Source organism: Nicotiana tabacum, chromosome 16, assembly GCF_000715075.1.
Source record: "Nicotiana tabacum cultivar K326 chromosome 16, ASM71507v2, whole genome shotgun sequence".
In the NCBI taxonomy this organism is placed as follows: Eukaryota; Viridiplantae; Streptophyta; class Magnoliopsida; order Solanales; family Solanaceae; genus Nicotiana; species Nicotiana tabacum.
The window spans coordinates 42,699,001-42,771,089 of NC_134095.1; the positions used below are offsets into that span (position 1 = coordinate 42,699,001).

The window sequence follows — 72,089 nt, forward strand, 5'->3', positions numbered from 1 at the left end:
TTCACTCCCTCTTGCTCTCTCTCTCTCTCTCTCTCTCTCTCTCTCTTCCCTGCTCTCTCTCTCTCTCTCCCTCCCTCTCTCTCTCTCTCTCTCTACGCCTCTCTCTATCTCTCAATGCCTAATTCCAGTAATGTAGAGCAAAGGAAAAGAAAGCAGCAAGTCTACCATTGACAGCCATTAAAAAGCTTTGAAGCTTTGAATTTGAATTTGGGTTTTCAAAAAATATTATTTGTTTGAATTGGGTGTTGTTACAAACAATTTAGAATTCTCTCTACGTCTCTCTCAATCTCTCAAATCCTAATTTCAGTAATGTAAAGCAAAGGAAAAGATAGCAACAATTCCACCATTGACACCCATTAAAAAGCTTAGAAGCTTTGAATTCGAATTTGGGTTTTTAAAATCTATTATTCGTTTTGATTGGGTGTTGTTGCAAACAATTAGAAATATTGCTTGGAGTTTATATCTTAATTTTGAGGGCGTTTTGGTAAAGATTAGACTTGATTTTGGTTGAAATTCAGAGTGAAACTCGTCGAAGAAGAAGAAGAAGAAGATATGACATATATTATACTTACAAAATTATAATAAAGTTGTAGTAAAATTGTAGAAAAATTATATTCTGTTATTTATATTTTTTTTTATTCAAATATTATATGAAAGTTAAACAATATTGTATATAAATTGTATTTAAGTTGTATGATATTGTAGTTGTATATAACTGGGTAGAAATAAAATTGTAGATAAGTTGTAGATAAGTTATATAATATATAATAAGTTATATGAAATTTATTTTTACTATGTATAAATCAGATACAAAATATACAAAAGACATATTGTTTAAAATTTGTATAAAAATTATATTTAAGTTGTATGATATTGTTGTTGTATATAACTGAGTAAAAATAATGTGTGAAAGTTGTAGATAAGTTTTTAATTTGTATGTTGATGTACCATATATTATTCTTAGAGATAGAGATTTTATGTGTTTAATTTGAATATAAATATGCAATGAAGTTTAGATTCAGTAGAAGTTCTCTTTTAAATCTTGTTAAAAAACGTCACAAATTCTATTGTATTACATACACTTTTTCTGGGGAAAAAAAATTAACATTTGAAATTATTGGCCAGCAAACTTCACCTCTAATAGAAGAAGCAATTTGACTATAGTTACACTTACCCATTGGAAGTCCTTTTAATGAACTGAAAGTCGCTTCTATATTTCATATATGAACTAATTAGTCAACGTATTCATTCAAACATGACTATGCTTTTTAAGAATAAAATAACACGATGGAGATTGAAAATAAGGAGAAGGACAAGCATATTTTCCAGAAGACAAATATTTTTAACCCAGAATATATGGGAGGATGCTTTGATCATCATATGGGGAGATAGAGAGGGTGACAATACTCTAAATCCCTAAATATAAGTTCAATCCGGAGAGAAGAGGGGTGAGAGAGAAAAAAGAAAAAGGGTGTAACTAAATTCCTTGATTAAAGGCACAAATAATGGATTGAGAGTCTTTTAAGGTAGATTGTATATATTTTATAGACAAAACTAGTTTAGGTCGGGTAATTAATTAAACATGAACATTTTTTATAATAAAGTTTTCAATAGTGTATAGATATGTAAAAATCCCTTAATGAATTTCAACGGCCCAAAAGTCTTGCATTTCAGCCACACATCAAATCATCCCATCAGATACAACCCAATTACTTTTAGCCCAAGACTATTACATCAGCTAGGTATTCTTGTCTTCTTTCCCCAATAATGTTGCTCTTCACCCCTTTGCCTCTCTCTTCGATGCCAAAGCCATTTTTGGCTGCATCTCCATAATTAGACAGGTCTTTAAACTTCATCCTTCACAATTAAAAGGTGCATGGACATTTCGAGCTGAACTCTGAATCAAATTGATAAGGAATCCCAAAAGTTTTGGCCAAATCTTTAAAGATCATAGATGGGGCTGAGTGTTGGCCCGTCAATAAATCCCATGTCCAGAAGATGAAAGTAGTTGAGATGAGGATGCTGAGATGGATGTGTAATATCAGGAAGGACATGATCAGGAATGAAGTTATTAGGGACAAGATAGGAGTGGCATCTGTGGAGGACAAGTTGCGGAAGTCTAGGCTGCGATGGTTCAGGAACGTGATGAGGAAAGACATAGATGCTCCGGTTAGGAGGTGTGAGATATTGTCCATTGTGGGTCTTAGGAAGGGTAGGGGCATGCCTAATAAGTATTGGGGAGAGGTAGTTAGGAAGGACATGTCATTGCTCAAGCTTACTGAGGATATGACCCACGATAGAAATACATGGAGGTCGAGGATTAGGGTTGAAGGTTGTAAATTAGTAGTGTGTTACTCCTAGGCTTACCGGCAGTACTAGGACTATTTTTGTGTTATCTTATTCATGATTCTTTATCATTACATGTTCTGTCATTCGTGCACATTACCTTAATGTATTGTTGTTATTATTATTTGCTACTTGTTGCCTTATCTCCACTGTGCCTTGAGTCGAGGGTCTATCGGAAATAACCTCCCTATCTTTATAAAGTAGGGGTAAGGTCTGTGTAAACACTATTATAAGGGCCCGTAAAATTTAACCTAAAAACCCAGGATTTTGTGGTGCCGAGGTAGACTTATGTGTTAAGGCTCGTAGAGATTGCTCGTTGCGGTACGAACTTTTTGGGTTGAACAGTGCACTGGGGAGTAAAGGAAAATTTTTGGTAGAGTCAGGCGTTTCTGTTGTCCACTATGAGAGCGCAGAACCACTTTGCGGGCCGTAGAGTGCCGCAGAGTGAAGCAGAAACGGGCAAGTTTGGATGCCCTTTTTGGGTCAATTATGCGACCATAAAACAAGTCTGCGGTGCATTGTGCGACCATAGAACAGGTATGCGGGCCGTATAATGAGCGCATACCTGGCCAGTTTTGCCTAATTTTTGAGGGCTGTTTTACGACCCATTTTGCGGTCCACAAAATCATTATATGCGACCGCATAACTTGTTCTGGAGCTTCATTTTTGGGTTTTTATAACCTGACCCTACTTCGTTAAATAGACGCAATGAGCCATTTTGAGCAAAAATCTAATACTTTTAGAGAGAGAGAGAGTGCCTTAGAGTGAGAGAGTAATCTTCAACAAACCATCCCTCAATTCTTGCTCAAATCTTTGAAGATTAATAAGGAAAACTCACTAGGTCTTCATCCTTGAGGTAAGACTCTACACCCTAACCCTTAATTTCGAATTTTAACTAAGGATGAGTAGTTAGCAAGACAATTCTTGGGTGTAGGAGTTGTTTATTTTGCATGCATGTCTAATCAAAGGGTGTAGGAAGATTGTTGAGCTAAAAATGGTAAAGAATGGGTCGTGGGTTGATAGAATCCTTCATAAAAGGACCTTGAAACCTTAATGCACACCTAGCATTTGATAAAATGCTCAAATGAGCTAAAACCATGATCATCTTCCTAATTTTAGTTCAATTTATTATATTTCTACAACAGATAGAGGTTGCTAAAAATTCCAGAATATTTTAGAGTGTAAGGAAGCTCAATTGAGGTATGTTGGCTAAACTCTTCTTTAGGAATGTAACCCCACAATACTCTTGTAAGTTCCAAGATGTTCACTATGAACCGATTATTCCGAATAAGCTTGTGATAAAGATATATGTTCAATTCGTATTTCAAATGCTCTCATTATCATGTCCTATTAGTTGAGGATGTGTTCCAAATTATGAATTGTGTATCTACATATTATAACTCCAAGTTGTGTTTCATATGAAAGTTAATGTGTCAAATTGTGTAAAGATTGTGATTGGGAATTGGGATTACACCTCCACCCGCATATACATTGGGGTGAGGCATCATAGCCTCTTTGTGTGGAAATTTTGGGTATTGTTGTTACACCACCACCCGCATATATATTAAGGTGAGGCGGCGTGGCCGCTTTGTGTCATATTGGTATCGTTGTTACTCCTCCACCTGCACATATTGGGGTGAGTTTTGTGTAGATTTTGGTACTGTGGTTACACCTCCACCCGCATACATTGGGGTAAGGCGGCAGGGCCGCTTGAGTAGAGTTGTGGTATTATGCTTGCACCTCCACTCGCATACATTGGGGTGATGCGGCGGGGCCGTTTTGTGTAAAGATGGTTACAAAGGATCTCCTCTTAAAATTTATAAATGTTATTAGCAGCTCTTGATAAATTTGCTTTGGCTTCATTGGCTATCTATGTTATTCTATTGTCACCCTGATTCATCATATTCATGTTATATTTCCATGTTTTTGAATATGTGTTTAGTTTTCATACTAGTACTATTCGACATGTACTAACGTCTCTTTTGTCGGGGGCGCTACATCTTTAATGGATATAGGTGGTTCCATAGTGGAGAATATTGACCAGTGACAACGGTGATCATTCTTCCCAGCTGACTTGGTGAGCCCCATCTCATGACGGGGTTGTGCATTTTTTGTTTCATATGTATTATTATGTTTTGAGGTATAGCCGGAGTCGTGTTGCCAGCACTATCATTGTACTCCTTGGTATCTTTAGAGACTCTGTAGACATAGTGTGGGTTGTATATTGGTGTGGGAAAAGTTGAACTATAAATGTCATAATTGTATCACATGCTCCCATTGTTAAATTATGGTTGTAAAACATACTATTTTGGAGACTTATTAAACGAAGTAACTAATGGTTATGTATTTCGTATTGTCTACACGATCTCCCTGTTGTCAATTTACAAGTTATGCATTCTCCTTAAATCATGGGTGAGTTGGGTAGAAGGTATTCAACAGGCTTGCTTGACCGAGTTCACTCGATTGAGCGTCGGTCGCGCTACTCGAGTTTGGGACGTGACAACTATCCTTCCCATATCTCATTTATAAGATTACACTGAGTTCGCGTTGTTATTGTCGAATTCTTGAATCTGCAAAACTAGTATAATGAACATAATTACAAATCAGTATCAAATTTGAACGTCCCAATACTAAGGTGTAATTAATTTGAATTACTATATCCATAGCAAAATGAATTTATATAACTATAAAAATAATTACTGGGACTAATAGTATAACATACAAGATAATTTTATACAAAACGTGTACAATAGTTATAAAATTGATCTAAAAAAGAGATATATAATATCAAATTTGATCTTCAATAGCTGAGCACATTATTGTGAAACGTGATTACCTGACACCAAACATAATTAATAATGTTAAAATTGCACGGGGCGCCCTATTTGGTCGCTCCCATTTAATCTATACCCATTTTTTTAAATTTTATTAACTTGTACCCATTTTTTAAACAATTTCAGCCCCCTTTCTCCTCCTCCTTCTCCTCCTTCGTTTTCTTCTTCTTCTTCTTCTTCTTCTTCTTCTTCTTCTTCTTCTTCTTCTTCTTCTTCTTCTTCTTCTTCTTCTTCTTCTTCTTTCTGTTGTTGTTGGTGTTGCTATGAAACTTCAGTTCATGGGATGATTGCCATAAGTATGTTTATCAGATTATTTAAAAATAAATTATAAATAATTACGTAAGTTAGTAGACAATAATTTGTGAATATTTCCACATAATTCTGTTCTTTTCACGTTTATTGTTTCTAAAATTTATGATTTAGATACTATTGACAATCTGATTATTTTATAGTAGTAATACACTATGAAAGAATAAGGTGATTATTTATCTAGTATGTTAGAAAGCTTTTTTAAAAGTTTCAGCTTATATAGTGTTGAAGTTTTTACAAATGAACAAAATAACTTCAGCATCTTCTGCTGAAGTTTTTGAAAATGCTTTATGACAAAACTAATGAATTCAGGACCAAAAAACTTCAGCTTATATAGTGCTGAAGTTTTTACAAATGAACTAAATAACTTCAGCATCTTCTGCTGAAGTTTTTTAAAAAGCTTATCCAGGACAAAAAAATTTTAGCTTATCTAGTGCTGAAGTTTTTACAAATGAACTAAATAACTTCAGCAACTTCTGCTGAAGTTTTTGAAAAAGCTTTATGACAAAACTAATGAATCCAGAACAAAAAAAACTTCAGCTATTTTAGTGCTGAAGTTTTTACAAATGAACTAAATAACTTTAGCATTTTATCCAGGACAAAAAAACTTCAGCGTATTACCTTTGCTACTTCAAGCCCGTCTACTAGAATGCTGAAGTTTTGCGTGATTGTCTTTGCTACTTCAGCCCCGCATGCTGAAGTTACGCGAAAAAGTGGGTACACTTACAAATTTTTTTTGCAAAGCGGGCACAAGTTAAAATGTGATCCAAAAAGCGGGTATAGATGCAAATCCCCTATTAATAATTCCATTAATGGATCAAGCTGAGCGGGTTGGGCTATAGTCCATTATTTAGCACATCTTAATTCAATCCATCACAGCCTAAATAACAAAGTTGAGATTTTAACACTGTAGGGCAAATATATAAAACTATTTAAATAAATAGCATAACCTTTATTTTTTTAAAAATTGGCAGATTAAATTGCTCTTATGGCATATTCTAACAGTACATACGGTTAATGAAAGACCACTAATTAATGAATTAGTTTATATACTTATAAATACATATCCATTTCTCTTTCATCCTCATTAATACATTTCCGTTTCTCTAAGTAATAAATATAGAAAAGTGCTTGACAATAGGGACGGCTAGATGACCACAATGCAGGTTTGGTTTGTATTTTAATTTTTTCTTACTATTTATAATTGATTATTAGATAATTTTAACCAAAATAATAGTTACTCGATCAAAGTACCGACTTTGAGTATACAATTGAGTTAATAAATATATCTGATATTCCCTTCGAATTCACCCCTAAATCTCTTGCGACTGCCATTCTCAATTTTTTTTTTGAAATTTTTAACCTAATTTCTTAATCTTTATTATATCATGTATATTTTTATTATACCATGAATATCTTTATTATACCATGTATATAATTATGTATGTGCACATAAATAAACAAATACAGATGTACGTTATACCATTATTATAATGTGTATATAATTATTACACACTTACTAAAAATTAAAAATATACAATATACCCTTGATACATGATATAATATAAATATATATTCATAAATAACAAAAAAAATATCAATTTATGATATACCATTATTATGTCATGTATATAATTTTTTCCGCATACTAAATTAACAAACACAAACCTACAATATACCCATAATATACTAATTCATTTAATTGGAAGTTAAGGAAATGCTTTTAATGGTGCAGATTATTTTTTGTCTTCCTTTGATCGTAGGTCTAGTTTTTCTAAGACTGGAGTTTCTTTTTCTTTCGATTTTTGTTTGAAAAAGATAAAGAAGGTTATCACAGGAAAGTTTAATTAGGAGAGAAATTAGGAGATTTATTGGGATTTGATTGATTACAAGATAAAAACTGCTACTAATATAATGTTTTTGCTGCCTCATTTGTTATTCAATAAGTGATGCTAAGATTCTGTAGATAATTTTTAAATCTTGTCCAGTTATAAAAGTGTCTCAAAGGCAATGACCCATTTATTGATGAGAAATTTTCATAACGCACTATCTCTTAGTGGTAATTAGGTATCTATAGATACCATTTGTTATATTACGAATTGTAGATACATTTTCTGTTGTTATAAGATGTATTAGATGTATTTAAGCTATTATATTCATGAATACAGTAGGAAAATGTTTGGGTCATCACTTACTTGTTTTAGAAATAAATTCTGAGTTCTGAGGCCTTAAAAACCTCTTTCTGTCTCATCTCGATTTGCGTGCGCAGTCCGGGCGCGTATCCGGAAAGCCATTATGTGAAACTCTGTGAAAAATGATAAATTTTGCTTTTAAAGTGAATTTAAGTTGACTTCAGTCAATATTTTGGTAAACGGACTCGGACCCGTGATTTGACGGTCCCGAGGGTCCGTAGAAAAATATGGGACTTGGGCATATGCCCGGAATCGAATTCCGAGGTCCCAAGCCCGAGAAATAAATTTTTAAAGAAAAATTATTTTCTGGAATATATGTGAGTTTTTGGAAATGAAATATGTCTGAATTTAATGGTATCAAGCCCGTATTTTGATTTCGGAGCCCGATACAGGTCTTATATGTGATTTAAGTTGAGCCCGTAGAATTTGGTAAGAAACGGAGGTCATATGACGTGATTCGGAACCTTAGTTGTAAAATTTGTAACTTCGAAAGTTCTTGAGATTTTCTCCGATTTTGATGCTAAATTCATAGTTGTTGATGTTATTTTGGTGATTTGATTGCACGAGCAAGTCCGTATGATATTTTTGAGTTAGTGTTCATGTTTGATTTGGAGCCCCGAGGACCCGGGTGAGTTTTGGATACGCCACAGAGTGAAATTTGGACTTAGGAATTGCTGGTATGTTGCAGATCTGCAGGCTTCGCATAGCAAATGCGAAAAATCGACCTGGGCTGCCTTGGTCGCAAATGCAACCTTTGTATTGCATTTGCGAAGGGACCCTCGCAAATACGAAGTTGACCAGAATTGCATTGAGTCGCAAATGCGACAAAATCTTCGCATTTGCGAAGTTAGCAGGTTTTAAAGGGGTTCGCAATTGCGAACCCTGGTCGCAATTGCGACATCTGCGACCTGCAAATTCATAACTTAACCGAAAATCTTTCATTTTTAAACCCTTTCAAACCAAAACACCTTTGGGCGATATTTCAAAGACAAGCACTCTTCCAAATGGATTGTAAATCATTTCTAACTCGTTTTCATTAATCTTTAACATCTTTTCACATGATTTCAACTCAAAATCAAGGGTTTTCATGGAGGAAATTGGGTGTTTTGGGTAGAACTTAGGTTTTTCAAATTTTGGGGGATTTGGACCTCAATTTGGGGTCCGATTTCAAAACAAATTATATATTTGGGTTCGTGAAGGAATGGGTAATCGGGTTTTGGTTCGAACTTCGAGTTTTGACCATGTGGGCCTGGGGTCGATTTTTGACTTTTTGAGAAAAACTTTAGAAAACTTATTTTCATGCATTAGAATTGATTCATTTAACATTTATTGATATAATTAAGTAACTTGTGGCTAGATACGAGCGAATTGGTGGTGGAATCAAGAGGTAAACCTGTAGTTGAGTCTTGAATTGTGTTTGTGGCATGAGGTAAGTGTTTGGTCTAACCTTAGCTTGAGGGATTAGGAGTCGTGTCCTATTTACTATGTGTTAATTGTGGAGTACGACGTATATGCATGGTGATGAGTTTCTATACGTTGGTTTCAAGCATGCCCGGAGTCTTATACTATGATTAATGTGATTCCGTTTGTATTGTTCATGCCTTATGTGATGATTTCTATTGTTGAGCAAGGCTTGTGAAGTAATAATGGTATTTGAACATTGAGGAGCGTTGGCTCAAGTTGTAAAATGATTTGTGGAAGTATAATTGTCAATTGAACCTTATAGAGCATTGACTCAAATTGTGAATTGAGTTGGAAAGTAAATGTGAAAAAGAAAAGAGGATTATGATATTGTCTCCCTTGCCGGGATTTGATTGTTGTACCATTGTTCCCTTGCCGGGATTTAATTGTGAATTTGTTGATTCCCTTGCCCTTATTGCTTTGTGATTGTTGTTTGGGTGAGGAAGAGTGTTAAAGCACGAAGGGTGATGCTATGTATTGTTTTGGTGAGATAGTGTTAAAACACGAAGGGTGATGTCGTGTATGATATTTGTGAGAGAGTTTTAATGCACGAAGGGTGATGCCATGCCACATGATGTACCATTCTGTGCCTTTATATGAGTGATAATGCACAAAGGATCATTCCGTGTCATAATTATGTGAGGTAAAAGCACGAAGGGTGATGCCGTGGAATTTATATTGATTTTATGGTGAGGACGAGAGGAAAAGCACGAAGGGTGATGCCGTGCACTTGTCTTTGATTTCCTGACTTTCGCCGATAGTTGAGTTATGGTGTTCTTTACATTTAACTATTGTTTTCAGTTGTTCCCGGTTATTTCCCCGCAGCATGATTTCCCATTCCTATCTTTAATTGTACAGTTTTGCCTTTATTTTCCGCTGTATATGATTTAACTGCACAAGTTTATTTGGTAGTCTGGTCCTAGCCTCGTCACTACATCGTCGAGGTTAGGCTAGGCACTTACCAGCACATGGGGTCGGTTGTGCTGATACTACACTCTGCACTGTGTGCAGATCCTGGTACTGGAGCATACGGACCGTAGCTTTGGGTTGCTGCCTTCAGTCCATTCGGAGATCCGAGGTAGTCCTACAGGGTCGCAGGCCTTGGCGTCTCCTTCTATCCTTTTATTCTGTTTCTTTTACGTATTTCAAAGACAGTGTTGTAATAAATCTTTCAGAGCTTTATCTCTAGTATTCCTAGACAGTCTATGGAATTGTGACACCAGTTCTGGGTAGTTTATGTATGGATTGGTATTGGCATCTTTATTAAAATAGTACATTTCAGTCTTCCGCTTATTAAATTATGTTGTTTTATTTAATGTTGACTATTAATTATTAAAGGATTAAAATGGAAAAAGGTAAATAATTCAAATGGTTGGCTTGCCTATCTTTCACTAGTAGGCGCCATCACGACTCCCGAGGGTGGGAAATCCAGGCCGTGACAAGTTGGTATCAGAGCTCTAGATTACTTAGGTTTCACAATTCACAGACAAGCTTAGTAGAGTCTGAGGGATCGGTATGAACACATTTGTACTTATCCCTCAGAGGCTAAAGAGTTAGGAAAAACTTCACATCTATTCTTTCTTGTCGTGCGGTTTGGTTTCTCAATGCTAATCGAATTTCTACTCTATTCTTTCGCAGTTTGGTTTCTCAGACTCTAGCATCTCAGGCAGTTGGAGTAGTTCAATCGGGAATGGTAGCTCAGACCGGAGATGGAGCAGCTATGCCTGCTGATGCCTTGTGTAGATTAGACTGGTTTACCAAGCTCTTCACTACCACTTTCAGCGGTGCATCTTCTGAAGATCCCCAGGATTATTTGGACAGTTATCATGAGGTTCTCACGAACATGGGGGTAGTGGAGACCAATGGGGTCGACTTTGCTACTAAGGTTGTATTGTGGTCCGGGCCCGGGCCTAAATGGGCCAAACGGGCCGGGCCTAACGGTCCCGAGCTTTGGCGGGCCAAGTTTTGGCGGTTCTGGGCCAAACGGTCCCAATGGGCGGAACCGACCCACTGTGGTCCTAAGCCCACATGGTCCCGGGCTAAATGGGCCGGGCCCACGGGCCTAAACGGGCTTTTTCGTTTCGGGCTATTTTTTTATTTTTTTATCTAAGGCAATTTCTTGTAAACTATATATGTATATACTAATATAAATTGCTTATATATAGCTATATATATAGTATATATAGTATGTATATATAATTATATATTGCCTTATATAATATATAGCTTATATATATTATATATATAAACTATATATATATATATATAGTTTATATGTATTAGATATATAATATATATACTATATCAAATTTAAACACAAAATAAATTGTAAAGAAATATTCAAGGGAATGTCTTATAATTTTTATTATTACGACATTAACAAAAAATGGCAATATCTTTTTTAGTCTTCCTCCCTCCAATGGAATGAGCACAACAAGGTACTAATACCACCATTAAAAGGAAAAAAAACTAAGGAAGATGTGCCAAAATACAAGTTACATATTAGTCTATGTATTATCTCTAACAAATCTCATAAATCCTTCAAGGTCCAGAGGAATTTCCATTGGTGGTGGTGGAAAAGAAGCTTGTTCATCACCACTTCCGGGCGAAGCAGCATCCTGCGCAAGTTCAACTTCAAACCGCAGATGCGAAAATACCAGAAGATCAGCTGCTGCAGCAACTTCAACTCCAAAATTTCCTCCATTACACATCTGAATTCATCCCGAGGCCCCCGGGACCTCAACTAAAGGCATCAACATATCCTAAAACCTTATTCGAACTTGTACAAATCTTCAAAACACTTCAAACAACATTAAAACAACCAAAACACATCGGATTCAAGCCTAAGTTTGTAAAATCTTTCGAATTCCGCTTTCGATCAAAAACCCAACCAAAACACGTCCGAATGACCAGAAATTTTGCACACACATCCCAAATGAAATAACGGAACTACTGCAACTCTCGAAATTCCATTCCGGCCCTCGGATCAAAATCTCACTATCGAACCGGAAACTTCCAAAATTCAACTTTCGGCATTTCAAGCCTAAATTAGCTACGGACCTCCAAAACACAATCCGAACACGCTCCTGACCCCAAAATCACCCAACGGATCTAACTGAACCATCGAATTTCTATTCCGAGGCCGTCTTCATACTGTTCTGACTACGGTCAACTTTCCAACATTTTAGCTCTCAGTTAGGGACTAAGTGTCCCAAAACTCTCCGAAACTCAAAACCGAACATCCCGGCAAATCAAAATAGCAGAAATAAACTTGGGGAAAGCAGTTAATAGGGGATCGGGGCGTTAATTCTTAAGACGACCCGCCGGATCGTTACAAAAGGATTCAGTCAGGATTAATAAGAAGCTTTTAATATGAAGATGTACATATGTTTTAACATCACACTTTTATTTATCTAATAACTAAGTCTTCAACATGGATTCTGCAGCCTGAGGGAACCTATACTATCACGTAGCTAGGATGAGTAGTAAGTACTTCACCTACTGTATATTTAAATTGTTGGATTCGTGTATGTAAATAATATAAAGTAGATAAAGTAATTGTCAGAAACTGCATTTAATTACCAATGATACTCAACTAGTTTAGGCTTATGAGATTAGTAACACAATAAGTCGCAACAACACAGTGAATATACTAAGTATGCGTGCACTTAGATTTGTAGAGATAATGACCTTTGTAACGAGTGGATGAAAAGAAAATGAGACAAATAAATAAATAAATGAGAAATGTAAGCTTCTATTCAGGGACCTTAGCCAGTGATGTGGCACATCTCTTTAACAAGAAATGCTATTTATCTTTTTTGTCATTTTTTTTTTCATTTTACCCAATTTTTCCATTTATTTCCCGCATCAACCGCCATAAAAAAAATTCCCGAAAAGTCACTTTACAAATCCCATTAATTACGAAACGTCCTTTCGCTCCTCTATTTCCTTCCTGCGTAAAACTCCTCATTCTTTATATTTGTAGTTTATAACTTCTTCTCATCTCCTCTGCTTTCTCCAACTCGTCAGACCTAAAATTCTTCTTTTGGTCTGCAATATCTCAATTATGTGTTACCACATAAAAAATCAAAAGTACTTCAGTTTGCCCATCTTGAATGATATGATTTTAGTCTGATAAGATGAATTATCTTCAGGATAATATAAATGTGGAAGATTTGGTTATCAAACGCTTATTCGAGTGTTTCAAAAGGCCCACATATAAATATTTTTCATTACCTAATAATTGGAAATTATTTGCTTCATATTTGCGCATATGCTCTAAAATTTGATTTGGTAGTTAAACTGAAACGTGAAGGACGATGAAGATCCATATACTGCTCTTTCTCTTGTAATCCACGATTTTTTCACAGGTACTCCAATTGTAACTTTTTCCTACACTTTCTTTTTTTCTGCCACTATTTAACAGTGTTATATTTGGAAAACTGAGCGCTTTCAGTTAACATTTGAATGAATAAGTTACTTTATTCATCCAATTTATTTATGTTAAAATCTCAAGATTCATGTCAACAATTAGTTGTTCCATAATTGAGGATCAAATGTTCCCACCAATTAAAGAGAAAAAGAAAATAAAAACATAGAAAGTAGCGCTTGCCCTTTGGCTACATTCTCTGGTGTTGAAATTTTGTCGAACTAGGGTCTTCAAACCTGTGGGATAAAATGGTGACACTTTGCACATTCTCTTCTTTGAGGATTTCCTTCGTAGGCTTTCTCACATCTCGCATACAAATGTAATTGTCCCTATATTTTGAAGAAGTTATGTGTTGAATTCTCATGATGCTCTTTGCACATTTTTGATGATAAGTTGCAAATTTATGAGGTCCGTCTCTAAAGCTGAAGTTTCAGAACTCTTTTAATTATTTGTTGTTTAGTGTATTTAATTTTCCTTTATTGGGATCAAAGCAATTTTTCCATTAATAAAGATATGTAATTTTGGTAGCAAGTTTAAATGCAGCGGTGAGATTGTTTTTATTATTTCAAAGTTGTTTAGCATAAACTTGGTATCGGCTGGTCCAAACTTTTGTTCTTATATATTTCTTCTTTCTTGTATTTTAAACCTCTTTAAATAGAGTTAATATTATATGCTTGACCATCCGCTCCTAAAGACGAATTGGCAAGTCATTTTTGATTAAAATTTAATGTTAAGGAGCCTTAATCGAGTGTTAGCTTAATATCTATCGTCTGATTCAGTTTTCACAATTTGTTGATGACCCAATGATTTTGTACATTTCTGGTCCATTTGATAATTTAGTGTATGTTTGGTGTAACATTGAAAAGGAATAATCTTGACTGAAGGATATGGATATTTTCCTTTTGAAGAATGCAAAATTTGAGATAAAGATGGAAACACTTTATGGATAGTCGCTTGATTATATACAAAATTATTAAGCAAACATTTTATGGTGTATTTAGTTTTGTGCTTTCAGCAAACAAAATTATTGCTATGACTTGTAGGTTGGACCATATGATGTAGGAATGGAGTTATGATTTGTTGAATTTTATTAAGTGTTAGTAATTTGTAATATTCTCTTGGTTCTGTTCATATACCTAGAAGTTTATTTTTATTCCATAATTAAACAAGATAATTAGTGTTTACTAATGTCTATGGTTCTCAATATTCTTTACTGCATGTGTTTTTATGTAGTATAGATCTTGAAGTGTATATTGAGCTTCCTTTAATTTGCTTTTTGTTGGAGCAATAACACAAACAACTTATTTTGTGGAATCTAATAAAAACTGTCAAACTGGAGTACTAAAGTCTGAAGAAGCAGGAGAGCACACCTCAACAATTTGACATTATTTAAATTTGTTGTTAAAGAGTAGTGTAATTTGAAACATATTAGTGGCACAATGAGAAAATATGTCAATATCAGATTTAATTTTTTTCTTTTTTTGTTCGTGTAATTAATTCATGTATGTTCCCTAAAACAGGATGATTATATAGAAATAGAGATACAACATTGGAAAGATAGAGTTTATTGGGCGTGAAACTCTACTAATAGGAAGAAAAAAGAAAAATGATTTTTTCATATATACAAATCAATAAAAAAAAGAAGTATGTGCTAATTTTATCCTGATGTTATACTTTTGTATGTATTTTCTTCTTATATATTTGTTTTTGTAATCTTTTCATATGTATGTTTTACTTCTATATTATTTTTTAAAGTTTTGGTAATATATATCTTGATCTTTTTCATATCGACCAAACTTATAAAAAGAGTTCTTTGAACGCGCAAAGCGCGACCAAACTTATTAACAGGTTTCTACCTGTGTGCTTTTTGTCTAAAATTAGAAATCAAGGGTATTTTTGACTTCTTAGGCATTCAGATCTCGTGTCTCTTAATTTTATAGCCACAGCATCACTACAATCCGCGTGTGTTTTAATACAAAGGCCACAACATCTTCGAACTTACAGCAAAAAGCAGAGCTCCATCAACCTCACCAGATCAACCCGCTCTGTTCCCCGTCCTAGCCTCTGCTCCTGGGTTAGTTTCTTCCACTCGCTCTGAATTCTTTTATATCTTTCTTTCGATCTTACTTTCTATGTTCTCAGTTGGACTGTAAACTACTTTGCCTTTTGTCAATTTTTATTGCACTTTATTGAGCATTTGGTTTTTGCGCTTCTTTTTTTTTTCCACTACGTTTTGTCTGATGCGAATCATTTTTTCACCAGCTATTGACTTCATCTATTGTTACACTGCTTGTTTGAGTTCTATTCTGATTTTTTCTTTATTTCCCAATTTGTTCTTTACATATATGAATTGTCTATGCTCAAACACTTTTTGGTGGAATTTTCAAATTTAAACAAGGAGAAATATATTAGCTTAATATTGATGATTTTGCTCATCTATTATGATTGTTCCCCTTCTTTGTCTTTGCTTAATAATATTGTCAAATTAGGTTGAATTGATTCATGATGTCTTCTCTGCTTCATTTGAACAAATGTGAACTTCACTAGAACTAGGAAACCCCAGAGGGTTTTGGTTGAGTTGGGACTAAGAGTGTACTTATGAAAAAATCCACTCTGGTTTGATGTTTTAGTCTAGAGTAAGATGGTAATTAAGCAAAGTAGCAGACAGATACCAACTAATTTAGTGCAGAATTAAACTGTTCTACCAAAAATCTGACATATGAAAATTGATGCTGGAAGGTTAGGTCTCTTGATTTGCGCCACACTTCTTCTTCATAATACATGTATACATATATGAAGTTATATGATATATTTTTTCTTTCACCTGTATAATATTTTCATTGCTTGATTACTGAAATTCTGAAGTGGATTATGCACTTATGATGTTTGATGATATGCCTTCTTTATTTAGTGCTACTTATTTGGAGTTACATACTTATATTTTGTAGCCAAAATACTTTCTTGGGATAAAACTAAATAGAACTATTGGTTTCGGGAGTGGAGCCACGTACTTCAGTCTGTACGATGAGCCTCTCATTCACATATCCCCTTGTTACTAAAAAGAAAGTAGCTAAGACCAGTTCATACCAAAGAATTTTTTTTGTTATCTTTCATTATTATCTTAGTTCAACCTTTGATGGAAACCTCCTTCTGGTATTTATTTATTTTTTTATTTTTTTTAATAAGGTATTTATATTAAATGTATTGGACAACTACTGAGGATACATTGTTTGATGTAGTTCTCATATGCCAGTGACAAGTAAGTATTTACCACAATTAGATGCCATCACGACTAGTTGGATTTAGGGTCGTGACACATTCACTTTCATGCCCTCATTTTCTCATTGTTTCTTCTTACTACATTATGTCATCAGAATTTAGTTTATGAATGGATGTTTTCTTAAAATACTGATCTTATTTCAATCAAATAATATGAAATAATAGTAGGAAGGTGGTCAAGATGTTAAAATCTCCGTATAGGATATTTTTCATTAAAAAAATCACTATATAGGACATTCATTTCTACTGGTTGTACATCATTTCATTTACGTTATAAAATTATAGTTCAATCAAAGCACTTTGTGTGATGGAATTTAGGAAGTCTGTTCTTTTACAGAGAGTATATGATTAGTGACCAGACAGAGAGGAAGTTTTTGATTTTTATGTTTACCATTAGGTGTTGATATATGTTGATCAGCTCTAAAAGTTAGGGCACTTAGAAATGAAAGAAAGTACTTGTGTTAATCTGGTTTGAAGTCAATTTGTATGCCTGATAATTATGGAGTACTCTGTATTGTAAGAACGGAGACATAAAATATCAATGGTTAAACATGACAATTTGAAAGTTATAAGAAGTGAGACTCCCATTTTACCTTACTGTTTATGTAGCTCCTCGTAAGTTTATACCATGAATCCCAGTTTGTATCAAGTGCACTTGATGGCCTTTTAACTTGGAAATATGAGGTTGTTCTTGAGCAAGGAATACTCCAATAAGAAATTTTATATCAAATTTAGGAGGACTGTCTTAACAACTACTCCATCTTATTAGTTGAAATCAGGTTGTAATATCTATCGCTGGTTATTGTAACGGAAGTATTAGTGGCACTATGCCAATATAAGGATTAAGGATTAATCCTTTTCCCCATAAATTGTATTGCGAAAATTTTTCATAGTCAAAGAAATATTGTTCTTAAAAAAGGAGTGCTCAGTATTATAATAATATGGGAAGAATAGGAACTTCTGGCGCGCACTAAATACAAGATTCCATAGATATGATACCATAATAAGCTTGCATTTAAAATTTGCCAGAAACTCAAAAGCATTTGAATTTTTTATTCACTGATCCATGTGTGTGGATCGTGTACTGTCATTTAAATATTGGTTCTTTCAAATATTGCATTAGTTTATAATCTTTTTTTTTTGAATTTGGGTGACGTTTGTACAATATCATTATCCATGTAAATTTTTGTTGATGATGGTTCTTACTCCAGTGATTCCTCTCTATTTATCTAGGAGGAGGATGTCAAGAATAAAATAAGGATGATAAGAACATCTTATGATCATGGAGAAAGCATGAAAGAGAAAGAATGATAAGGAGGGGGGAGCTTCCAAGAACAATGAAGGTAACATATAGTTCACCTGCAAAAATGTCAAGATCATCAAGCCTAAACTTTGAGCAAGGGCATACCTAATCCATCTCTTTTACTATTGTGGCTGATTATGATGGAAGAAAACTGTCATTTTTGTATTGTCGTTGCGCTCCCATAGATGTAAAAAGTGTATCATTTGGGGATCATACTATATTTGTAAGTGAATATTTGTTTCAAATTATATCTACTTATATCCAGCGATATTGTCTATATTTGATAAATTTTTACATATCCTCTCTTCTGCCATTTCATATCAAAATAGAGTTAAATTTTTTTTAATAATTTCAGCTTTTACCATATTGGGCCCATGCTATGGGCCAGCACCACCTAGTTATCTAGGGCTAGGGCAATTTGCAGTCGTATCCTACTTTTATGCTACCTTTTAATCTATACCCTATTTTTAAAAACTATTGATTTTGTAACCAACTAACAAAAAATCCGTAATAATATGATCATTATACCCCTTCCAAAACATATAAAAGATGTATCAAGCATAACCAGAATTAAATTCCAGATCTTCTTTGTATCTCCTTCAGCAGTCCGTCTCTCCTGAGATCGTTTCTCGCAAACCAGATTTGAATCAGATTCAAATTCTAAATTCAAAATTACAAAATACATTGTAAGTATTCAAATTCATCTTCAAAATTCAAAATAGCTTTTGAATTACATGTTTTCTAATTGATTGATTGAAGTTGTTTGACGAACTTCACTAATATGCTGAATTTGCATTCTAAATCTATTTGACGGTGAATTCGAACATTCTAATCCGACAAATATGCTGAAACAAGCTGAAGTTATTTAGTTCATATCTAAAAAATTCAGCAAAACGAGCAGGCAAATAACACAACGAAGAAAAAATTATATTAAAACATTATATGAGTGTTTGAATATTTAAAACACCTATACGCAAAAAACTTCGACCTGTCGAAGTTTTTTAGTTAATATTTAAAAACTTCAACCGGAGAAAAAAATATCAATTAAAATTTCATATTGCACAAAAAACTTCGGCATAGGTGTTGAAGTTTTTTAGTTAATATTTACAAACTTCAACAGAAGAAGCTGAATGTTTCCTATTACACTCTGTAAAAAAAATAAAACATCAATTAAAATTTCATATTGCACAAAAAACTTCGCCATAGGTGTTGAAGTTTTTTAGTTAATATTTACAAACTTCAGCAGGAGAAGTTGAATGTTTCCTATTACACTCTGTAAAAAAATAAAACATCAATTAAAATTTCATATTGCAAAAAAGATTTCGGCATAGGTGTTGAAGTTTTTTAGTTAATATTTACAAACTTCAGCAGGAGGAGCTGAAGTTTTCCTCCTACACTGGGTAAAAAATAAAATATAAATTAAAAAATAAAACATAAATTAAAATTTCATATTGCACAAAAAACTTCAGCACAGGTGCTGAAGTTCTTTAGTTAATCTGTAAAAACTTCGGCTGATGGAGCTGAAGTTTTCCTCCCGCACTATGTATTTTATTATCATTTTTTGGAAAAACTTCATACCAAAAAATGCTTATGTTTTCAGGAATATGTAAATCATTTTTCATATAATTTTTTGTATGCTGAAATTTTATTTAGTTCGTTTGCTAAAAATGCTTAATATTTTGTCGTGCAATATGTAATTTTCGGATAAGTTTTTGTTAATTGTTCTGTTATTTTCTAAGTTTAAAAAGAATTTTTAGTTCATGCTTGAAGTTTTCATCAAGCACTGTGTATTTTATTATGATTTTTTGAAAAAACTTCATACCAAAAAATGCTTAATATTCGGATTAGTTTTTGTTAATTCCTGCTGAACTTATATAGTTCATTTCCTCTGCTATTTTTCGACTTTGAATAGAATTAATATTAAAAAAATGCAGAAAAAATTTAAAACAAAAACTGAATATTTCATTAAACATCAAAAAGATAAATTGAACTACATAAATAACAAAATAAATATAAATAACAAAAAGAAAAACTAATCGTCCATATCATCATCGTCACTACCAGATGGACGAGCATCTTCATCAGCAAGATTATCAAATCTTGCATACATCACAAGCGTATCAAGCTTGTTGTTAATTTCTTCCAGCTCCATGTCGTACTTGTGTATGAGCTCATCCAGTTTTAGCTCAAAAGCCTCTATAATGTCTTGTTTGATTTCTTCCACTATTTGCCTGATGACAACATCCATTTTTTCCTTTTTGTATTTTATTATGTCTGCTAAAATATGTGTTTGAGTGAATAAACTCACAAGGAATAGCGTGCTTATATAGGGGGAAAAAACTTCTCCATGGTATATGAAAAGGCAAAGAGGAATTTTAAACGTTGTCTACTGAAAAGCGTGCATGAATGTGATAGAAATGTAATTATTACACTAACACATAGCCCCAACGCAATATAATTACTACTTTAATTGTGTAGGTTACTCCTGTATACTATGCAATTAATGCTGAAACATGCTCAAGTTTGTTGAATTCATTTGCTAAAACTTCAGCCCAATGTGCTGAAGTTCTTTAGTTCATTTCTAAAATCTTCAGCACCTAATGAGCTGAAGTTGTTTTCCCTGCATTCATGAATCCCTGTCATACAACTTTTTCAAAAAAACTTCAGCTGATATGTTGAAGTTATTAAGCTTATTTCTAAAAACTTTTGTACTTAATAAGCTGAAGTTTTCTGTGCAGCATTCATTAATTATGTCATACATCGTTTTTCAAAAAAATTTAGCAGAAGATGCCTAAGTGATTAGTTCATTTGTAAAAACTTCAGCACAAACAACCTAAAATTCTTCTATTCATTTTCCTAATACTTGCCACTAACATGAATCTGCAGGATGAGTTCAATTTGCGTTGTTATAACTTTCAATGAGAGTTGGACTCCTGATTTCAAATACTTGGATCATGATACAAAACTTATTCTACTTAATAAGCACATATCATCCAATACTTTCCTGAAGAAAATTAGTGAAGTTGCAAATATTGATTCAACCAGATATGCACTAAAAGTATTGTTTGATATCAAACTAAATACAAGCAAAGGAATGCTTGTAACTTCAGATGAAGAACTCAGTACCTGTATACATTTGCTTACAACTGATTCACCCTACAAGAATTGCCATTTCATCATCGAAAAAATATATCCTTTAGAATCTGCAACATTCAAACAATCGCTTGTATATGCGATAGATTCAGAACCTTTTGCTGATTATCAACATGAAGTAGGACAGCCAATAATGGAAGTAGACAACGAGCAACAACCTTCTAACATTACAGCTGCTTTAGAATATATAATGCTGCAACAACTACCCCCTCATCCAATAAATTCATACCAGTTTGTTGATGACCAAGAAGAAGAAGGACAACTAATAATGCAAATTGACAACCAACACACAATCCAACAAAGCTTTTTGTTACCTTCTGCAATGATAAGCAACAGCGAAGATGAAGTAAACATGGAGCTTATACCGATAACATCAGATAGAATTGAAGAAATTGCTGAAAGTTCTTGTGCTTCTCAGAAATCAAGAAAAAGAGTGAGGAGAAAGCTGAAAGAATCTCCACCATGTAAAATACTTAGGCACGATGCGTTGCATGAGGAAGTAAGAGTTGGCTCAATTTTTGAGAACAAACAAAACATGACTAAATTTTTCTACAGCTTGGAGATAAACCAGAAAGTTGAATTCACTGCTGTTAGATCATGTTCAAAGAGATACGAGCTGAAATGTATCGTGGACAAATGTGGTTGGAATGTACGTGCTACCAGAATAAAAAATTCCACACTTCAGGGTGATAAAATATCATAACATCCATGAATGCTCGGTTGATGCAAGAAAATCATATCAGAAGCATGCTACATCAAATTTTATAAGTGAACAAATTATAGAACATGTTCGAGACAAAAAGATAGAGGTTACACCAGCCTTTGTAGAAAATAAAATGAAAAAGAAATTTGGAATTGACATTGGTTATCACAAGGCATGGCGTGCTATTCAAAAAGTTGTTGCTTGCATAAGGGGAATACCTGAAGAGAACTACCAGATTCTTCTTTCATACCTACACATGATGGGGGGCAAAAACTCATCAAGCATAAAAAGAAATGCGCAGAATAGGTAAGCAAAACAATACTAACCATCAGCCTGAAGTTTCATATTCCTATTTGAAAAACTTCACATCTTATGATTTGTTTTTTTGTGTTTCACTGTACAGATTTGCTTACATCTTCTTTGCTCCTGCGGCATCAATAGCTGATTGGTCCTACTGTAGACCCGTTATTGCAGTAGATGCAACGTTTTTAAAGTCAAAATATCGTGGTGTTCTATTTGTTATTGTATCAAAGAATGCAAACAATCAAATATTTTCTCTATGTTTTGGTGTAGCAGATTCAGAAAACAATGCGGCATTCATTTGGTTCTCCGGGGAAATGAGAAAAGCAATTCAAATCCGTCGTGAACTGGTTTTCTTGTCAGATAGAAACCAATCAATCGCAAATGAGATTAGAAAAGTTTTTCCTGAAGCTCACCATGGTATCTGCCTCTATCACTTTGACAAAAATTTAAAGCAAAGACATGCAAAAGCCACGGTAATAAATCTTTTTCAAAGTGCTGCAAGGTCATACAAACGTGAAGATTTTAATCAGTTAATGTCCCAACTCAAAAGTATTGACAAAAAAACATACAATTACATAATGGAAGAGCCTCCCGAGAGATGGGCTCGAACGTGGTTCCCACGGCGACGTTATGATATGCTAATAACAAACATGGTAGAATCAATGAATTCTGTTTTACTAAAAGAGAGAGAAATTCCTATTTTAAGAATGTTAGATTTCATCCAAGAAAAGTTGGGAGAGTGGTTTTATGAACGGAGAAAAACGACAAATGAAAATTTTCACATAGTATCAATATGGGCAGAAGAAGAGATGACTAGGAAGATGGGCTTGGCTTGCAAAATGTTTGTGAGTATATTTATTAACTTCAGCTTTTTATATCTGTTGAAGTGATTTACCGCTTACATTTAAAAAATTTCATACTTTTTCTTTTTGAAGCAAAAATACACTAATATAGTTTGTCTTTATTTTTTATTCCTTGTTAGGTGTTTAACCTTGACTCAATGTTGTTTAGAATAAATAGTGAAGGAATCAAATTCATTGTGGACTTAAAGAAGAGAACATGTGACTGCCTGAAATTCCAACTTGATGAATTGCTCTATCCACATGCAATTGCTGCTATAAATAAGAGATATTTGCAGAAATCTGATTACTTCTCAAATTGGTATTCAAGGGAAACATGGTTGAAAACATATGAAGGACATGTGAATACCGTAGGAGATCAAAAATCATGGGATATACCACAAAATGTACAATCTGAGATTACAAAACCTCCCGATGTAGAGATTTTACAAGGAAGAAGACAAAAGAAGAGGCATATACCTGCGACTGAATCAGTACCATTCACGTCTACCAAATGCAGTCGATATAAACAAGCTGGGCATAACAGAACAACTTGCTTGTCTTCTCCAGCACCTCATCCATATACCAAGAAACACACTGAAAAATATTCCAACATTCAATAATCCTTGGTCTGAATTTAGACTTTCTTTATTGTATGACATAATTGAAATGTGATTTTTTTCATAGGAATAAAAAAAAGAAGCTCTTGGACTATTTTATATACTGCTAAAGTACAAATCACTCATTTTTGTTGTGCAGACTTACAAGTTTGGTTGCATTTTAAAAAAGTACGCAATGACTTTTGTGACAAAAAACATCAGCTTACAGTATGTGAAATACATATCCTTAAACAAACACACATACACACACACACACTCACACACACACATACACGTACAACACACAAAAAGAAATGCATGTACAAACAAAAGCTGCAGCATCTCTAAGCTGAAGTTATAGAAAAAGAACTTAATAAAAACTAAGAACCATACTGCAACTAAGAAATATAAAGCAAATACCAACAAATAACAAGGATAATGCAATAGAAAGCTAAGAACAAAGAGGATGACAATTACATTGATATAAAAAGAGATGAGAACAACAAACAAAGTACAAACAAAACTTCAGCTCTCTGGCTGAAGCTATACAAAATGAACCTAAAAACTTCAGCTCTATGGGCTGAAGTAAACAAAAAAGCATAGCATTAAAACATAAAAAAAGGATTACAAACACTAACAATCATCACCATCATCATCATCATCATCATCATCATCACAGTACTCCTCAATTTCTCTATATATCTCATCATTATCAGTATCAGAGATACCTATAGGGTAGCCGGGCAAAAAATCACTGAATCCAAGAAGATCAATCTTCAACTTTTTGAATTCATCACGTAGCTGACTTTGTTCCACGATTAATCTGTCCATAAGAGTAAGAAGAGTCTGCAGGTTGTTTTGCAGCTTGGAATAGTCGTTCCAACTGGAAAACTGAAAACTATCAAACTGCTGCACAACCTTGTCGAACGAGGTTGAATAACCTCTACAACTACGTTCCAGGTTAAGCCTATTCTAGAATAATTCATTCGCAAAGAGCTTTGGTCTTATTCTCTCTCAATCAGCCTTTATTTGATCCCACAAAATCATAAGATTAACCATCGCTTTGTTATTGTACCACTCACACTTCAAACTCTCTCACTTCTACATAATTTCATCCATATTAGGCTTCCTACTTCCGCTTGCACCAGACATTTTTTATTTAACAAAAGCTGAAAGACTAAGGATGAATTTAAATTTAAAGAAATATGATGCAAGTCTATGAATGAATATTAAATTTTCAAGTGAAGAGATTGTTAATATAGACAAAGAGTTCACCTAATCAATTTAATATCTATAAATGTAAAAGTAACTTTTCAGTTGTTTTTACTGCTTTACGTTCAAAGAAATTGAATGAAACAAGATAAGTAGGTGGTAAAAACAAGTATGTGGTAAATGCAAAAAGAAATGTAACTTCATCCGTAATAAAGCCAACAGTTTTTCTATAGTAAAAAAATAACTTCAGCTTGAAAAATATCTTTTCGGATCATTTACTATATAGTCAAACAAATGTAAATGAAAGATGAAATAGGTGACAAAAGACAAAAAGTAGATAGTAAATGCAAAAAAGATAAGTATCAACTTAAAAAAATACCAAAACATGCCGAAGTTTTTGTCGTAAGCTTTTCCAAAATCTTCAGCCCAATGTGCTGAAGTTATTTAGTTCATTTCTAAAAACTTCAGCGCATCATAAGCTGAAGCTTTTCATTGTGGATTCAATAGTTTTGTCATAAAGCTTTTTCAATAACTTCAGCTCAATATGCTGAAGTTATTTAGTGCATTTATAAAAACTTCAGCGCCTGGTAAGCTGAAGTTATTGTCCTGGACTCGATAATTTTTGTCGTAAAGTTTTTTCAAATAACTTACGCAGAAACTGCTTTAGTGTATTTAGTGATGGGCTGAAGTTTTTGTCGTACATTTGACACTTTTGTTATGACTTTTAACCAAAACTTCAGCTTAAAAAGCAAAAGTTATTTACTTCATGCTCAAGTTTAGCATGCTGAATTTCAACGAAAATATACTTGAGATTCATGGAAAAACATACAAATATATTTGAATCAAACCAAGTCACATAATTCACAAAAAATAATGTATATTCACAAAATCCAATTTTGTTTTCACTTACATCCTTGGAAAAAAAGAAAAAAATTAGTTTTTTGTTTACAAGTTATTCTCTATTCAAAAAATTCACAGAGTGTCATCATATTCTCTATAGTCATGTCCTAGTTTCTCTTCTTGGTTTTGTTAACTACATTCCATGAACCTTCACTATGTCTTCAACTGATTCACAGAAGCGGCAATACGAGCACCTGACACAGGTTGACGAAGTTTAGTACTATATTTTTTTAGCAACTACCATCTTCTTTCATAAGAAAAAACAAGAAAATATTGGTCAAAGACATGCTTACTGGTGTGCATCTGGGAATTCGTGGGAAGCAAAGAAAGTGAAGGAGAAGTCCAAAATACTTCATATGTGACGGAGAGTGGCCACATCAAAAACTCGAGCCCCAGGAAATTTGCTCTTTTTCCTAAAAGTTAAATTTATCAACTAGTAAAAAGAGCAAATTGTCCTGGAGCTCGAGTTTTTGATCTGGCCACTCTCCTTCACATATCAAGTATTTCGACTTCTCCTTCACTATCTTTGCTCCCCACGAACTCCCTGCTACACCCAATAAGCATGTCTTAGCCAATATTTTCTTGTTTTTCTTTGAATACAAATTTAAAGAAATATGATGGAAGTCTATGGGTGACTATGAAATTTTCAAGTGAAGAGATTGTTAATATAGCCAAAGAGTGTAGCTAATCAATTTAATATCTATAAATGCTGAAGAGATTGTTAACTGTTTTTTGTTCACAAAAATTGAATGTAACAAGATAAGTAGTTGGCAAAACAAATAAGTGCTAAATGCTAGTAGTTGGTAAATGCAATAAAAAAAATAGTAAAAAATAAGGCCACAAAAAATAGTAAAACTTCGACCCAATGTCCTGAAGTTTTTTAGTATATTTCTAAAGACTTCAGCATCTGATAAGCTGAAGTTTTTGTGTTGGATTCAATAGTTTTTGTCATAAAGCTTTTTAAAAAAACTTCGGCCCAATGCGCTGATATTTTTTAGTATATTTCTAAAGACTTCAGCACCCGATAAACTGAAGCTTTTGTGTTGGATTCAATAGTTTTGTCGTAAAGTTTTTTCAAAAAACTTCGGCCCAATGTGCTGAAGTTTTTTAGTATATTTCTAAAAACTTCAGCACCCGATAAGCTGGAGTTTTTGTGTTGGATTCAATAGTTTTTGTCGTAAAGCTTTTTCAAAAAACTTCGGCCCAATGTCCTGAAGTTTTTTAGTATATTTCTAAAGACTTCAGCACCTGATAAGCTGAAGTTTTTGTGTTGGATTCAATAGTTTTGTTATGACTTTTAACCAAAACTTCAGCTTAAAAAGCAGAAGTCATTTACTTCATGCTTAAGTTTTTTGAAACAAAAATGTACTTAAAATTCATGATAAAAGACACAAACATATTTGTATGACACAAAAGTGAACTAAAAAAATAATTAATGTATATTCACAAAATCCAAATTATGTTCAACCAATCCTCTAATCAAAAAATTCACACAGAGTCTCTTCAAAATCTCCATAATCATGTCCTTCTTGTTCTTCTGGAGTTTCATATCCGCTATCTTTTTTCCACTTTCCATGAGCCCAAAGATTGACAGCCAATTCTTTCCTGAATGTCAATGACTGACTTTGATCGAAATTGAAGACATCTTCTTTCTTCAACCGCATATCAATAAACTTAAGAGCAAATATACCACAATCAACACTACAAAAAACACATGAAAAAGAAATTGAAGAATCGTTAACACAAGGGCAAAAAATAATAAACATAAGATGCATGGTAAAACATATGCGAAACACGTACTTGTTAGTCTGTTGCGGTGTCTTCATCCACATAATTTGAAATTTTTCCACAGGACTTTCCCCATAAAATTTATTGTGTGCCCCAAAATCCAAGCATTTGAGACAGTGTGGGATCAATCGGGCATAAATTCTGACACGTTCAAGCGTACGATCGTATGTTACACTGCCCATGGAATCATACACATATATAATTTTATCTTTAAAGTCCAAAATTCCAAAAAAGTAGTGTGTAGATGTCTGGCCCGTCCTTGGCTTAAGTCGAAATGGAAAGAATACTTTTCTAGCAGATGCCCATGAGATACCACAGGAAAGGTCGAGGCCTTTTACGTAGTTGGCCACCTTTTCATTCGTTGATTCTTCCTCAAACCAACTAAAGTCCGTAAGTGGCTGAATAACCGCTTCTTCTTCTTCTTCTTCTTCTTCTTCAGCCTGTTGTTTGGATATCCTCTTTCTCTTTGATTTGCTCTTTTTTTGATCCTGCATTCTCTTTTGCTTCCTTTTGTTAATTATCTTCATCTTTTCTTCTGAAGGATGAATACCATCCAGCTTAGTCATATACTGATCGAAAAGTAAATCTGTTACTGCACATCTTGATTTTGGATAACGTGGAAGGTGATAGCAATATTTTTTGCGCAAGTAATATATGCCCACATCAATATGCTGCAAATGAACAACAACAAATGATAACATGTGAAAATACCACTATGAAGTTTAGAAAAAACGCATTACAAAACTACAAACAGCATGACAAAAACTTAAGCATATTCAGTTTGAAGTGTTAGGCTGAAGTTTTAGCAAATAAGCTAAAAAACTTCAGCACTTTACTATGAATAAAGCTGAAGTTTTTCAAATTACAGTGCAAAAACTTTACTATAAAAAATAAGCTAAAGTTTTGGGAAATACAGTTGAAAACCAATTCAAAAAACAAACTTAATAACTTACTTCATCCGCAAGATCAGAGTCAGGATCCATAAGCTCGGTAAAGAATGATTTTGCAATATCAAATCCAGCTAATCTGAATCGATTGGAATCATATTCACTGGCATCCATCTCCAACCACTCTGTAAATCTTTCGATCAATCCACTGTCTTGATTAACATAATGGAAGGGACACCTTCTTGTATTCTTTCCTACTTTCCAATCTTGCCCCCTTTGCTTTTTTTTTTATAAACTACATAAGGAGATCTCAACCAAATACTCTCCATACGAATCTTTTTTCCTTTTTATCTGGTTTTTCTTTTGCTTGCTCTTCCTGCTGTTCCGTTACAGCTAACTGCTGTTGTTCAGCAGCAGGGGAAAAACTACAGCCATCGTGGCAGATGCTTGATCAACTCCCTGCTGTTCACGACGTTCTTGTGTCTCTTCACGAACAACAACAGCAGCAGAATTACCTTCTGAATCAGTCCCTTGTGTACTACCAAGTGAAAATGAACATAAATTGAAGTTGGGGATATCACTGGTGTCACACATAGGAGAACTGGAAATCTTCCTTCTCTTAGGTTTTGGAAGAAGTTCTGATGCATCAGATGAGATCTGCAAAAGCAAGGAAAATATAAACATAAATAAAACTGATAGAAAATACACATTAGGCAAAAAAATAGCTTGTAATTGAATTGCAGAAAATAACTACCTGGTCTAAGTGTTGCGACACAGATGGTGTTTGCATTCCAACAGATCCTGTATCTTCATGCAAAAAAAAAAACTAAATAATATTGACTAAATTTTATAACAACATACTTCACACCTGTCTTTGAGGCAACAAGTGTGAATATATGTATTTCTCCTTTTTCATATAGCTGCATAAGCTCACCAAATTCTTTTTGAGCTGCCTCGAGTCTTTCTGAAAAATCATTCAAAAACATAAAAAAGAAAATAAAGTATGTAAAATTTCAAACTGTAAAAAATATACTTCAATCAAATATAATAAATTCATGATCTATAGAATACCTTGACGTTTGTCTTCCGCTGTGGTTTCCCCAGGCTGCATGCCTTTGTCAATGCCTTTGTCAATATCAGCATTTACAGCTTCATTCATTTGTGAACCAACGTCGAGGAGCATTGGAGTATTCTCTGGAAGGTTTTTCTCAACTCTACCTTCATTCAATTCAGCATCATCAGAGAGTTTTTGAGTTGTGTCAATTGAAGCACAACTAGTTTCAACTTCCACTGCATATTCATAAAGAGGGTGAATAGATCAACTAGTTTTTCTATATATATAACATAGAAAAAATTTATAACTGTAGTGAAAATTTCACTATAGGATATTATAAAAAAAACAGTTAAAACTTCAACTCTAAGAAGGCTGAAGTTAGACAGTCACAAACAAAAACTTCGACAGTTACAAAAAAACTTGGACAGAAAAACTTCGACAGTTACAAAAACAAAAACTTCAGCTCTAGAGCTGAAGTTCATCAGTTACAAAACAAAACATTCAGCAAAAAAACATGCTGTAGTTTTTACAAAAAACACAAACACATGAAACAAAACTTCAGCTCCAATCTAAGGTATCATTGAAATATTATAAACTTCACACTTTGTACCTGTAGTAACAATTTCCTGTGTATCACCACCTAGAAGTTCTTTGCAAATAGCTAGTAATCCTGCATACCGATCGTCTTTCCCAATAGTGCTAGACACATCACTCGCTTTCAGTTCTAAAGTACAAACAGTTGCTTGATCTCCATTGCCAAACAAATTTTCTTTTCCAATATCACTTTCCAAAGGACAACTCGGTGCATGTTTTTCAGTGCCAACAACTTGATCATCTGAACCTTTCTCAGTTGTTAACTCTTCATCATTTCCATCTTTACTCTGTATACAAACACTAGATTGTTCCTCTCCACATTGTTGTTGAACATGTTCATCGACTTCAACAGCCACTTCCTTATGTGTAGCATTATCATCTGCGACTTTACACAATGCATCATGAGCATTATGTTCTTCAGTCTCAACAACTTGATTATATGCACCTTGCTTGCTTCCAATATTCTCAGTTGATACTGTGCTTCATCATTTCCATCTCTGCTCAATCTATCAGCACTGGGACGTTCCTCTTCAAATTGTTCTTGAACATGTTGATTGCCTACAAAAGTCATTTCCTCACGTGTAGCATTTACATCTACGACTTTATCTAATGCATCATCAACAACATTAATATCCGATGGATGTTCGTAACAGTCGTTCCCCCTATCATATTCTCAATGGTTACTCAAATCAAAAATGTCATCATCCATTCCATTTGATTTGTTGACAATCTTAAACAACTGTTCAAACTTCTCATCAAAATATTCCTAGAAAAATAATTACTAACAATGATTAATCTGAATAACATCAACAGAAATAAAAAGACTTCTCTATAAATTAGCTTACCTTCACTTTTACAAAAACCGCATCCACAAAAGCAGATCGCTCCTCCTTTTTAAACTTATCAAAAACTTCTTTCACGATTGTGCTTCTTTCTTTTTCTGCATGCCTTTGAACCTCCATCGTTAATCTCTAGAATAGACACACAACAAAAATTCAGATATAGAACAAAACTTCAGCTCAAAAACATGTTGTACTTTTACAAAACACAAAACTAAAAAACTTTAGATCAAAACTTACAGAACATATTGTGTCGAGTAATTCATTGTCATCAAAGTCACTTGTAGAACGGTAAGAACGATTTTGAGTACGAAATGATTCGCCAATAAAAGGAGTTCGATTCGCTTCTTTTCATCGACTCTGACTACGTGGTGATTCACCAATAACAGGAGTTCGATTCGATTCTTTTGATCAACTCAGAGTACATGGTGATTCACCAGTTGAAGGACTCACGTTAAGTACCTTTGAACGAATCTGGCTGCATAGTAATTGGCCAATTAAAGGCATTGAATTCAATTCCTCTTCTGTAGGATATATATCCAATACCCTAAAGCTGCGATATTTCTGTTTAATACAAAAAAGTATATTATGAGAAGAAGAAAACTAATACATCAACATATTAACACAAAGACAAAAAAAAAGTAACTTACTTCATGACTACTGAACATCTCAAAAAGTTCGGGAAATTTAGGCTCTCCCACACATACATAACGTAACATCCTGGGAACCTGAGGGGTATCAAGGTACTCATCCTCTCTTATATACTTCTCCCAAATATCTGAAAGCGCTCATAGAACCAAGCACATAACGGAAAAGAAAATCCACCAAGTTTATACTCAGTTGCATGGAATTTGTTCTGCTTGTCCAATGCATGTTTTAGTGAGTAAATGAGCTTCTCATAAGCCACATTACCCCAAGGATATTCAACACAAACCTTATTATCTTCAACAATAGATGCATACTCCTCCATCACATATGACTCGGTCTTTTTCCCAAACAAAATAGACTCTACAACAAGAATTTCCACAAGCTTCACAACATCATCATCGCTCTCGCATACGTGTATGTGATTCACAACATTCTTTGAAATTTTATTCCGAGTCATAAAATCTCGAATATCCTTCAAAGTCACACCCTTGGACTTACCAAAATAGCGCTTCAGAATATTGCTCTCTCGATTAATTGGCTTTTCAACATTATGTGATGTGATCTGAAAACCACACATAATGTGAAAGTCTTCAAGGGTGAAGGAAACATCATGGCCAAAAATCTTGAAACTAATCGAATCTCGATCATTCGTGAATATTCAAGAAAGACACAGACAATGAACCAACTTCATGCTGCATTTGAAATTCTCCATAGCATAATGTATCGAAATGTACTATTGTGAAGCTTATCCCGTTGTGTAGGAGTCAAGAAAGTTGCAATTAGTTTCTTCAAATCATGGTTCCCCTTCCAGGAACCCTTAGAGTTAAACCAATCTCGAAACTCAAATATCTTTGACCTGGTCTTGTAGGTGAAGGAGAAGGGACATAAGGACTTGGGGGTATTACAGGTAGTCTAAGTGCTTTAGGTGCATTATGTGCTTTGCGTACTTTAACTGCATTAGGATCTTTAGGTGCTTTAGGTGCCATCTGTTCAAAAAAGTAAAACATACAAAAAATAACATCAGGACATTATCAAAAAGATCAGTTAAAACTTCAATCTCTAAGAAGGCTGAAGTTCGACAGTTACAAAACAAAACTTCAGCTCTAAAGCTGAAGTTCGCCAGTTACAAAAACAAAACCTTCAGCTCTAGTGCTGAAGTTCACCAGTAACAAAAAACAAAATCTTCAGCTCACCAGTTACAAAACACAAAACATTCAGCCTCATGTTGTAGTTTTTACAAAAAACAAAATACAAATTTAAATCCAAAAATAATGCCAAAACATGAAAAAAAAACTTCAGCTCCTATCTAAGGTATCACCACTTTAATAGTATCATCTATTTAACTCTCAAAATTTTAAAAATTTGGACGTCTAATTACTAAAGAATTTATAGATTTTCATCAACAACATAAAAACTCGTTCAAAAAACCTAAAAACACAATCTAAAAGTAAAACTAATGCACTTATCAAACTAAGTACTAATAAACTATTTAATCATAAATACATGACTATCAAAACCAAAACCAGAAAAAAACCCCCCAGAAAATCGTAAAATAAAACCCAAAAAATTAATGCAATGTACCTGTGATTAAATCGTAATGTGGGAACAACGACGAATAGCAGCTGAAAAATTAAAACAACGACGAAAATCCTTTGATTTCAGAAAAGAACAAATCAAAAACGCGAATAACGGGAGAGAAAGACAGAGACAGTAAAGGACTAGCGTATACTTGGAAAGAAAGTAGTCTTTTAATGAAGAAGGGCAAAATAGTCTTTCTAAAATACTTTTATAACAAAAAAACAGGTATGGGTACAAACAGAAAGACAAAACAACTACAGGTAAAAAAGGGGCGCCCAAATAAGGCGCCCCGTGCAATTTTTACAGTTATCTAAGACTAGTTAGTCCATCATATTAATCAAAATAAGACAAAGACCAAGACTAGCTCTGGGGAATAAAGGATTAATTTGTTGTATATATATATATATATATATATATATATATATATATATTTAATTTGGATAAGTTAATTAATTATATATAAACAAAGATAGAGTAGTATTTTCAGATGTCCTCTTCACGAGGCAAAGAAGATAAAAAAATGCAACAAAAGTTATAACCAGTTGAACCAGATGTACAAGTTTAAAGCTGTGAATATCAATATATAAATGTCCATATACTTCCAAAAATTACATAGTTAAGATGAATACCTAGATAGTAGAGATGGAAGGGTACAACAGCAATAATCAGCAACGAACTCAGAAAAATGAGTAGGCAACAACAGCAAAAAAAAAACGGGGTTTGAAACCCAGAGGAGCAGCAAATTTTGAAAGAGAAAGATCCCAGTAAAAGCTAACTAATTGTTCTACTATTTCTCTAAACAATTTTACCCACAAAATACTACTCACCAAACTCTCAAGTTTCAACTTACTCTCCGATCTCCTCCTCCCTTATGTTAATCTCCGTTATATAGATGTGTGGGTGTGTTTTATAACTTATGTAAGGAAGTGGGGAAGTGGGGATTGGGACGTTAGGGATGCGAGGCTGGTGGGGGAGCTTTTTGAGGGGAGATGTGAAGAATAGGGTAAGTGAGGGGGTTAGGGAATGCAGATCGTGGGAGTAGTTTAGGATACTTACTCTTTGTTTTTTATTTTTTTAAAATTATTTTTTCAGATTTACACATTTTCTGTTTTTTTTTGTTGGTATTTTCTGGTTTGTTTTATATATATAACCCATCTTTATTAAATAAATAGAAGGTAAAATACATAGCTCTCTCTCTCTCTATATATATAAACCAACATAGTCTTAGACTTAAAGAAAACTATATAAATAAGAAAACTCAATATTTACACTATAGTTTAAATTATACAAAGAAAAATATTATAGCTTACATTTAAAATTAGAAGAAACCAAATATATATTTTTTTGGTAAATTTTCTTCTTTTTTTAAAAATAGGAACAAAAGTTATACTCTATTTTGATTGGATTAATTGTTTTTTCTATTTTTTCTATTAGTGTTTTAAGCTTAAGGTTTTCTCTATTCATTTTAGTTCTGTGTTTGCATAGGGGTAGTTTTGTAGACGTGGTAGGTCCATTGTTCTAGTGCCTGCTCGTGTTTCTGTTCTCGTAGTCACTCCTTTGAGTTATTTTTAGCTCTTGGGTTCGCAGCTTGTAGTCCTTCGTTCCTAATACCTTTTGCCTATAGTGGCGGTAGTGAACGATGAGAGAGTAAGGTCATGTCCTCGGGAGGGGCTGGGGGTAGGGTCCAAGGGTGGAAGGGGGGGGGGGGTAAGAAAGCCTCTAGGTTGAGAATTGGGTCTTGGAACATTGGAATGTTGACAGGGAAGTTGATAGAGTTAGCTAAGATTCTTCAGAAGAGGAAGATCAACATAGCGTATGTTCAGGAGACTAGATGGAAGGGTACGAGATGTAGATGGGTTTAAACTATGGTACTCAGGGAGCGCATGAGGTAAGAATGGGGTTGGTATTCTAGTAGACAGGGACCTTAGGGAGCTTGTGGTTGAGGTTAGGAGGGTAAATGATAGGTTGATGAGTATTAAGTTGGTAATTGGTGCATACGCTCCTTAGGTAGGTTTGAACCAGGAGGTCCAGAAGCAATTTTGGGATGATTTGGACGAGATGGTGCGTCGTATCCCGCACACAGAGAAGTTGTTCATTGGCGGAGATTTCAATGGTCATATTGGGGCTAGTTCTAGGGGTTATGATGATGTGCATGGCGGGTACGGTTTTGGGGATAGGAATGAGGGAGGTAATTCATTGTTGGAGTTTGCTAGAGCTTTTGATCTAGTTATAGCTAACTCGAGTTTCCCGAAGAGGGAAGAGCACCTGGTCACTTTCCGAAATTCAATGGGCAAACTCAGATTGATTACCTTCTCTGTAGGAAATGCGAAAAGGTCTGTGTACTAACTGCAAGGTCATCCTGAGTGAGTACCTCATGACTCTGCATAGGTTCCTAGTTATGGACCTGGAGATCAAGAGGAGTAGGAGGAAGAGGGCGGGGTGTAGGCAACCTAAGATCAAGTGGGGTAACTTGACCAAGGACAAAGCTCAGGAGTTAGGGGAGAAGTTGTTGGTTGTGAGGGCCTGGATAAGTATGGGTTCTCTTGGAGGTCATAAAGGGTACTGGTGGTGGAATGGAGAGGTTCATGGTAAAGTGGAAGCTAAGAAAGCTGCTTATTTGAATCTAGTAGAGAGTACAAAAGAGGAGGAAAAAAAGACTTATCGGGAGTGTTACATAAAGGCAAAGAAAGAGGCAAAGTTAGCAGTTACGACGACTAAGAAAGCAGCATTTGCTCATTTGTACGAGGAGCTCGAGGGAAAAGGTGGGGACAAGAGGTTTTACTGGTTGGCCAAGGTGAGGAGAGGAAAGCCCATGACTTAGACCAAGTCAAGTGCATCAAGAATGAGGATGGTAAAACGTTGATGGATGAGGCACTCATTAGGAGAAGATGGCAGACATACTTCCATGAACTGTTAAATGAGGAGGGGGATAAATGTATTGTGCTGGGTGAGTTGGAACACTCCGAGAGTCGGCGAGATTTTGGGTACTGTAGGCGGATTACGGTAGAGGAGGTGGAAGGAGCGATGTGTAAGATGTGTAGGGGCAGAGCAGCGGGGCGGGCAGGTTTGGAGTGTCTCACTAGGTTGTTTAATGTTATTTTTAAGGCAAAGAAGATGCCCTAAGAATGGAGGTCGAGTACAATGGTTTCGCTTTACAAGAACAAGGGTGATATCCAAAATTGCAACAATTATAGAGGTATCACGTTATTGAGTGGCACTATGAAGGTTTGGGAGAGAGTGGTGGAAGCTAGGGTGAGGAGGTGCATGTCTATTTCCGAGAATTAGTTTGGATTGATGCCGGGGCATTCGACTACGGAAGCGATTCATCTGGTAAGGAGATTAGTAGAGTAGTATAGGGAAAGGAAGAAAGATTTATATATGGTGTTTATTGAACTTGAGAAGGCATATGATAAAGTTCTGAGGGAGCTCTTGTGGAGGTGTTTGGAGGTTAGCAACGTTCCGGTAGCGTACATTAGGGTGATTAAGAATATGTATGATGATGCTAAGACTCGAGTGAGGACTGTGGGTGGTGACTCGGACCATCTTCCTGTGGTGATGGGGTTGCACCAGGGATCGACTCTTAGCCCATTTTTGTTTGCCTTGGCGGTGGATGTACTATCGCGTCACATCCAAGGGGAGGTGCCTTGGTGCATGATATTTGCTGATGATATAGTATTGGTAGACGAGACGCGTAGTGGAGTTAACGCGAGGTTGGAGGTTTGGAGACAGACCTTGGAGTCTAAATGTTTCAAACTGAGTAGAACCAAGACAGAATACTTAGAGTGCAAATTCAGTGAGACCCATGATGCAGACGTAGAGGTTAAGCTTGATGCTCAAGTTATCTCCAAGAAAGCAAGTTTTAAGTATCTCAGGTCTATTATCCAGGGTAACAGAGAGATTGATGAAGATGTCACACATCGTATCGGAGCAGGGTGGATGAAGCGGAGACTCGCTTTCGGTGTTTTATGTGATAAGAATATGCTATTAAGATGTAAGGGTAAGTTTTATCGAGTGGTGGTTCGACCCGCTATACTATATGGGGCTGAGTGTTGGCCAGTCAAGAACTCCCTTATGCAGAAGATGCGAGTAGCAGATATGAGGATGCTGAGATGGATGTGTGAGTGCACCAAGTGAGATAGAATTAGGAATGAAGCTATCCAGGAAAGAGTGGGAGTAGCCTCCGTAGAGGACAAGATGTAGGAGTCGCGGCTGAGATGGTTCAGACATGTTAGGAGAAAAAGCATTGATGCCCCTGTCAGGAGGTGTGAGAGGTTGGCCATGGAGAGTTTGAGGAGGGGTCGAGGTAGGCCTAAGAAGTACTGGGGAGAAATGATTAGGCAGGACATGGCGCTGCTTCAGCTCAATGAGGACATGACACTTGATAGGAGGGTGTGGAGGTCAAGGATTAAGGTAGAAGGTTAGTAGGTAGTTTATAGTGTTCACCGATAGGCTTAGTAGCATGCATTTCCCTTCATATTATTTGATTTTATTACGATATTTGGTTTTGTTCGCCTCAGGTATTGTATTACGTATTGCTATTATTGGATACTATTTTCCTTCCTTGCTTCCCTCTTCTTCTTCTTGCCCTTCCTGAGCCGAGAGTCTATTGAAAATAACCTCTCTATCTGCCTTAGATAGGGGTAAGGTCTGCGTACAGACTACCCTCTGTAGACCCTACATATTGGGATCAAACTGGATTTTTTGTTGTTGTTGTTGTTCTTGTAATTTTCGTAAATGAAACCTATTAAGAGAAAGATAAAAGTTTAAAATATCAAAATTATACCTAAAAGAAATATTTATACTTAAATGGTATAGAATTCGGGTGTGGTCAAAAATTAGTTATTCACAATTAACACTTCTAATAGTGGATAAGTGGAAGGGGTATTTAATATACATATGGATAAAGGTATATATAAATATAAAAATTCTTAACAGGTTAACGGTTTATTCGATAATCCGATACCAATAAGTCATTAAGACACTTTTGCGGTTCGATTTTCGGTTTCGGTTCAATTTTGAACACCCCTAATTTAAAAGTAGAAGTTTCTGGATTTTACCCAAAAGAATCTTGAGCAAGCTTAAGCCCAACAAGTTCCCATTTGGATTGGTTTAAAAAAAGTAATTTTTCAGCAGAAATAACTTTTAAACCAAAAAATAATAAGTTGGGGTTACCCGGCTTATTGCTTTTGACTTGTTTTAAGCAGTTTTTAACTTATTTTATAAACTTTTTTTAACTTTGCTAAACACTAAAAAAAGCTAATGTATGGGGTAAAATATGTTCATATGTAATGATCGCATGAGAAAGCGATACGTGGATCCGAAAACAGAAGATAGTCGGACCCGAAGAAAATGATCTCGCTTGACATCGGAAAGAATGATATTCATAAAGGCAAAAAATGCCTACCATCCGATTGCATTCAATAAAGAATATTCTATAACATTACGTGCATAATCCGTTACAGAAAAATGGTATTCACCGCCCACCGTTAGACATTCTTCAATGTCTTTCATAATTGTCATTTAAGAAGAGTTTGATCCTAGGATCTTGTTCCCTAGATGTAATAATAAATAGTGAGTTCAATTATCATTGAAAGGGAACGGATTTTCTAACAAGCATACACTATATTCTATCAAAAGCTTTATAACATTTGACTTTCTTCCTTATTTATAGTCCTTACTGTCTCTGGAAGCTCTGCGCCGGGACTAAGATATCTTCCATTTTACTTCAATTTGAAGGTTAAGTCCTACATTTTGATTTAATTCATCTATTATTTTTGGATCAAATCTATTCACTTATCTATAAACTACATATAAATTTAACTGCGCTGTTTTACGAGTAAACAACTAAAAAAAACTTAAACATTGATTTGACCAGCTTAAAAGCCAATCCAAACACCCTCCAAATCTTAGTAATAAGCAACTTCTTGCGTTGCTTCGCAGTTGGATACTTAATGCATTTATTCAGCACACAATATCCATAAAAGCCAATTGAAGTATAATTTGTCAATAGATATTACTTCTTCCACTTTAAATTAGATGAGGTAGTTTGAATCAATACGAATTTTAGGAAGAAAAAAAGAAGAAAAGACTTTTGAAACTTGTGGTCTTAAAAGTTTAAGGGTAAAGGTTTTGTAGGGCTATGACATTTGTGTGAGTATAAAAGCTTTTCATTAAGGGTAAAATTGGTAAAATGAAGGGTTTAAAATTGAATAATTTTACAATTATAGAAATGTGTCATTCTTTTTGGAACGGACTAATAAGGAAATTGTTCATCTATATTGAAAGTTTGAAACAGAAGGAGTATATTTTAACAGATAATTAAGAAACCGCAAATTATTTAATTGCAAATATATTGTGATTTAACCACGATAATACTTTCTTTTCCCTATGTGAATATTGTGTGATTATACATCACAAGTGATAAGAAATTAAGCAGATATTGAAAGTAAAGGCGTAGACATTTTTAGCTGTAAAATCTGCAAAGTAAAAGAGGCCGAAATGTGGATAGAACTCTTGCTAGCTACTCCAGTTACCTTGTTATTATAGAACTAGTAAGTTCTTTTTGGAAATGGAATACAACTGTTAAATGTTTATAAATTCAATTCTTGAAATTTATGGAAATGGAGCAAAGTTTGTCGTTACTTATTTCTCCGACTGTGGCAATGGAGCAAAACCTAAAATCAGAATTGTCCGGAAGTTCAACCCTTCCTTAAGTAAGTGTTGACGTAAGATTAATTTATATGGACTACTATTTAATTTGGTTGATGCAACTAACAAAATTTTCAATGTGTCGCTAAGTGACTTCATGAGTCCATTTATCCATGATGATGTACATTCTACATTTGAGGCATGGGTTAAAGAGTGTGTAAGTGCATCTTACATACATTCTCACATGTGAAGATACATACTTGGTCACTTCTGAATATACTTGCTTACTTGTGATTTATTTAACACTACATGTAGGACAATAATCCAAACAACAGTGTTAATCAATTTTTGAAAGATATATCTAGAGGACCTGCACCGATGGTTACAACTATGTCTAAGTATATTGTGAATGGTTACAAATTTCACACCGAGGAATGCTCCAAGTATAAAAATGGCAATAACAGTGGGGTGTGTATCAAAGGTAGTGAAGGCAACCAGGATGGAAAAAATGATTATTATGGTGTGATCAAAGAGATTCTAGAATTATCATATTCAGGTTGGCCAAATAAGAAGATCATACTTTTCCGATGCAAGTGATTTGACCCAACACCTAGAAGAAGTACAAATGTACACTCGCAATACAACATAATTGAGGTTAATAAAAAGAGGGAGTATGATCGCCATGATCTTTTTATAATTTTAGAAACAATTAGGCAAGTGTATTATGCTCCATAATCATTGCGGAGGGATAAGGCTGATTGGTTGGTCGTAATCAAAACTAAGTTTGTTAGTAGGGTGGAAGTTGAGAATGTGCTAGATGTTACTTATCAAAATGTTACCTCAAGTGTTAACCAATGGTGGATGATCAGTTAGAAAATGACTTGGAGCATCCTCAACGCATATTAGAAGAAGTTGATATGGAGGAAATAACAATCATAGAAAATGAGGACGAAGAATCACCAAATGAAACGGAAATAAGTGAAGAGGAAGAATTTTCGAACGAGCAAGGATACTTCGAAAACGACTAGCATGTTAGTTTTTTCAAGCGCTCTCAACTTATATAGATTTATATTCTCAGTTCTAATATTTTCTTTAATTTATGCAGATGACTGGTAAGGGTCGAGGTAGGTCTAGGAAGGATAAGAGACCTATTGATCATGATGATGGTGCTACACCCTCGCTTCGTTCCACTCCACACTTACATCGCTCCGCTGATAATGGCCGACAACAATCTTCTAGACAGACATCTTTTCTACCACATCCATCTACTCATCAGACTACCTACCGTTCGCCCTCCCAACAGTATTTTTACCATTCTGCACCACAGGGCTGTACCCCCTTCCTCCATATGATCCTGCATATGGTTATATGGCTCCATCGAGTCAGCAGTCACATGGCCATGTGGTGATATGCCCGTCATCTGCTCCATTTGCTTCATCACCAACTAGATCGCATCCATCTAAATTTTAGCCAGCCGGATCGCAGCAATGCTATGGATCACAGCAGGGGTCTAGATCGCAACAAGGGTGTGGACCATCTTCATCAGCGACCCCGTCTCCCTCTCTAGAGAGTTTGCCTCCTAGCATTTCTAGACTTCGCCTTTGGGATAGTAGAGCTGAGCCAAATACCCCCCTTCTCCACACGCTTCAGCATCATCGAAGGATGATGATCCAGAGGAAGTGTGGTATGATCGTTATCATAGGATGATCATCAGGACTGAGGGCAATGAGTAAGATTTATTTATTACTTCTTTATTTTTGCTGAATTATAATAGCTACTCTTGTTTATTTAATGTAATTGTTATGTTGCAGGTTCATACCTAATCATCGGACTATAAAGATAATCACTGAACCTCTTGTTCGGTTGTATAATGCACCCTATGCGACTTGGAGTGACTTTCCACCGGAGCTCGTGCAGTAAATTTTCAACCAATTTAAGGTTTTAATGCAATTTTTATCTTTTTAAGCACTATATTAACAATATTTCCATCTAACGTTACACACTTTATTTGTAGACTAAGTGTGCCTGAGAGGAAAAGCATAATAGTGAAATTCTTGCAAATTTTGTGTTCAAATGCTGAGGCAGTGAACACAAAAGAAAGAAGCCTTCATGGGTTCTACCAGATTTATGGGAGGATCTGCTGAGGCAGTGGACCACCGAGAAATTTGAGAAGAGGAGTGAACAAGGAAGGAAGGCCCGAGCATATGATAAGGGTAGCTCTTTACATTGTCTGGAAGCAAGGAGCATGGGGACTACGAGGAGACTACTGGTAATTTCTTAAAATATTTACATCTATTTTTATCGAACTATATTTCTATATTTTAATTTAGTTAACACATTTTATTATATTTGTAAGAAAAAAAATATGGGGGGAAGATGACTCATGATGAGTTCTTCATAGAGACTCACACCCTCAAGAAGCAGACACCGATAGATCCATCTAAATGGGTCGAGGATCGGGCAGAGACTGCATATATGTGTCACGACCCTAAATCGGACCCGGTCGTGATGGCGTCTATCGTGAAACAAGGCCATCCAACACAAATTCCCAATCCATTTTTAACAGTTATAATAATTTAATTTAAATCATTAACAGATGATAAATCCCAAAATAAAGTGAAATAGATCTAAAACGCATAAATAAACACAGCCCGACATCGGGGTGTCACCAGTCATGAGCATCTAACATAAGTCTAAGAGTATGGAAAAAGGACTGCACAGTCTATTACAGAATCCAATACAAGAGAAAATAAAGATAAGAGGGAGAAGCACTGGGCTGCGAATGCCGAGCAGCTACCTAGTGAACTTCAACTAGCCCGCTGGAAGCAATCAACCCTCGCTAGCAGGACACGAGGCTCCTGTATCTGCACACAGGGTGCAAGGAGTAATGTGAGTATGCCAACCCAGTGAGTAATAAAAGTAAAGGCAGCTGAGCGATAAGAAAACACGTAAAACATAGCAAAATGCTACAAAGAGGCAGTAGAAAATCAATACAATGCAATAGAACAGTGAAAACTAGTAAAAACACCTCGGTTAAGTAAAAACCTCTTTAAAATATCATTTAACAGTTTAACAAGTGAATGAAAGCAGCGAGAAAAGATAAACACATAAAATCAGCCCCTCGGACACAATATCAACAAAATCAGCCCCTCAGGCAATAACATGGAACAACATCAGCCCCTCGAGCTATATCACATATCACACTGGGTACCCGCGCTCACTGGGGATGTACAAACTCCGGGAGGGGCCCGTTACTGCCCAAGCACAATATCAAGTCATCTTGTGGCATAATCAATAGGCTCTCGGCCTCATATCAAGCCATCTCGTGGCATAACAACTCAGGCACTCAACCTCATAATCATAAATTAGTGCAACACTGCTGCGACGTGCAGCCCGATCCCATAATAACCTCACAACACAGGCCCCGACACTACTCAATCAGAAATCTCTATAAGTCCCCCGGGCACAGTAAAATATGATGCTCAACCCAAATTATCATTTGAGATGTCAAAAACAGAGTAAACATGGCTGAGTTATGAAAACAGTAGAATATAGCATGAATGAGTGCAAGTATAAAGTCAAAACAATGAGAAATAGTAGTAAAAATCCCCTAAGGGTCCAAAACAGTTGGCACGAGGCCCAAATATGGCATTCAGCCCAAAACATGATGATAGCAAATAGTTTTCAATCAAATATGCAGTAAAACAGTCATACGGAATGGACTAAATCACAATCCCCAACGGTGCTCGACCCCATCACCTCAAAATAGCACAACGATGTGAAATCCGGGGTTTCTTACCCTCAGGACAATATTTACAATCATTACTCACCTCTATTCGGTCCAAACTCTAGCCCGCGATGTCTTTGCCTCTCGAATCAGCCTCCGGATGCTCCAAATCTAACCAAAATCAGTGCAAAACCATCAAAATATGCTGAGGGAACAAAGACCACTTGAAAGTAATCAAATTACAACACAAATCTCAAAATTAGCCAAACCCGACCCCCGAGCCCACATCTCGGAATCCAATAAAAATTAAATCAATAGATTCCTTATCACTCCCCGTGTTCATTCATATCAAAAGCACCAAAATCCAACCACAAACGACCCTTCAAATCCCTAATTTTAGGTCTCCAATTACAAGCCCTAGGTCTTCAATATTTAGGCTTAAATTCTACAAATTCCATGATTAATTAGGTAGAAATCACATTAGGATTGAGTATTAAGTCTATAAATCTTACCTCCAAGTGTTCCCCCTTGATTCCCTCTTCAAAAATCTCTAAATCGCCCAAAAATGGTGGAACTTAGTCTAAAAATCGTGGAATTGGTCTTTTAAATCATTCTGCCCAGCTATTTCAAATCCTTCTTCGCGAACACAGTCCACGCCTCGCGTTCGCGAAGAAAAAATTTAAGTTGACCAGAAATCCTCTTACGCGAACGCGATTCCTCAGCAACTCAAACCTTCGCAGACACAGCATCACCATCGCGAATGCGTTGAACACAGACCCATTCCTTCACGAACACGGGACCCTCATTGCGAACCCAAAGACCAACAATCTTGCCTCACATCCCAACCCTTCGCGAACGCGAGGGCCCACTCGTGAACGTAAAGGCCAAAAGCCTGCAACACCAACGACAAATTTTTCTGCAATCTTTTCAGCTTGAAATGATCCGTTCAACTACCCGAAACTCACCCGAGGCCCTCGGGACCTCAACCAAACATGCCAACCTATCCCATAACATCATTCAAACTTGTTCCAACCTTCGGAATGCTCAAAACAACATCAAAACACCAAATTTGCATCGGATTCAAGCCTAAGAATTTCAAAATCTTCCAAGTTCCGCTTTCGATCAATCCGAATGACCTGAAATTTTGCACACACATCCCAAATGACACAACGGACCTATTGCAACTCCCGAAATTCCATTCCGACCCCTATATCAAAATCTCACCTATCAACTAGAAAACATCAAAACTCCAATTTCGCCAATTCAAGCCTAAATCTACTGCGTACCTCCAAAACACATTTCGATCACACTCCTAAGTTCCAAATCACTTCCCGAAGCTATCCGAACCATCGAAACTCAGATCCGAGCCCTTTTTCACATAAGTCAACATCCAGTTGACTTTTCCAACTTAAGCTTACTCAAAAGAGACTAAGTGTCTCAAACCTTACCAAAACCTCTCCGAACTCGAGCCAACCAACCCAATAATACATAATACAGCTGAACAAGGCAATAATAAGCAGAAATGGGGGAAATAGAGCGGTAACTCATGAAACGACCGGCCGTATCGTTACATCCTCCCCCTCTTAAACAAACGTTCATCCTCAAACGAGTCAAGAAACATACTTGAAGCCTCAAACAGGTGAGGATATCTGCTCCGCATCTCCCGCTCTGTCTCCCAGGTAGCCTCCTCCATGGGCCGACCTCTCCATTGCACTTTCACTGAAGGTATATCCTTTGACCTCAACTTTCGAACCTGACGCTCCAAAATAGCTACTAGCTCCACATTATAAGTCAAATCATCATCTAACTGAACCGTGCTAAAATCCAAAACATGAGACAGATTGTCAATATACTTTCGCAGCATAGAAACATGAAATACCGAATGCACACTTGACAATCTGGGTGGCAAAGCAAGCTCATAAGCCACCTCCCCAATCCTCCAAAGCACCTAAAAAGGCCCAATGAACCGATGACTCAATTTACCCTTCTTCCCAAATCTCATAACACCCTTCATGGGTGAAACCTTCAATGGAACCTTCTCACCAACCATGTAGGATACATCCCGAACCTTCCTGTCAGCATAACTCTTTTGTCTTGACTGTTGGTGCGCTATTGGATAGCTCACTAGGCCCGCCGCTTTCTCAATCGAAAATGGAAACTAGCCTACTGAACGATTCCATCTATCACTTACGTCATTTCTCAAGGTCAGTAATCTCAATTTTAGAATTTAAGCATCAAGTCATCGTTCCATCATCCAACATGCTTCTATCTAAGTGATTTCAGCTGTACGAAACCTCTCCTGAATCACATTCACCTTGTCTAAAGCATCCTGCACCAAGTCTGTACCCAATAGCCTAACCTCATCCGGCTCAAACCAACCCACTGGAGATCTACATCGTCTCCCATATAAAGCCTCATATGGAGCCATCTAAATACTTGACTGGTAGCTGTTGTTATAAGCAAACTCTGCGAGCGGTAGAAACTGATCCCATGACCCTCCAAAATCAATAACATAAGCACGCAACATGTCCTCCAATATCTGAATAGTGCACTCGGACTGCCCGTCCGTCTGATGGTGAAAAGTTGTGCGCAACTCAAGCTGAGTACCCAAATTTCGCTGCACAGACCTCCAAAACTGCGAAGTAAACTGAGTGCCCCTATCTGAAACGATGGAAATTGGGACACTATGCAAACGAACAATCTCCTGGATATAGATCTTTGCCAACCCCTCTGAAGAATAGGTAGTACACACAGGAATGAAGTGCGCGGACTTGGTCAGTCAATCCACAATCACCCAAATAGCATCGAATTTCTTCAAAGTCCATGGGAGCCCAACTAAAAAGTCCATGGTGATCCGCTGCCACTTCTACTCTGGAATATCCATCTGCTGAAGCAAGCCACTCAGTCTCTGATGCTCATATTTTACCTGCTGACAATTAAGACACCGAGCTACAAATCCCACAATGTCCTTCTTCATTCTCCTCCACCAATAATGTTGTCTCAGATCTTGATACATCTTCATGGCACCCGGATGAATGGAATACCGCGAGCTATGGGCCTCCTCCAGAATCAACTCCCGAAGCCTATCTACATTGGGCACACATATCCGGCCCTACATCCTCAACACCCTATCATCACCAATGGTCACATCTCTGGCATCATCGTGCTGAACTCTGTCCTTAAAGACAAGAAAATGAGGATCATCATACTGGCGCTCCCTGATGAGATCAAATAAGGAAGACCGAGAAATCACACAAGCCAATACCCGACTAGGCTCCGAAATATCTAACCTCATAAACCGATTGGACAAGGCCTGAACATCAACTGCAAGAGGTCTCTCCCCAACTGGAATATATGCCAAGATCCCCATACTCACCGCCTTCCTACGCAAGGCATCGGCCACCACATTGGCCTTTCCCGGATGGTACAAAATAGTAATATCATAATCCTTTAGCAACTCCAACCATCTCTGCTGCCTCAAATTGAGATCCTTCTGTTTGAACAAGTGTTGGAAGCTACGATGATCAGTAAACACCTCACAAGACAAACCATACAAATAATTCCTCCAAATCGTCAACCCGTGAACAATGGCAGCCAACTCCAAATTGTGAACAGGGTAGTTCTTCTCATAGGGTTTCTACTGACGAGAAGCATAAGCAATAACTCTACCCTCCTGCATCAACACACACCTAATACCAACTCTCAAAACATCACAATACATGGTATATGAACCTGAAGCTGATGGCAAAACTAACACTGGAGCTGTGGTCAAAGCAGTCTTGAGCTTCTGAAAGCTCTCCTCACACTCATCCGACCACATGAAAGGAGCAACCTTTTGAGTCAACTTGGTCAAGGGCGATGAGATAGATGAGAATCCCTAACAAACCGGCGGTAATAACCTACCAAACCAAGAAAGCTGCAAATCTTTGTGGGTGAGGACGGTCTAGGCCAACTCTAAACCGCCTCTATTTTCTTCGGATCAACCTGATTACCCTCGCTGGACACCACGTGCCCCAAGAAAGCCACTGAATTGAGCCAAAACTCACACTTGGAGAACTTTGCATAAAGCTTCTCCTTCCTCAATCTCTGTAACACCACTCGCAAATGCTCCGTGTGCTCCTTCTGACTACGCGAATACACCAGAATATCATCAATGAAAACTATGACAAACGAGTCGAGATAGGGCTGAAACACGCTGTTCATTAAATGCATGAATGTTGCTGGGGCATTGGTCAGCCCAAAAGAAATCACCAAGAACTCATAATGACTATATTGGGTCCTGAAAGTTGTCTTAAGAATATCCGAGTCCTTGATCTTCAATTGGTGATAACCTGAGCGAAGATCAATCTTGGAGAAGACCCTAGCTCCCTGAAGCTGGTCAAATAAATCATCAATGCGAGGCAAAGGATACTTGTTCTTGATTGTCACTTTGTTCAACTACCTATAATCAATGCACATCCTCATAGTGCCATCCTTCTTCTTCACAAATAGAACAGGCGCACCCCAAGGCGACACACTAGGCCGAATGAACCCCTTATCAAGGAGTTCTTAAAGCTGCTCCTTTAACTCCTTCAACTCCGCTGGTGCCATACGATACGGTGGAATAGAAATGGGCTGAGTGCCCAGCACCAGATCAATACCAAAATTAATATCCCTGTCCGGTGGCATGCCCGACAGGTCTGCAGGAAACACATCGGGAAAATCTCTCACAACAAGAACCAAATCAATACTAGGAGTCTCTCCACCGACATCCCTCACAAAGGCAAAGTAAGAAAGACAACCCTTCCCAACCATACGTTGGACCTTCAAGAATGAAATTACCCTACTGGCAACATAATCAGTCAAACCTCGCCACTCAATCTAGCACACCCAGCATAGCCAATGTCACTGTCTTAGCATGACAGTCTAAAATAGCACAACACAGAGATAACCAATCCATGGCCAATATAACATAAAAATCTACCACACATAACAACAACAAATCCACCCAGGTCTCCAGACCCCCAATAGTCACAACACATGACCGGTACACACGGTCCACAATAATAATATCATCTACCAGAGTAGATACATGAACAGATGAAACAAGAAACTCACGGAGTGTATCCAAATAACAAGTACAGTACGATGACACATAAGAATAAGTGAATCCGGAATCAAATAATACAGAGGCATCTTTGCAACAAACTGAGATGATATTTGTGATCATGGCATCTGAAGCAATAGCATCGGGTTTAGCTGGGAATGCATAGAAAAGGGCCTGACCGCCACCTGATCGACCGCCCCCTCTAGAGCGACCCCTAGCTGACTGACCTCCATCCCTAGCTGGGTGGGTAGTGGTGGTGAAGTAACTGGCGCTGAAGCCGATGGCTGACCCCTCTGCTAGGATGAACCCGCAAGACAATGAGGACATTGTCTCCATATATGACCCAACTCTCCACACTCGTAATAACTCCCGGGTTCTAGAGACGGGGAATGAAGGTAACCCTAGCTAGAATGATTTGCAAATGCACCTGGCACAGACAAGCCCTGGACTGATGGAGCATAGGACGAACTCTAGGTGGAAGGGCATTGAGTGATGACTGGCCCTGATGAGAACTGTGAGAACCATGACCCGATGACGCCCCACGATAACCTGGGCGAGCTGGCTGAGCATGCCTGAATGGACGACCTCTGTGTGCTAAAACTGACCCCTCGAAGGAGAACCACCATAACTACCAGATCCCCGAGGCCTTTTGGCCTCCCTCTCATCTCGCTCCTAGCGACGAACTGACTCAATCTCGCGAGCAATGTCTACAACCTCCTCAAAAGTAGCACCAGACACCCTCTCCCTGGTCATGAGAATACGAAGCTGACACGTGAGGCCATCAACGAACCTCCTAAATCCTTTCTCTCTCCGTAGGAACCAACCAAACAACATGACGAGCTAACTCCGAGAACCTCATCTCATACTGTGTCACAGTCAACTCTCCCTAACACAACGACTCAAACTACCTGCGCAGCTTCTCTTTGTGAGACTGTGGCACATACTTCTCCAAAAAGAGAATGGAGAACTGATGCCAGGTAAGGGGTGCCACATTAACAGGCCTACGCCTCTCATAAGCCTCCCACCAAGTGAAGACAACTCCAAAAAACTGAAAAGTAGTGAAAGCAACCCCGCTGGTCTCCAAAATACCCGCTATACGAAGAATTCTCTGACACTTGTCCAAGAAACCCTGGGCATCCTCACCGTCTGCACCACTAAAAGTCGGAGGCTGAAGTCTACCAAACCTTTCCAACCTGTGTTGCTCATCCTCTGGCATAGTAGGGGCTACATAGTCCTGAACTACTGCAACCGGCTGGGCTGGAGGTGCCCCCGGTGTCTGAAGTCCCTGCACGACCTACTCAGGTGTGCGAGCGGCGGGAGTCTGAGTGCCTCCCCCGACCTGAGAAGTAGTTGCGGCTGTAGTAACTGAGACCGCCTGAGCTAGTCTAGTGCATACTGATAGAATCTGAGTCAGGGCCTCCTGAAGACCTGGAATCACAATGGGCATAGCTGGTGCCTGAGCTGGTACTGCTGGAGCATCCACAACTAGGACCTGATCCTAAACTGGGGCTGCTGGTGGATCTGCAGGTGCTGCCCTAGCTGCTGTGCGGGATACACCCCTGCCCCTACCGCTACCTCGACCGCGTCTTCGGCCTCTAGTGGCCACAGCTAGTGGTACTGGTGGTCGTCCATCCTGACCGCCTGCTCGTGTCCTTACCATCTGTGAGAGAATAGAATGACAAAGGTTTAGTACTCGGATCAACAGATTTGCACGATAAGAATTTCAAGAATATGAAGTTTTTCCTTAAGGTTCTGCAGCCTCTCGAGGATAAATACAGACGTCTCTGTACCAATCCGTAAGACTCTACTAAACCTGCTCATGACTCGTGAGACCTATGTAACCTAAGCTCTTATACCAATTTGTCACGACCCCAAATCGAACCCGGTCTTGATGGCGCCTATCGTGAAATAAGGCCAGCCGATACAAACTGCCAATCCATTTTAACAGCTATAATAATTAAATTTAAATCATTAACATATGATAAATCCCAAAACAAGGTGAAATAGATAAAATGCGGAAATAAACACAGCCCGACATCGGGGTGTCACCAGTCATGATTATCTAACATAAGTCTAAGAGTATGAAAAAGAACTACACAGTCTATTACAGAATCCAGTACAAGGGAAAATAAAGATAAGAGGGAGAAGCACTGGGTTGCGAACGCCGAGCAGCTACCTAGTGAACTCCAACTAGCCCACTGGAAGAAATCAACCCTCGCTAGCAGGACCCGAGGCTCCTGTATCTGCACATAGGGTGCGAAGAGTAATGTGAGTATGCCAACTCAGTGAGTAATAAAAGTAAAGGCAACTGAGCGATAAGAAAACACATAAAACATAGCAAAATGCTACAAATAGGCAGTATAAAATCAATACAATGTAATAGAATAGTGAAAACTTGTAAAAATACCTCAGTTCAATAAAAACCTCTTTAAAACATCCTTTAACATTTTAACAAGTGAATGAAAGCAGCGAGAATAGATAAACATATAAAATCAGCCCCTCGGGTACAATATCAACAGAATCAGCCCCTCGGGAAATTACTTGGAACAACAACATCCCCTCGGGCTATATCACATATCACACTAGGTACCCGCGCTCACTAGGGGTGTACAGACTCTGGGAGGGGCCCCTTACGGCCTAAGCGCAATATCAAGCCATCTTGTGGCATAATTAATAGGCTCTTGACCTCATATCAAGCCACCTCGTGGCATAACAACTCAAGCCCTCGGCCTCATAATCATAAATTAGTGCAACACTATTGCGGTGTGCAGCCCGATCCCATAATAGCCTCACAACACAGGCCCTCGGCCCTACTCAGTCAGAAATCTCTAAAAGCTCCTCGAGCACAGTAAAATATGATGCTCAACCCAAATTATCATTTAAGATGTCAAAAACAGAGTAAACATGGTTGAGTTATGAAAATAGTAGAATATAGCATGACTGAGTGCAAGTATAAAGTCAAAATACTAAGGAATAGTAGTAACAATCCCCTAAGGGTCCAAAACAGTTGGCACAAGGCCCAAATATGGCATTCAGCCCAAGACATGATGATAGCAAACAGTTTTCAATCAAATACGCAGTAAAACAATCATACAGGATGGACTAAGTCACAATCCCCAACGGTAATCGACCCCACTCTCATCATCTAGTGTGTGTGTCACCTCAAAATAATACAACGATGTGAAATTTGGGGTTTCATACCCTTAGGACAATATTTACAATCATTACTCATCTCTATTCGGTCCAAGCTCTATCCCGTGATGCCTTTGCCTCTCGAATCGGCCTCCGGATGCTCCAAATCTAACCAAAATCAGTGCAAAACCATCAAAATATGCTAAGGGAACAAAGCCCATTCGAAAGTAATCAAATTACAACAGAAATCCCAAAAATGGCCAAAACCCGACCGACGGGCCCACATTTCGGAATCCGGTAAAAATTACATCAATAGACTCCTTATCACTCCCCGAGTTTATTCATATCAAAAGCACCAAAATCCAACCACAAACGACCCCTCAAATCCCTAATTTTAGGTCTCCAATTACAAGCCCTAATTCTTCAATATTTAGGCTTAAATTCTACAAATTCCATGATTAATTAGGTAGAAATCACATTAGGATTGAGTATTAAGTCCATAAATCTTACCTCCAAGTGTTCCCCCTTGATTCCCTCTTCAATCCTCTTCAAAAAGCTCTAAAATCGCCCAAAAATGGTGGAACTTAGGCTAAAAATCGCGGAATTGGTCTTTTAAATCATTCTGCCTCGCTATTTCAAATCTTTCTTTGCGAACGCGGTCAACGCCTCGCGTTCGCAAAGCACAAACTTAAGTTGACCAGAAATCCTCTTACGCGAATGCGATGACCCCTCGCGAACGTGATTCTTCAGCAACTCAAACCTTCGCGGACGCGACATCCCCATCACGAACGCGTTAAACATAGACCCATTCCTTCACGAATGCGGAACCCTCGTCGCGAATGGTAAGGCCAACAATCCTGCCTCACATCCCAACCGTTCACGAATGCGAGGGCCCACTCGCGAACGCAAAGGCCAAAAACCTGCAACACTAACATCAGATTTTTCTGCAATCTTTTCAACTTGAAATGATCCGTTCAACTACCCGAAACTCACTCGAGGCCATCGGGACCTCAAAACAACGTGCCAACCTATCCCATCACATCATTCAAACTTGTTCCAACCTTTGGAACACTCGAAACAACATCAAAACAACAAATTTGCATCGGATTCAAGCCTAAGAATTCCAAGATCTTCCAAATTTTGCGTTCGATCAAAAAGTCTATCAAACCATGTCCGAATGACCTAATATTTTGCACACACATCCCAAATGACACAACAGACCTATTGCAACTCTCGGAATTCCATTCTGACCCCTATATCAAAATCTCACCTATCAACCGGAAAACGCCAAAACTTCAATTTCGCCAATTCAAGCCTAAATCTACTCCATACCTCCAAAACACATTCCGATCATGTTCCTAAGTCCCAAATCACTTCCTGAAGCTATCCAAACTATCGAAACTCACATTCAAGCCCTTTTTCACATAAGTCAATATCCGGTTGACTTTTAAACTTAAGCTTACTCAAAAGAGACTAAGTGTCTCAAACCTTATCAAAACCTCTTCGAACCCGAGCCAACCAACCGATAACACATAATACAACTAAACTAGGCAATAATAAGCAGAAATGGGGGAAACGGAGCGGTAACTCATGAAATGACCGGCCGGGTCGTTACAATATGTAAGTTTCATAACTACTATAACTTGAAAATAATGTTTATAATATTATATAGTTAATAATTTTCTATCTTCTAAATAAAGGGTCGCTACAAGGCTAATATGCAGGAGTACACTCAGACCTTGCCACCGAATGAGCAAGGCGAGCGACCACCCATTTCAGTCAAAGAAGTGCAAAATATATTGTTGGATGTTGTCGGTGGTCCTAAAAAGGGGATAGCATAAGGCCTTCCAGAGAGATCATTTTGGTGTTACAGAGTTGGATCGCAAGGTATAGAGACTTCTGCCCAGGGCGAGACAATTGATCGGTCGACTCTCTCTTCTATGGAGAAGAAGATCGCAAAGCTGACAGCAGAGCTTGAAGAGACAAAGACTAGAGAACAAAACAGAGATAAACAATTAGATACTGTTCAAGTTCAACTAGAAAAGAGGGGCCAACAATTTAATACCCTTCAAGGTCAACTAGCCAATCTTCTTGCTAGTAGTGTTTTCCCGATTCCCCGGTCTTGTGAGCCTTCCCCAGATGCTAATCATTTGACCCATGACGACGATGAATGCTATAGTAGTGAAGATGAAGATGATGTAGTACAAAACGCTCATTAAATAATGTTTGAACTTTTAACTTGTGAAACATTTTGTTGTTGGGTATGATGTCTTGTTAATATAGTTTAGTGGAGATGGAGATGGTGATAATGTTTTGTTAATATAGTTTTGATAGTTAGTATTGTTGTTGTTATTGTTGTTCTTGTTGTTGTTATTGGTTGAATGACAACAATATAATGCTACCAAACAATGTTTTGTGGAGATTGGTTGTTGGCAGGTGGTGCAGCTATAAAACAGTCGCTTGCTGCCAAACAATACCTAGAAAACCGATTGATTTCGGTCGAAAATGTTCATATTATTTCCTAGATAATCAAATTTATCGACCAACTTCAGTCAAAAATTTTGATTTTAAATTTTAATTATTTAAATGAAACCGACCGATTTCGGTCGGAATTAACAATTTTAAATAAAAATGAATAATTATATATTTTAACAATACCGACCGATTTTTGTCAGAAATTAACAATTTTTAAAAAAATTAATAATAAAAATTCCGACCGAATTCGGTGGCTAATATAAAAATAATTAAAAAATTATTTTTAACAATACCGATCGAATTCGGTCGGAAAAATTAATTTGTGTTAGACAAGTTGGTCAAACTGCGTTGACAGTTACCGATCGACTTGGTCGGAAAATAGTGATCGAATGCGGTCGCTCCCCGTTTGCAACCATTATTTTACCGACTAATTGAAAAAGGTCGGAAATCGATCAGTTTTTGTTTAATTTCGATCGATTTCGATCGGTTTTTCTGGACACTTTTTGGCAGTTTTTTAGTAGTGTTGTCTATACACTACGTATAAATTCAACTACACCATTTTACGGGTAAATAACTAAAAAAGCTTAAAAACTGCTTTGACCAGCTTAAAAGCCAATCCAGACACCCTCCAAATCTTAGTAATAAGCAACTTCTTGCGTTGCTTCGCAGTTGGATACTTAATGCATTTATTCAGCACACATCATCCATAAAAGCCAATTGAAGTATAATTTGCCAGTAGATATTACTTCTTTCGTTTCAATTTAGATGAGGTAGTTTGAATCAATACGAATTTTAGGAAGAAAAAAAGAAGAAAAAACTTTTGAAACTTGTGGTCTTAAAAGTTTAAGGGTAAAGGTTTTGTAGGGCCATGACATTTGTGTGAGTATAAAAGCTTTTCATTAAAGGTAAAATTGGTAAAATGGAGGGTTTAAAATTGAATTATTTTACAATTATAGAAATGTGTCATTCTTTTTGGATGAACTAATAAGGAAAGTGTGTCATCTAAATTGGATGTTTGAACTGAGGGAGTATATTTTAACAGAAAATGAAGAAACCACAAATTGTTTAATTGCACATCTATTGGATTTAACCACGATAATACTTTCTTTTCCGTATGTGGATATTGTCTTATAATACATCACAAGTGATAAGAAATTAAGCAGATATTGAAAGTAAAGGTGTAGACATTTTAGCTGTAAAATCTGCAAAGTAAAAGAGGCCGACATGTGGATAGAACTCTTGCTAGCTACTCCAGTTACCTTGTTATTATAGAACTAGTAAGTTCTTTTTGGAAATTGAATACAACTGTTAAATGTTTATGGATTCAATTCTTGAAATTTATGAAAACGGAGCAAAATATAATGTTTCTTATTTCTCCTACTGTGGCTATGGAGCAACCTCTTCAAAGGCTCCTGGGATGCACTTCACATAGCGTATGCCAATAAATCTCAAACACGAATTTTTGGTCCACGAGATCGCTTAGCTCGTCTTGCAAAGAACGCTTTACCTGTCGTTGACTATATGCATCAGGTTCGTTCTCTCTGTGATGAGCTTGCTACAGCTGGTGCTCTTGTATCCAACGAAGAACTCATTGTGAAGATATTGGTTTTGGATCAAATTTCAAAGAATTTTCAGCAGCTATTCGGGCACGAGATACTACCATCTCATATGAAGAGTTGTATGAGAAGTTACTTGACCATGAACTCTTCCTGAAGCATCATGATAATCATGCTTCTCTCTCAAATTTCACTACTACTGCTATTGCACAACGATCTACCGCTCAACCTCGCAACAATACCAACAACAAGCGTTACAATAATGCAAACAACAATCAACCCAATTGAGGCCAACCATGGAAGCCTCGTAAGAACTTTGCTCAATCTAACAACCATTTGGTTTGCCAGTTATGTGATCGTCCTGGCCACTCTGCCCGAGTTTGTCGCAGTCAGTCCCACAATCATTTTCAGGCTAGAACCAACTTTATTGGACGTCAATTACAACAACAATCATCATGAACATGGGGGCCACACATCATATCACCTCAGATGCTTAAAGCCTAGCAACTGCTCAAGACGACCACGGACTCGAGTAAATCGCTATGGATAATGGTACTACCATGCCTATCTCCCAAACTGGTAACACTGAACTTAAAGCATCAAATTATCGCTTTACCCTATCTAAAACTCTTTGTTCTCCTGCCATAAAAAATAATCTCATATCTGTCTCAATTTTATCGTGATAATAACACATCCATGGAATTTGTTCCATTTTCTTATCTTGTGATGAATCTGAATACGGGGGTGACGCTAGTTCGAGGGCGGAGTAATGGGCGACTGTACACCCAGCCACTAGATAGGCATCCCCAATGCAGCGTGGCTGTTCCAATTCAACTGTGGCACCGACGTTGAGGTAATCCAAATCGTCGCACTTTAAATAATATTTTGCATAAGTTTTCAATTCTTGTTAGTTCTTTGAGAGTTAATTCTGATTGTAATTCCTGCAATTCTAACAAAAGCCACAGGTTACCTTTCTCAGTTAACTCCCTGAAGAGTCAACGACCCTTACAAACAATTTACAGCTATTAATAGGGGCCTGCACCAATTTTATCCATCAATCAAAAAAGATACTATGTTATATTTGTGGATCACTCTTCAAAATATATGTGGCTATACACCTTGAAATCTAAACAGGAAATTTTAGACAAAAATTTCTTCTTTTTATACTGATGGAGGAGGTGAATTTCAAAGCTTAACTTCCTATTTAAAATCACAGGGTATTGAGCACTTGGTTTCCCTACCATACACTCTTCAACGAGTTGCGTTGGTAGAATGTCGTCACCAACATGTTATTGAAACTGCAAAAACACTTTTACACCAAGCCTCGTTACCCCCTAATTTTTGGAGTTTTGCCTGTCACCAAGCTGTTTATCTTATAAATAGATTCACTATACCAGTTTAAATAATTGGTGTGCGTATGAAATTTATTTCAAGAAGCACCAATTATGAGTCTATTAAAATCTTTGGTTGTTTATGTTATCCATGGCTCAGACCATATGCCAAAAATAAACTAGAACCCAAGTCAGTGTCCTGTGTTTATTTAGGTTTTTCGAATAAATATTATTCTCATCAGTGTTTTGATCCCGTCACCTCTAAAATTATCTTTCTAGAGATGTGGTATTTTTTGAAAATAATTATCCCTTTGCAAATATCTTTCAAAAATATAGGAAAATTAATAAACTCCCAGCATGGGATACATTAGATAAAGACTTTAAAAAGGAAAATATTGATATATTTTCTTTAATTGCAAATTCTGAATTGCCACCTCCAATTTCCAGGCATATACAGTCACCAATTGCTTCTCCTCTTCCTATGCGTGCCTCTTCAAGTTCAGGTAATGATCCCTCTTCCTCTAATTTCTCTGTGCAAGATAATCATAAACAATCTTCACAGCCTAAATCTAACTCCTCTAACCAAGATAACCAAAACTCATCTCCAATTTCGAACCAGCCCACCTTAGCATCTCTTCCAAGAACCACACAACCTATCATCATAACCTACCAACGCCGAAACACACTTTCCCAACAGCCTGTACCACACACCAATCAACCCCCACTTTTTACGACTGCGGACCAACAATCCAGCAAAAAGGCTGAAAAGCTCCTTTATTAAACCTTCCCTTACCCAACCTCAACTTCGTTTCCCAATGACCACAAGGTCTCAGAGTAACAGTCTAAAACCTAAGCAATTTCACCTATCAGTTCAATCCACACTCATGCCTAAACCTATACCAAAGACCTTTAAACAAGCACAATCTTACCCTCACTGGCGGACTGTTATGCAGTTTGAATTTGATGCTTTAGTTATAAACAGGACTTGAGACTTAATACCTAACGACCCTCAAGGAATGTGGTTGATTGCAGGTGGTAGTTTAGGCTTAAGCATAAGCCTGATGGTTCAATTGACACGTATAAAGCAAGACTTGTTGTGAAAGGCTTCACACAGCGACCTGACTTAGACGATCACTCAACTTTTAGCCTGGTGTTTAAACCTACAACTGTTCGTTTAGTTCTTACTATTGCAACTTAACTATCCTATCTCATTCACCAGTTGGATGTTAATAATGCCTTTTTACAGGGAAGGCTTGAGAAGAGGTATACATGAAGCAGCCTACAGGTTTTGAATCTAGCCAATATCCTACTCATGTATGTAAACTTAATAAAGCTATGTATGGTTTGAAACAAGCTCCACGAGCTTGGTACACTGAGCTAAAAAATTATATTCTTACCCTTGGTTTTATCAAGTGCGAATCTGATGCATCTCTTTTTATTCTTCATAAGCTTGGAGTTATTGTGTACATCCTAGTTTACGTGGATGATATCATTGTGACTGGTAACCATCCACCTGCTATGAAATCTATTATTAATGCTCTGTCTTCACGGTTTTCTCTTAAAGATCTTGGGTTGATTCATTACTTTCTTGGCATTGAGGTTACGCACAAATCAGAGGTTTGCTCTTATCTCAGCATAAATATGTTAAAGATCTTCTCCAAGATGTTAACATAGCTGAATGCAAAGGCGCTCCCACAACCATGACCTTTACATGTACCTTTGAAACATCTCATGAGAATTCCAAAGTGGATGGCACTCTTTATCGCCGAGTTATTGGAAAACTACATTATTTGTCCTTTACTCGTTCTGACATTGCCTTTGCAGTAAGTGTAAGCACGTGATTTTTGCTTCGCGGACAATCACTCCAAAAAGAAATCAAAAATAATGACAAATGGCCTCGCTGTATAATTTTTCGATTTTTGCGTGACACGTGTTGGCAGTCATTTGTGGTTCTGTCCATTTTTCGTTTAATCTTACCAAACAAAATACGAAATATGAATGTCATGTGTAATTAAACCGTAATTCGGTCATTAAAAGAAAATTCAAAATATATATGCATCTTTTATTCTAGGTTGTGATTTAACCTATTTAAATATTTTAATATGTGTGTGACAATGGTGTTAAGTGTTAAATTAATGGTTGTTTAAATTCATTTTTTTTATTGTGTTTTAAAATTAGAAAACAAAAAGAAAAGAGTAATGAAATTGGTTTGGGCCAAAAAAGGAATTAAAATCAGGCCCAAAACCAGGACACAGGTCCGGTCCAAACATAGGCTGCCCGGGTACGTCCCAAACGACGCCGTATCAGCATCCCTGTGCTGAGCCGTTGATTTGATTCAAATGAACGGCCCCGATCAGGCCACTCATTTAACCCAAACGACGCCGTCTTAGGCAATTGATCTGAGTCGTCCAACCCTTTGATCCAACGGATCCAGGCCTTCCCCTAGGCCCGTCAAATTTGACCCGATCCAATCCCCTACCCGGTCTCAACCCACTATCAGCCCCAAACGACGTCGTCTCTCTTCAATGAGTAGATCCTGGCCCTTTATCTCACATGATCCGACGGCCAGGATCTAAACCTCGAAATCATATATAAAGCCCAACTTGGTTACCCCGCCCCCTATCCAAAACACCCCCCCGACTTCATCGTCTCCCTGACCAACCCTAACACCCAAACCCTAGCTGCCACCCCACCCCTTCGCCTGAAAGCCGGCGGCAACAGTGTCGTTGGCCATGAGTCTAACACCACTGAACCACCATGACCCCCCCTCTCCAAATCCACACTCAGCTTGCCTCGAATCTTCCCTGAACGTGTCGAATCTTCATTCGAAGATCCGAGACCAAACCTGGATCTACACCAAACCACCCCATATTCACCCTAGTAACTACCCTAACGTCCCTCAGGCCTTAATCAGCTTTGGTTCCGGTCGAATACAAGCAGAACTTGTCGAATCCCAAATATGTGTTCAAGAACCCTAGAAAAACCAAACCTGTTTTCGTTTGAGGTAAGTTTTCGATGTAATCGTCTTTTCTTGCTTTTGGTTTAGATGTTATGCATATGGTTGTAGATTTGTTTTAGATTGTTTTTTTATTATTTTCTGTCCATCTTCAAAGACCCTTTTGTTTGGTCGATTTCTTTTCTCGAATATTAATTGAGTGTTATAAGATGTTTAGTCGCTTCGATTGATGTTGTCAATTAGTTAAGTTTCATAAACTGCATAATTAAATGTCCCGAGTTTTGAAATAAATTGGTACCCTGTTTAGTCTATGTTGTTAGTCGTTTAATTGTTACGTATGATAGTTTGTATAGTCGACCTGAGTAACGTCGTCAAATAATTAAGTGTTGTAAAGTTCCATTGTTGTCCGAAAAGGGCCTGAAACACTCAGTTTGTTTCTGTTTTAAGTTAAGTTGATTAGCGACTAATTAGTATACGTTATAACTCGCAAAGTCGACTCGACACATGTTCGACGTTAGTTTCACAGTATTAAATAACAAACGACCTAACTCTTACTGGCTGATTTTGTTGAATGGTTGTGTGGACTGATTATAGGTTGGTTTGTTAACTGTGGGGGGGGGGGGTTCGAACTAGTTCTCAAAAGGGTCATAACTAGCAGATCCAATAGAATGAAAGAGTGGGGCAAAGCAACATTGATCAAGGGTCAGCTGGGTAATCTTAATGGGCAAAGACTGATTAAAAATTTAGGATTAATGGGCCATCAATTTTTTAATCAGAAATACTATTAATCTAGTATTAGTGGGGACAAAACATGAGAGTATGGGAGTTTAATACTTAAATAAACCCATGACCCTTGAATAGAGCAATAGGTCAGGCGTGGGGAACAAAATGACTTGCATCAAGAAGATGCTTAGGCATGGGAAATGAGGGGGATGGGCAGTCACTGAGGTTGTGAAGTTCTAGGCAGCCCTTAGGGTCTTTGATTCAGTTATAAATAGAGCTGTTTTTAGTTAAGAAGGGGCTGGGAGATTTTTTAGTCTTCAGAGAGATTCTGTGAGTGAGAAAAACTGAAAAGAAGAATAACAGAAGAAATTTCAGGATATTGAACCAACTATTGTCTGAAAACTGTCTAAGAATTTAAACTGGTCAAGCTGTCTTTGCCAATTGTTGTTGGTTATTTGTCGAGCTGTTTGTGACTACTGTATTGATGTGGCTATTTGCACTGAACATTCTGGGTTTTCAGCTGTTTTCACTACCCTGTTTCTGGGATTATTGCTTGTTGCTCGACCATTTGTGGGTTTCACAATTGTTGTTGGGTACTGTTGCTGGTTGTTGCTGTGTGTTTGCTGTTCGAGTGGCTTGCTGCTGATACTTTTCTTCTTCTCTTTCTTATTGTCCAAACATCCAGGTACACGTTCTAAATTCACTGATGTAATGATACGTTTGGGGCTGAATAAAAAGCACAAGGTTATGGCAGTCCAAACATGAGCATGATTACCTTTATTCTGCTGCTTATATTTTAGAATGTTGGTGTATTTAACATGTAAAGTTTAACCTTCAAACTATGTAATAAGATAGTTTCTCAGTCCATAAGGAGTTTGGTCTGGCAGTCCATTGTTGTATGTAAATCAGTAAGAAGTTAGCTGGATAGTAGTAATACTCGGCCAACAATGGCATCGCGTCTGTAAAAATGAACGCAGTAATCACACTTGTTTCGCCTTAATTCGTCAGTAGATATGTGTATCTTGAAGGCACACTAGGCAATCTGGATTATAGCAAAAATATAAAAATCGCATAGCTAAACACGTGATAACACCACTTGAGTCAGATAGGATCGTCATACAGTCGTTTCGTTTTGTTAGTGTCAAACATGTGAGGAATAATTAACTGAACCTCATACGTATGCCCGTCAACAAATAAGGTCGAATGCGTCTAATTTCTTCGCCTAAGGATAATCTGCTTCGATACTGTTGTGCGTCAATCCCATGTTTCAGTTTTTTTGAATAATAGAATATAGAATGAAGGCCACCCCTCTTTGTACAAATTCTGCTGCAATTTCTCATTTGTGTCAGTCGTATGCTAATAGCTAATAAGTTGCATTTTCTCAGCATGTAATCAATCAAGGTATTTTCTTGTGTTTTTTTAGAGACAAACTTAATAGAAGAATGTAGTTGCTGTAGGTTTATCCTTAAAAGTAAATGAGACGAGCCTCGCCGAAAAATGCAAGATCGCGGGGCCCTCAGTAAATATCTATTTTAAACTTGCTTAGACTCCGGGACGGGCCGTTTAGCAAATTTCCCGGCCCTACCCAAAATAATGATACGCTAGTTGCTTTAGGCGCGCATTTAATAATTTTATCTCCTTAAACTCGGGTGCACATTGATGTGACCCAAATCCAAATCTCAACGGAGTCAAAGTGTGTCGACGACCACGGGTACATTGATTGTAACGCGGTTTGAGATACATTTTCACAACGTTGTAATTCTTGATAAAAATAACAGTAAATGATAAAAGCGGTTTAAAAGTTAAAATTTGCACATCAGTTCATATTTGTAAAAAATCAGATTAATCAAGCCGAATATAACAGTTGAGCGACCGTGCTAGAACCACGGAACTCGGGAATGCCTAACACCTTCTCCCGGGTTAACAGAATTCCTTATCCGGATTTCTGGTACGCAGACTGTAATATGGAGTCATTATTTTCCTCGATTCGGGATTAAAATTGGTGACTTGGGACACCCTAAATCTCCCAAGTGGCGACTCTGAAATAAACAAATAAATCCCGTTTTCTATCGTCCTTAAATTGGAAAACTCCCCTGCACCCTCGCGGGTGCGGAAAAAGGAGGTGTGACAGCTCTGGCGACTCTGCTGGGGAACAATGACCCAGAACCACTGGTTCAGAGTTAAGAATTCGAGCTTAGAATAATTGTTACTATTTGGCTTTATTTATTATCTGATTTTATTATATGTTTTAGCCTAAATGTGCAAAATGTTGCTCTTACCTCTTTGATACTATTTGAACTGTATATAAACTATGCCGAAACCTTTCTCTTCTTACCTCCGGGGATGTGCTTACTGGTTGAGACTCCCTATTCTGTTAGTGTCATACCTTGAAATAAAAGAGGCTCGGAAAGTTTCTAAGCCGGCTGGCCTTTTGGTTCCCGGAAAGGAGCTCCTTCCTCAACTCGAGTTGTCCGCTCGGGTACACTGTCTCGAACACCGACCCAGGTTTTGAACATAAAATAACGTGACTTCATGCCGGATCCCTAGTAGGAACGCTTGTCTGCATCATGTGCATTTTGACTTAGGGGACTCAACATAGGGGTTGGGTCCGTCTAGGAATAGCAACCTGAAACAGAGAAGACCATCGTGATGCATCTTACTTGCTATGTACATATATTTGTTTCAAACCTGCATGTTGACCGGTTTCTGAATCTCGGAAATGTTGAAAAAAGGAGAAAAGAGGAAACAAAAAGAGACATAACAGTTAAGGTATTAATTGATTATTTTAGAAGATGAAAAATAGAAAAAAAAAGTCTTTTATTTTTTGGAAAATCGTTTGTTGAAAAGAAAATGAAAAAAAGAGTCTTTATTTTAGTTTGGAAAAATAGGTTGTTTTATCTTTTTGAAAAATGAAGAGTTATTTTGTCTTGTTTTCAAAAATAGGAAAGGAAAATGGTTTGTCTTGCAATGAAAAATGAAAGTAAAAAAGATACTTGTTCGGTTAATTTGCCCGAACTACGCAGGTTTGATTCTCATAGGGTGTGAGATACGTAGGCAACCTCCGCCGGGTCCAACCTCCCATTTTTTTTTAAAAAAAATCAATAAAAGTAGCAGAAACACCAAGTACATTTTTGCCACAAGGTCGGGTGACGCCGCTTATATCAAAAGTAGCCAAATGTTCCCAAAAGGAACTCCGGAAGGCTGCCTTTGTACAGACGGCTGTAAGCACGTGATTTTTGACCCTCCCCGAGAATTTTCACATTTTTTAGCATGAATATGTGAAATTGGGTCTAGTATAGCTATTTTAACTATTTTTACTTTATTTTGTTGCAAAAAGGAAATTTCAAAAAATATATATATATAAATTTTAGTTTATGTATCTCTCATAAACTTGAAAAAATACAAAAATTATACTTTATTTTGGTACTTTATATAAATTCGAAAATTACAAAAAAATATAGTTCTATTAATGTTTGCAGTCATTATAATTTTGAAAAATACAAAAAAAATTGCGTCATATTTTTGTCTTTATTAAAGAACGAAAATTACAAAAAAAAATAGTTTTATTAATGTTCTATAGTCATTTTTAACTTTGAAAAATACAAAAATATTACCTCATATTTTATCTTAATATTTAAAAACGAAAATTACAAAAAAAATAGTTTTATTAATATTCTATAGTCATTTTTAACTTTGAAAAATACAAAAATATTACCTCATATTTTATCTTAATATTTAAAAACGAAAATTACAAAAAAAATAGTTTTATTAATATTTTTGTAGCTATTTTAAAATCTTGAAAAATATTTAAAAATATATAGTTTTGTTTAAATACTAGTCTTATTTTTGGTAGTTATTTTGCTTACATAGGACTAGTTAAGCAACGTGTTCCTATTTCTCGGGTCCGGGCAAAAGAATAATATTCGGGTTCAAACTACCCGGTTTTAGGCCTAATTTTCGGACCTAGCCCATAATAACCGTGTCCAGAACACGTGGGGAACCCCACCACGCGTGGGGAACATATGCCTTGAACCCCACCACGCGTGGGCTCATTTTTCTGGGCAAACCATGTCAAATACACGGACTACACATTTGACAGAGGGAGGAAAAACTTTGGAAAATTTGGAAAAAAAAGAAAAAAAAAAAAAGAAAACATGTGCTGTTTATCTTCTTCTTAAGAAGAAGAAGCAGAAAGAACCCGACGGACAAAAAAAAAGAACAAAAGGAGCCCCCCTCCATCAACGAACAGCCCCCTTTCACCGTGAAACCACTCCTCCAACGCCACCCTCGTTCCAGGTCAAGCAGCGGCAGCTGCTGCTGCGTTACCCAACCACCCTCTCCGTCTCAAAATTACCACCAGACACCACCACCCCGTCCCGGCCAAGCTGACCCCTCCCCGTCACCTCCACCCACAGCCACCATAACCAACGACCAAACACCACCCCATCACCACCGTCCGACACCACCAACGAACACACCCAAACGACACCGACCAAAACCACCATTGACGCCTCAAAACCACTTCCAAAACCTACCCAGCTGACCCCCCCCCCCCCCCCCGTCACTGTCACCCCAGCACCACGACCAACGTCAACAACCCACCCCGTCGCAGCCCCAGTCCCTTCGACCACCAAACACCGGCAACCACCCCTCCTCCTCCTAGCTCTAACGAACCAGTCCGCCATTTTCAGTCCAACGAGCAGCTATCGCTGCATGCCAGGCAGTCGTAGCTGCGTTTCCAAGCAGCGGTGGGTTGCTGCAATCTTGCTTGGCCGAGTTTTCTGTTTTTCCGTCGAGGTCGACTTTGGTTCGTCGAGGTCCGGTACGTCGAGGCGCTGTCCGAGGTTCCGTCGTTGTTCTTCATTCAGAGAGGTCCGGCTTGAGTTCCGTCGGAATCGTGTTTGTCGTCCTAAGTTTGCCGAGGTTCAAAGGTTAGTAAACCTCGAGCATTAAATAAGGAAATGTTATGTCAAAAGTTCAAAAATGCAATATAGAAATTGGTATGATAATTTTCTGCTTATGTTTTCATCGTATGCATTTTTGCTCATTTTGCGTTATGTGATTCTTGTTTATTTGATGTCATTTAATTAAGTTTGACTAGTTGTTCTATGACACAAGTTTGCCTTTAATTTGTTCGTCCTTTCCTTCGCTTAGTTCAAAAAAAAATTATTATTAGTACATGTTATTACTACTCCCGAAATACTCATTCGCCAAAAATCTTTTTATTAAACTTCTAACAAGTTATGAGATTTTAGTTGTAAAGAAGTTGTAAGGTTTAGTATGGTTAAAAGCGTAAAAATGGCATCCCTTAAAATATAAAAAAAAATAATAATAATAAAAAATAAAAATGAGACGAGCCTCGCCGAGTAAAAGGGACAAATTGCGGGGCCCTCACAAAAATATGTATTAAATACTTAGATTTCGGGATGGGCTGTTTAGCGAATTTCACGGCCTTCCCAAAATAATAACACGATAGTCTCTTTAGGCGCGTGTTTAATAATCTATTTTCTTAAACTTGGGTGTGCATTTCATGTGACCCAAATCCAAATCTCAAAACATCAAATAAAAATGCGTTCCGGATTGTGGGTGCATTTCATGTGACGCAGTCCAAAGACGTGTTTTTAAGCGATGTTTACATTTCTTAATAATAATAATTAATAAAGCGGTTAAAGGTTAAAATTTGCACATGGTTCATAATTGTATTAAAAATCAGATAAATAAGCCAAATATAACAGTTGAGCGACCGTGCTAGAACCACGGAACTCGGGAATGCCTAACACCTTCTCCCGGGTTAACAGAATTCCTTATCTAGATTTCTGGTACGCAGACTGTAATATAGAGTCATTATTTTCCTTGATTCGGGATTAAAATTGGTGACTTGAGACACCCTAAATCTCCCAAGTGGCGACTCTGAAATAATTAAACCAATCCCGTTTCGGTTGTCCTTTAATTGGAAAAAACTCCCCCTGCGCCCTTCGGGTGCGGAAAACGGAGGTGTGACAGCTCTGGCGACTCTGCTGGGGACTAGGACCCAGAACCACTGGTTCAGGGTTAAGAATTCGAGCTTGAAATAATTGTTATTATTTGGCTTTATTTATTATCTGATTTTTACATGTTTGAGCCTAATGTGTTAAATGCTGCTTTTACCGCTTTGATATTATTTGAACTGTATATAAACTGTGCCGAAACCCATATCCTTTCTGAATTTTCTAAATCATGAAGAAGGGCGTACTTCGTACGACTTCTTTTCTGTATAGTGTCAAATCCTAATTTAGAACGAGGTTCGGATAAGTTGCTAAGCCGGTGAAGCTTCTGTATTCCCGGTACGCTGCCCCCCCTCGGCTCGAGCTGTCCGCTCGGGTAAGCTAGGTCTAGAACAAACACCCAGGTTTTTGAACCTAGTATAACAAAGCCACATGCCGGATCCCTAGTAGGAACGTTTATTTGCATCATATGCATTTGACTTAGGGGACTCAACATAGGGGTTGGGTCCGTCTAGGACAAGCAACCTGAAAATAATAGACAATCTTTCGGCATCCTATGTGCTACATGTTGTATTTAGTCAAGGGCGTATGAGTCATTTGGTCATTTCCAGCATGATGTTATTTTAATCAAAGCATGGGGAACATTTGTGGAATCCAAGAAGCCTTGGAATTCCCTATGTCCCCCACGCTTGCTTTTTGGGAAAGCACATGGGGAACATTTGCGGAATCCAAGAAGTCTTGGAATTCCATATGTCCCCCACGCTTCATATGTTGGGAAAAGCGCATGGGGAGCATTTGCGGAATCCAAGAAGTCTCGGAAATCGTTATGTCTCCCATGCCACATTTTTGAAAGAAATAATAAATATAAAAATAAAATTACAAATAAAACAAAGCATGAAAATTCAAAAAGATTTTGTATGTTTTCATTATTTTCCACAGATTAAAAAAATAAATCGTGAAAAGAGGAGAAAAATGACAGTGTAGAGATGTAACTACTTATTTTTAGAGAAAAAACAAATGTCCAAGTAGTGGCGAAACTCTGCCGAAATTTTGAGAAAATAAAAAAAAAATATGTATTATTAGTTTGTTTTATTAAAGCAAAGGAAAAGCAGAAAAATCAAAATAATCCAAAAGAGTCTCGTGTTTAAAAATCAAAGAATCTTGTTTTTAAAATAGTTTTTATTTATTTGTTTATGAAAATGACAAAATTAAAATAATCCAAAATATTTTTTTTCCATTATTGACTTCTTTAGAAAGTCTTTCTAATTGTTTTCAAAAAATAATATAATATATAAAAAAAAAAACAAATCCGAAAATATTTTGATTCTTTTTTCAAAGTTGGAAAGAAAATTCAAAATTCAAAAAAAAAACATTTTGAGAAGCATTTCTTTTATTAAAAGCAAAATTCCGAAAATATTTTCTTCTTCTTCTTTAAAATAAAGAAAAAAAAAGAGCAAATGAAAATTCAAAAAATATATCTTAGAAGTGTTTCTTTTAAAAAGAAAATCAATCAAAAAAAATGCTTCCTTTCTTCTTTTAAAGTAGTTCTTTTGACCGAACTACGCGGGTTTGATTCTCACCGGATGTGAGATACGTAGGCAACCCTCATCGGGTCCAACCCCACCTTCTCAAAAAAGAAGGAATGTTTTATGTTTTTCGTTAATTCGTTTGTTTGTTATAAATGAAAATAATAGAATAATAGTCTATTTGATTGTTGTGAAAATAATAATAAAAAATAAATAAATATAGAAAATGGAAAAGGGTCCTCTCAAAAACAGTTTATTTGCCCGAACTACGCGGGTTTGATTCTCACCGGATGTGAGATACGTAGGCAACCCTCATCGGGTCCAACCCCACCTTTTGCTAAAATAGCTAAAAATCAAAAATTTTAATCTTGTCATAAATAAGTCGGGTGATGTCCAACCCACCCTTTGCTAAAATAGCCAAAAACAAATAAATAAAAAATATATGTCAAATTTTAATTTTGTCATAAAGAAGTCGGGTGACGCTGTTTTATCAAGACATAGCCGAATGTCCCCGAAAGGGACGCCGGAAGGCTGACTTTGCATAAACAGCCACTTTTGGGGTCATTTTTAAGACTTGGTCCAGTTGACCCCCACAGCCTAAAAATCTTCGTCCCCGAGACGTTGAAAGGCCGTGTTTGCAATATTGACTTTTCTCATTTTTGAAAAATGATAAAAAGAGTTATAAATAAGTCAGGTGATGCTGTTTTGTCATAAAAAGGGCCGAATGTTCCCGAAAGGGACGCCGGAAGGCTGACTTGGCATAAACAGCCACCTTTGGGTCATTTTGAGATATGGACCCACACAGCCTTATAAATCTTCGTCCCCGAGGCGCTGAAGGGCCGTGTTTACAACGCCAAGTCTTTCATTGTAATTTTTAAAAGAAAAAAAAATCAAAGAGTCAGCGGTCATGTGAATACCGTCTTTTGTCATAATAAGCCGAGCCAGCTTCGGCCGCGTCTTAAACCGTTCTTGCCGAAATAGCCTTAGAGTATCCTTCAGTTGTCGAAAGGTTATTTTCGTAAAAGAATGGACAAGTTTCAAAGTGTCAAAATAATCCTCCCCGGCCTCAAAATTCATGAGAAAATTGGAAGGGGCCACATTTGCAAAAAATAACCATTTGGTTGCATTTGTCGAACAGAGAAAGGGAGCTAGCATTTTATTTTTGAGTTTATAAATCTTTAATTAGAATCTGTGGTTTGTTTGATTATTTTTCAGTTTATTTTAATATATAAATTGAAAAAATGATTAGTATTGTTTATCTTTTATTGGTCCGAACTACGCAAGGTCTGATTCATGCAGGGATATGATACGTAGGCAATCTCCATAAGATTCGACCACCACTAAAATAAAAAATAAAAAAATATATATAATAATAATAAATAAATAAAAGAGAGTGTGGAAGATTTTCAGGGGGCACAATTGTCTAACTGCTTAGGTACATTGTATCTCTGATATATGATTGTCTGTCCAATGCCCTAACACTAACGTGATGACTTCCCTTTGATGTGTCCATATAAAGAGAGTGGTTGGTTGTGGTAACTCCTCCTTGCAAAGCAAAATCAAAGGACAATGGCTCAGAACCGCAGAACCGAGTGGGTCAGTACTGATGACCGACAACAATTGGTCGAACTGAACAACGGGTTGGTAGAAGAAGTGAAAATGCTGAGACAGCATGTGGCAGACATGTATCAGGCATGGATAACAGGAAAAGCACCACCCCCTCCACCGCCAAGTCTCTTGAACTCGGTCAATTCCCAAGCACCCAACACCATAATGGAAGATCCCCCATACTCTCCATCCCAACCCACTTATGGCAGCCTTCCCAGCTACCCGAGTAGCTCCATCGCTCCCCAATGCTTCTCCACTCCCCAACACCACTTCTTTCCCCGCCATACTTCACTTTCCAGGCACCCGGCTCCACATAATGCCTACCCACCTACACAAACCTACCAAAAGCCACCTGGATCAGGTTTCCGGCCCTGTCAACATGCAAGAATGAAGAGGTTGCTGAAACGAGGAAATGCTCTCGCCCCCATCGGGGTATCTTATGCCAGTCTGTTTGAAAGGCTAAGGCATGCTGGTTCGATTGAGCCACTCCCCGCATGTACTATAAATCCGCTTGCAAGGAGCTTTGATCCGGCAGCACGATGCGCCTACCACTCCAATGTCATAGGGCACAACATTGAGAGCTGTCATAGCTGGAGAAAGGAAGTAGAGAAAATGATCCGAGAAGGGCGGGTTGCAATTAATAACAGTGACATAGGGCACTCGAACCTCCTCGAGAATTTGCCGACGGAGGTTGATGAGGTTGAAGCTGGTAATGGTCTCGGCAGTATTGATGCAAAGCTCAGTGGCTAAAATGCCAATTCTGATAAAGTGGGAGGACGTTTTTGTTCCTGGGTCAGCAAGAGAGAAGCTTGTGGTGGCTCATTTTGTTGTCATTTCTGTTGTGCGGATTATTAGGGTGATGAGTCGGATGATGTCTTGTCCAGTTGGTTTTTAGGATTTTGTTCTGGATTGTTTTGTTTGTTTTGTTATTTAAACCATTTCACCGGTAGTCTAATACCAAGTCCGGTCTTTTATTATTTCCAGTCATATTTTTGTTTAGTCCTTTTACCATCTTTTGTTCGATGCCGATTCTAGGGACATAACATGCGCACCCAGTTTGGGCCTAATCTTAAAAGTTAATCCAAACCCTGGAGAGGTGATCAGAATAGTTAAAGGAAAATAAGAACGGTTGAGATCATACAGAGCTCGAGTCATGTGGAACTGGGGCAAGTTAAACGCAAAGAAATCCATTAAAGAAAGATTCGCCTAAATTGGCATGAGGGTCGTTCATAATAATGAGAATGAGAGTGGCGCCCAACGGTGTTTTAGAAGTGACAAAGGAACAAACAGAGGTTAAATATAATTGTCAAGTCCGGCACCATCGGAAAAGACTATAAATCTATTGTTTAATTGTGTTGTTTGCACTTGGCATGTGTTGAAGACTGGAATGACGAAGGCATTTTGTTCTACTACCCAAACACTTTATCCTTCGTTAACCCCTTTGGAGCCTTATTTATTTTCTTTCGTACCCCTCGTTCGGAATTAGTAGCAACGAATAAAATATGCAAGCATGGAGGGTAAGAGAAAAGAAAGAAAAGAAAACAACAAAATGGGAAAAGAAGAATGAAAGAAAAAGAGAGAAAAAAAACGACAATAGAAAATGAGAAAAGAAAAAGAGAAAAGAAAAATGATAACAAAAAGCAAAAAAGGGAAAGTCAAATGAAAAGAGGAATTGGGAACTACGTTTGACCTGATTCCTCAAAGAGGATACGTAGGCGCTTCACGGCTTGGTCATAGTTTTGAAAAATGAAAAAAAAAACAATTAAAATATCCCCAAGCAGGAAACTGGGGCAAAAGTTGCGTTTGATGTAAATAAATCTAATTCCGAAGGTTGTAACTAATAACCCAAAATCGATGCATTTTTGAGCCTTTAATACCCTTTCTTTCTAGCCCTATCCAAAAAACCACATTACGGTCCAAAGAAAGACCTTCTGATCAGTCTTTAAAAGATGCCAAGTCAGACAAATAAGAGTCTTACCGGCAAACATAACATTCTGTTCCACAGCAGAAAGGACTCTGATCCCCAGCGGAAAGAGTCATACCGGCGACACTCCAAATCCCCAGCTGGAAAGTGATACAAATGAGAG

At 37.1% G+C, this 72,089-nt stretch overlaps 5 protein-coding genes and 2 long non-coding RNA genes across 8 annotated transcripts; 5 read left to right on the forward strand and 2 right to left on the reverse strand.

Annotated features, from left to right (window-relative positions):
* Window positions 1-1,998: 1,998 nt before the first annotated feature.
* LOC142170215 (uncharacterized) lies at window positions 1,999-2,361 on the forward strand. Its single transcript, XM_075232064.1, has one exon. It carries the CDS (start codon window positions 1,999-2,001, stop codon window positions 2,359-2,361), a length of 363 nt encoding a protein of 120 aa, XP_075088165.1.
* A 13,131-nt stretch (window positions 2,362-15,492) lies between these two features.
* On the forward strand, window positions 15,493-18,417 carry LOC107765617 (uncharacterized). Its single transcript, XR_001643469.2, has 3 exons — window positions 15,493-15,645; window positions 16,758-16,830; window positions 18,084-18,417. It is a non-coding gene; the product is annotated as an uncharacterized LOC107765617 (long non-coding RNA).
* Window positions 18,418-22,142: 3,725 nt separating this feature from the next.
* Window positions 22,143-23,202, forward strand: LOC142170216 (protein FAR1-RELATED SEQUENCE 5-like). The gene is made up of 2 exons (XM_075232065.1): window positions 22,143-22,315; window positions 22,413-23,202. The coding sequence occupies exons 1-2, from the start codon at window positions 22,143-22,145 to the stop codon at window positions 23,200-23,202; spliced, it is 963 nt and encodes a 320-aa protein (XP_075088166.1).
* A 110-nt stretch (window positions 23,203-23,312) lies between these two features.
* Window positions 23,313-23,774, forward strand: LOC142170217 (uncharacterized). The gene has a single exon (XM_075232066.1). The coding sequence runs from the start codon at window positions 23,313-23,315 to the stop codon at window positions 23,772-23,774; it is 462 nt and encodes a 153-aa protein (XP_075088167.1).
* Window positions 23,775-27,333: 3,559 nt separating this feature from the next.
* Window positions 27,334-29,362, reverse strand: LOC142170675 (uncharacterized). The gene is made up of 4 exons (XM_075232768.1): window positions 29,292-29,362; window positions 28,604-29,194; window positions 27,663-28,321; window positions 27,334-27,563 (listed from the first exon to the last, which is right to left on the reverse strand). Exons 2-4 carry the CDS (start codon window positions 28,709-28,711, stop codon window positions 27,338-27,340), a joined length of 993 nt encoding a protein of 330 aa, XP_075088869.1. The 5' UTR covers window positions 28,712-29,194; window positions 29,292-29,362; the 3' UTR covers window positions 27,334-27,337.
* A 1,163-nt stretch (window positions 29,363-30,525) lies between these two features.
* On the reverse strand, window positions 30,526-34,424 carry LOC107780630 (uncharacterized). Of its 2 annotated transcripts, none has more exons than XR_012700025.1 (4): window positions 34,078-34,424; window positions 31,675-32,658; window positions 31,265-31,588; window positions 30,526-31,156 (listed from the first exon to the last, which is right to left on the reverse strand). It is a non-coding gene; the product is annotated as an uncharacterized LOC107780630 (long non-coding RNA). The 2 variants fall into 2 exon arrangements; XR_012700024.1 differs by having other exon boundaries at window positions 33,880-34,424.
* A 678-nt stretch (window positions 34,425-35,102) lies between these two features.
* Window positions 35,103-36,071, forward strand: LOC142170218 (uncharacterized). Its single transcript, XM_075232067.1, has 3 exons — window positions 35,103-35,138; window positions 35,258-35,583; window positions 35,639-36,071. The coding sequence occupies exons 1-3, from the start codon at window positions 35,103-35,105 to the stop codon at window positions 36,069-36,071; spliced, it is 795 nt and encodes a 264-aa protein (XP_075088168.1).
* Window positions 36,072-72,089: the final 36,018 nt, after the last annotated feature.

Excerpts from the sequence above, each read along its gene's own strand:
- LOC142170215 (XM_075232064.1), top strand. The coding sequence starts at position 1,999 with ATGAAAGTAGTTGAGATGAGGATGCTGAGATGGATGTGTAATATCAGG.
- LOC142170216 (XM_075232065.1), top strand. The coding sequence starts at position 22,143 with ATGAAAAAGAAATTTGGAATTGACATTGGTTATCACAAGGCATGGCGT. Across the intron at positions 22,316-22,412 it reads AAAAGAAATGCGCAGAATAG|ATTTGCTTACATCTTCTTTG; the intron begins GTAAGCAAAACA and ends TTCACTGTACAG.
- LOC142170217 (XM_075232066.1), top strand. The coding sequence starts at position 23,313 with ATGTTGTTTAGAATAAATAGTGAAGGAATCAAATTCATTGTGGACTTA.
- LOC142170675 (XM_075232768.1), bottom strand. The coding sequence starts at position 28,711 with ATGGATGCCAGTGAATATGATTCCAATCGATTCAGATTAGCTGGATTT. Across the intron at positions 28,322-28,603 it reads ACTCTGATCTTGCGGATGAA|CATATTGATGTGGGCATATA; the intron begins GTAAGTTATTAA and ends GTTCATTTGCAG. Across the intron at positions 27,564-27,662 it reads ACACCGCAACAGACTAACAA|TGTTGATTGTGGTATATTTG; the intron begins GTACGTGTTTCG and ends TGTTTTTTGTAG.
- LOC142170218 (XM_075232067.1), top strand. The coding sequence starts at position 35,103 with ATGGGTTTAAACTATGGTACTCAGGGAGCGCATGAG. Across the intron at positions 35,139-35,257 it reads GTACTCAGGGAGCGCATGAG|GTAGGTTTGAACCAGGAGGT; the intron begins GTAAGAATGGGG and ends TACGCTCCTTAG. Across the intron at positions 35,584-35,638 it reads TCTGTAGGAAATGCGAAAAG|GTTCCTAGTTATGGACCTGG; the intron begins GTCTGTGTACTA and ends GACTCTGCATAG.